At 42.0% G+C, this 72,089-nt stretch overlaps 1 protein-coding gene across 1 annotated transcript; it reads right to left on the bottom strand.

Annotated features, from left to right (window-relative positions):
- Positions 1 to 13,419: 13,419 nt before the first annotated feature.
- Positions 13,420 to 51,748, bottom strand: FBLN7 (fibulin 7). The gene is made up of 8 exons (XM_020808352.3): positions 51,433 to 51,748; positions 47,276 to 47,435; positions 44,861 to 45,031; positions 37,133 to 37,258; positions 35,832 to 35,969; positions 32,041 to 32,178; positions 25,245 to 25,383; positions 13,420 to 20,570 (listed from the first exon to the last, which is right to left on the bottom strand). Exons 1-8 carry the CDS (start codon positions 51,505 to 51,507, stop codon positions 20,198 to 20,200), a joined length of 1,320 nt encoding a protein of 439 aa, XP_020664011.3. The 5' UTR covers positions 51,508 to 51,748; the 3' UTR covers positions 13,420 to 20,197.
- Positions 51,749 to 72,089: the final 20,341 nt, after the last annotated feature.

The following is a 72,089-nucleotide window of genomic DNA, read 5'->3' as shown; positions in this document are numbered from 1 at the left end:
TAATCAAAATATTCAAGATGGAAAGAGATAAGAGAAAGTAATTCAAATAATAACTGAAGGGAAGGCCTGCCTAAACAGCCAGGTTTTCAATTGGCTTTTAAAGATGCCCAGCGAAGGGGCCGCACGGATCTCAGGAGGAAGATTATTCCAGAGGTGAGGTGCTACCGCTGAGAAGGCCTGGTTTCTTGTTTTTTCCTTCCAGACCTCCCTTGGCGTCAGGCTCCTCAGCCTCACCTCCTGACTAGATCAGGTGATATGGGTAGATTTTGGTGGGAGTAGGCATTCTGCCAAGTATCGAGGCCCTAAACCGTTTAGGGCTTTGTATGTAAGCATTAAAACTTTGAAGTCAACACGGAACCAAATGGGCAGCCAATGCAAATAATATATAAGTACATTTATATTTATTTAATTATAGATGTATATTTATTGCATGTCTATCCAGTCTTGACTTCAGTTAGGCCAAGACAATGGACACAGTCCTCTTCCCCTCACAAAACGTCTATGAGGTAGGATAGGCTTAGAGACTGTGACTAGCCCAAGATTACCCAGTGAGTTTCATGGCTGAGTGGGGATTTGAATCTAGATATCCTGAGTCATAGTTCAACACTACTATGCTACACTGGCTGTCTCCTTTGTTTGAGTCTCAGCAAGGACAGCTAGCCAGTCAGCAAGAATATATATTTGGTCAGTGCTGAGTAAGATGCCTTGTGCTTTGACTTCCACTTCCACTTGTTAGCTCAGCTCCCTCCAAAAGCTGCTTGGTTTACAACAGCAGGACAACACCGATTGCAGGTATAAGTGTGGAAATTATTTTCCTCCCTTGATCACCATCAGAACTGGCCACCAGTTTCTAATGTACACTCTCCTTCATGAGCTGACACTCTTTTCTCCTCTCACTATGAGGAAAATAAATTAAAATGGTCATCTTATGACTTATGACAGTATAATTTTATTGCAAGTTTTGAAATTCTGGCAAAATTATCTTTTTGCTGCACCGTAGACATACAGAGATCCACAGAGGAGAATAGCTACAAAGTTCCTCAGAGTCCACCCTTTTCTTATTAACTGGCACTTAAAGTCTCAGTAATTCACTCTCAGACATTTGTAGGAGAAAGAATTTTAAAAGTTTCTTTAGTTCTCATTGCTTGAAATTACAGACTTCTGTATTGCATGCATACTAGCAACCAACAGCAATGATGTTTTTTAAAAAAAGAAAATTCCAGGGCAGAGGGGATCCAGAAACAGGACCGAAAATTAATCCATTTGTCTGAAATGGCACACAATGACCACAAAAACTGTACAGATAGCAAGAAATGTACTGATTGAACTGACAACCATGTGAACAGGCCCAGTAGTATAATATAAAAAAGGAGGGAGAAAAAGGAAATGATTGAAATGGGTAATGTGATTAGTTCCTGAGTGTTTAACTCTTAAAGTCTGGTTCCTGTTTACTCACCTGTTAGTGCTGAATTAAGGCTGCCTTTAGATTTTGTTTTAAACAGGTCTTTTATCTTTAACACCTCCATGGCAAGCAATTTCAACATGATCTTCTTCACACTGAGAATTGCTGTACCCTTTGAATTGGACCGGACAAAATGAGGAAGAACTTTGGTTTAGTGCCTCTTGCTTGCTTGGCCAATATTCACAAATTACATACTCAGGATGGAAATTATATGAGGCTGAAAACATTCAAATGAAGGAAAAAGCCAACTTGACAAATTTCCTCATGCCTAGTGGAGAAGCACAGAGCATCCAAAGATTTATCAGAGGAGTGCTAAAACAAAAAGCAACAGAAGCATAGAGGAACTGCATTTAAGTCAATACCTCCATCACAATCAATGGTGTGATTATTTTTACCATTGAAAGGAAAATGACAGTAGCAATGAATGGAAAAGGAGTGCCTTTCAACAGGTGCATATTTCTACTGCGAAGGAATTGCGTCAAGGGGATGTGCCCAGGAAACAAATATGCATTGATTCAATTGCACAAAAACTCTAATTGTGCGGAACTGTGCTGAACCAAGGTTATCATCAGAGAAATCAACTGCCTCATAGATAGTTAATGAAACCTTAAACCTTGTCTGGCAGTTTTTGTTTGTATTCAAATATCTGGGCATAGAAAGAGATAGGGATTAAGATTTCTATATTTTACTTTAGTTTGCTTCAGGGCAATGTGTTCTCTGTTTTTCCTTAGAGTAATTATTCTACGAGTCACATCAATTTAAAAAAAGGAGCACGTTCAAGCAGCAATGGCAGAACAACAGGCCAATGCCTCAGGGGTTGTTGGAAGATTTGCCAGTTTCAGCTTTGTTGCTTTCAGATGTGTGTGCCATGAGTGGGCTGAAGACATTCATGCAAAGCAAAGTAGGGTATAAAATAAAAATAAGACCAGATTGTAATCATACAATACTGGCTGTAAGCACCATGAAGAAAAGCCCAAACTAGATGATACAGTTAGCATACCATTAAAAATGGAGCTCCCTGAAAGGGTAAAAAAATGTTTGATTGTCCTAATGTGAGTTTGGTTTACTTACTCTGCATTTTGCAAATTTGATTTATTATTGGCTACCAAGAGGCAAACAGCTGGTTCATGCTTTGAATTAACAGTCTGATCATGCTTTGAATTAAGAGTGTGCCCAGAATTGAAGCACAGTAATGAATTGGCTGGATAGCTCCATGGATTAGGTATCCGGCTGCAGAGCCAGAGGCTGGAAGTTTGATTCCTCATTGTACCTCCTTGCGAGTAGAGCCAGCCTGTGTGACTTTGGACAGTTCCAGAATATCCCCAGAAAAAGGGAATGGAAACCACTTCTGAGTATTCTCTTCCTAGAAAATCCTGAAAAGAGTCCTCATAAGTTAGAATTGACTTGACAGCATATAATTTAAAAAATAGCAGAAATAAGCATTTCATTAAAAAAAAGTTTGACCTCAGATTGATCCATATAGGGAATCATGTTCAAACTTGCAAAACAGCACAGAGAGTTGCTGGGTCAGATTATTTGTCTGTCTAGCTCTTATTATCTATTGCAAAGAGCTTGGAATAATAAATAAAAAAATTTTTTGGACAATAACTCCCAGAAGCCCCCAGTCAGCATGGAAGCTATATTATAGGCTTCTCCTGCCTTGTGCTCTTCAGATGTTTAGCACATGTTGGCTGAGTCTGATGGGAGTTACAATCCAAAACATATGGGCTTCCAGCCTGACTCCCATTCCCTTTTTTTAAAAATTGATCTCAAGCCAGACTCAGTGCCAACAAGGAAGCGGCGTTACAGCTTGAGAATCTATTAAACCAAGAAGAATCTGTCACCTGAGGACAGGATCCGGGAGGGGGGGGACGTCTACTGCACCCTGCTGCTTCTATTCGAATTAACAACCTCTTACTCTTTCCTGCAGCTGTTATACCCCCTTGACATCGCTCTGAAATACATAAAGGCCAAGAGATGTTTTGGAGGAATTAAAACTGGGGTGACCACAATTGCCCCTTTCTGTGTTTCTTTTGCAGTGCTAGGTTGTTTCTAAAAGATCAAAAGCAAAGTGTGCTGCTTATATACTGTTCCATAGTGCTTAAAGCACTCTCTGGATGCTTTACATGTTAATTAATTAACATGAGATGTTAATTACACATTGCCCCCCCCCCCGTGATCTGGATACTCATTTTACCAGCCTCAGAAGGATGGAAGTAACTACCTGGGATTGAACCCCAAGTCTTGAGCACAGTTTTGGCACCAGTACAGCAGTTGAACTACTGAGCCATGAGTCTCTTCTCATTAACATTTTTGTTCAAGATCTAGGGTTGTGCCATCAGTGGTAAGTCTGGCCATTTCCCCTACCATGTTACATTATGGCTCTGGGCTTAGTCCTGGACCTTTCGGGGACAGAGTTGTTTCTTTGTTACTTCTTTGGACTACAAGTCTCTCAGAATCATTCCAAGCTAGCTGAGGATTCTGGGAGTTGTCATTCAAAGAGTAGCTTCTCAAAGTTCTGGCTGAATGATGCACGTAGAAGATGTTTCACCTCTCCGGGCTTTGTTTAACAATTCATGGGCTTCCCACCTGCATGGAAACATAAGAGTTCTCCAAGTGTTTTTATTACTTGTTTCTAAATGGTTTTAATGTTACACTTTCTGAAAAGGGTGGCACGTAGTAACTAGCTGTACATAGTGGATATCTTAATGTCCCTACAGTGCTGACACCCAGGGATTCTAAAGCCAGGGCAAGAGAGTGAACTTTCAAATTAAAATTCATTTTAAAGTTTCATAGACCTGGAAAATGCCTTAGCTGAGCTGATATATCCATCACTATTTATTTATTCAACTTTATTCAACTTATATGCCGCCCACTCTACCCAAAGGTCTCTAGTGTTTTGATCTCACATATACAGTATATTGTAGGATCAAATGCTCATGTATTAGAGGGACCATCACACCCAATACAAAAGCTATTTTCACAAAACTGGGATATACTTTCAGTTGCACAGAAACCCGGTTTTGATTCTATCACTACCTTTAGATAATACAAATACAGGAACAGGTAATACCTTTTTAGACCACAAAAAAAAAAAAAAATCAAACAGCAGGCAGCTAGGTTTGAATGAAATTTGTCTTCCTTAGGCTGTGCATCAAATTCTTGTGGGTAGTTCAGAAAATTATATACCGTTGTTTCATTAGAGTCCCATAGTTTCATGGCTGTCTCTGTAGCCATGTTAGCTTCTTGAGGCGGATACAGATGCAGTCCACAAAAGGCTTGTGGAGGGAGGGTATGACTTCAAACTTGTTCCTCAGCCAGCCGTTTGGGATTTATCACCCAAATCTTTAAACAAAGGACCACCAGGCACTCTGCATAGTGACAGAATAACCCCCTTTAAAATATACTGCCCAGAAAAATTTGAATTAATGTAAACTTCCTTATGCAACTTAACTCTGTAAGGCCAGATGTAAGGTGTAAATTCAGTACACCTTATTTAAGTCACTGGCTTAGAAAAACAGAGCTTGCAGAATATTAGAGAAGAAGGGTGTGGCATGTGTGAATTCTCCATTACCCTAGAGACTGAATCCAGCAATAGAAAGTTTACATCTTCACTCAGAATGGAGATTTGATCTCAATAAAAGAAACAAAATACAAAAGTACTGATGCATTGTGCAATTGGCGCAAGTATTTCCTTGCTGGGAACAACTACCCAATGAAGCTTCCTTCACTGATGTTGGATAATGAACCAGAACTTGATCTATCCAACCAAGTGGTGAAACATTTGGAGATCCAAAACAGAAACAGGAACAGTGTTGCGGTCCCCAATTAGCTCTATATCTTATCACATGATACAGTGATGACCACCAACCTGGGCAGCTTTAAAACAAGACTGGATAACCTCATGAACGATGGGACTCTTGGTGGCTGCTGTGTGTATATCATTTCCTGGGAAGCAAACACACACGCCTGTGTGTCTGTGACATTGCATTCATATCCTGCTCCATGTGGATTTATTTAGCTATGGGATAAATTGAATGCTGGACTAGGTGTTTGGTCTAATTCGGTATGGCTCCTCTTATATTCTTAAAAGGCATGTTAATTTGACCTCACTTTGCCTCTCTATGAGGTCAAAGTTTTTGCTTGAGCTTCTACTTTAGTATCAGTAACTGGGGAAGATGCACATTTTAGCATATACAGTGGTGCCTCGACTTACAAACTTAATCTGTTCCAGAAAATGGTTGTAACTCAAAAAGGCACATTTGCCATAGAAATGCATTGAAATGCGATTAATGTGTTCTGGCAAAAAAAAAAAAAAAAAAAAAAAAAAAAAAAAAAAAAATCACCAAAAAACAATAACAACAAAACACTGCAAGATCCATGAGGAATGCGATTAATCCGTTCCGGCCAAAGGAAAGAAAGAAAAACCCAAAAAGCAAACAAACCCTTCAAGACCCATCGGCAATGCAAAAAAAAAAAAAAAAGCAAACAACTCCTGCAAGACCCATTGGAAATGCAAAAATCAAAACGAAACAACAACAATAATTAAAAAAACCACAACAAACCCAGCAAGACCTATCAGAAGTCCAACCCCCCCAAAAGCAAACAAACACTACAAGACCTATCGGAAATGCGGGGAAAAAACCCAAAAAAGCAAACAAATCCTGCAAGACCCATCAGAAATGGGGAAAAAAACCCCAAAAACCAAGAAACCCTGCAAGACCCATCGGAAATGGGGGGGGAACCAAAAAGCAAACAAACCCTGCAAAAATGCATCAGAAATGCGAAATAAACCCCAAAAAACAAACAAAGACTGCAAGACTTGTCACAGCACAGAAACATAACCCCCCAGCCCAAAACCACTCTGCAAAACCCACCAAGAACAGGCAGTTTTTAAAAAGCAGAAAGCACCACTTTACCAGGCAGTCTGAAGCCTCCTCCAAACACACACTCTCTAACCGCTGGGTCGAAAGAGCAGCCTCTTCACCACCAATGGTTAGCAGTTTGAATTCCCCGCCTTTTCCCCTGCTTTTTCTCCAATTGTAACTTGAAGCTCCTGTCGCAGGTTGAAGCAAAATTTTGCAGCCGAAGCTGGTTGTAACTTGAAATGGTTGTAAGTCAGGACATCCGTAAGTCAAGGCACCACTGTACAAAGCTTCAACACAGAGTCTCTTGGAGACATCCAAGGTCGAAGCATTGGCATCAGCTCGATCTGATCCTCACTAGACGCTCTAGCCTTCCTAGTATTATGATCACATATAGTCATCAGGGTGCTGATTGTGATACTGATCACTCCCTAGTGTGTAGCAGTGTAAAACTGTGAATAAAGAGATTGTATCATACAAAAGAGGAATTATACCAGAAAGATCTGGATGTTCTGGACAAACCAGATAATGTGGTTGCTGACCTTGAGCCAGACATCCTGGAGAGTGAAGTCAAGTAGACCTTAGAAAGCATGGCTTAACAACAAGGCCAGTGGAGGTGATGGCATTCCAGTTGAACTATTTAAAATCTTAAAAGATGACGCTATTAAGGTGCTACACTCAATATGCCAGCGAGTTTGGAAAACTCAACAGTGGCCAGAAGACTGGAAAAGATCAGTCTACATCCCAATCCCAAAGAAGGGCAGTACCAAAGAATGTTCCAACTACCGTACAATTGCACTCATTTCACACGCTAGCAAGGTTATGCTCAAAATCCTATAAGGTAGGCTTCAGCAGTATGTGGACCGAGAACTACCAGAAGTACAAGCTGGATTTCGAAGAGGCAGAGGAAATAGAGACGGAATTGTTAAAATGCGCTGGATTATGGAGAAAGCCAGAGAGTTCCAGAAAAACATCTACTTCTGCTTCATTGACTACACAAAAGCCTTTGTGTGGACCACAACAAACTATGACAAGTCCTTAAAGAAATGGGAGTGCCTGACCATCTTATCTATCTCCTGAGAAATCTTTATGTGGGACAGGAAGCAACAATTAGAACTGGATATGGAACAACTGATTGGTTCAAAATTGGAAAAGGAGTACAACAAGGCTGTATATTGTCTCTCTGCTTATTTAACTTATATACAGAATACATAATGCAAAAGGCAGACTGGAGGAGTACCAAGCTGGAATTAAGATTGCTGGAAGAAATATCCACAACCTCAGATATGCAGATGATACGACTCTGATGGCAGAAAGTGAGGAGGAATTAAAGAACCTCTTAATGAGGGTGAAAGAGGAGAGCACAAAGAAAAAATCAAAAAAACTAAGATCATGGCTACTGGTCCCATCATCTCCTGGCAAATCAAAGGGGAAAATATGGAGGCCGTGACAGATTTTACTTTCTTGGGTTCCATGATCACTGCAGATGGAGACAGCAGCCACGAAATTAAAAGATGCCTGCTTCTTGGGAGGAAAGCGATGACAAACCTTGACAGCATCTTAAAAAGCAGAGACATCACCCAGCCGACAAAGGTCTGCATAGTCAAAGCTATGTTTTTTCCAGTAGCGATGTATGGAAGTGAGAGCTGGACCATAAAGAAGGCTGACTACCAAAGAATTGATGCTTTTGAATTGTGGTGCTGGAGGAGGCTCTTGAGAATCCCCTGGACTGCAAAGAGAACAAACCTATCCATTTTGAAGGATATCAACCCTGAGTGCTCACTGGAAGGACAGATCCTGAAGCTGGGGCTTCAATACTTTGGCCATCTCATGAGAAGAGAGGATTCCCTGGAAAAGATCCTGATGTTGGGAAAGTATGAGGGCAAGAGAAGAAGGGGATGACAGAGGATGAGATGGTTGGACAGTGTCATCGAAGCTACCAACATGAATTTGACCCAACTCCAGGAGGCAGTGGAAGACAGGAGGGCCTGGTGTGCTGTGGTCCATGGAGTCACGAAGAGTCAGACAAGACTTAATGACTAAACAACAACAACAATATCATACAAAAAATGAAAGAAGACAACATATTGACATCAGCAAGACTCATGATCAGAGTAAAGTGGAGGAATTTGCCTTCCAGGCCCGGCTGATGCAAATGCACCTGAACAATGGGAACATTTCAAGAATGCTGTTTATAAAACTGCCTTGTCCATATTTGGCAAGAAGACCAAAAAGACAACAGACTGGTTTGAAGCCCATTCAGAGGAGTTGATACCAGCCATCGAGGAAAAGAGGAGAGCTCTAGCAGCATACAAAGCCTGTCCTAGTGAGTACAACTTGCAGGCTCTTGTAGCCAAGTCCAACAGACTGCCAGGAGATGTTCCAACAATTATTGGCTTCAGCTCTGCTCTCAGATACAGATAGCAGCGGACACAGGTATCATTAAGGGAATGTATCACGGTATCAAGCAGGCTTTTGGTCCAATACAGAAGAAATCTGTTCCCTTGAAGACTGCTATACAGGCATGATTATCCAGGACCGAGCACAGCAGATGGAACGCTGGGTGCAGCACTACTCTGAGCTGTATTCCAGAGAGAATATAGTAACCAAAGGAGCATTAAATAACATTGAGTGCCTGCCTGTCTTGGAAGAGCTGGACAGTGAACCAGCTTTAGCAGAAATAAAAGCAGCCTTGGATTCCCTGGCCTCCGGCAAGGCACCTGGAAAGGATAACATCCCTGTTTAAGTGCTATAAAGAGATCATCATCATTGAGATGTATGAAATCTTTTGTCTTTGCTGGAGGGAAGGTGGAGTACCACAGGACATGAAGGATGCAAACATCATCACATTGTATAAGAACAAAGGGGACAGGGGTGACTGCAATAACTACTGTGGCATCTCTCTTCTCAGTGTTGTAGGGAAGCTGCTTTCCCATATTGTGCTGAAGAGACTCCAGGTGCTTGCAGACAGAGTATATCCAGAATCACAGTGTGGATTTTGAACTAATAGATCCACCACTGACATGGTTGCAGGAGAAATATAGGGAACAACAACAGCCACTCTTTGTGGCCTTCATAGATCTCACAAAGGCCTTTGACTGGTTTAGCAGGGATGGCCTTTTTAAAATACTTCCCAAGATTAGATGTCCACGTCGACTCCTTAACATCATCAGGTCCTTTCATGAGGGAATGAAGGGCACCGTAGTTTTTAATGTCTCAACATCAGATCCCTTTGACATTCGAAGCAGAGTGAAACAAGGCTGTGTCCTCACGCCGACCCTGTTTGGGATCTTTTTGCTGTCATGCTGAAGCAGGCCTTTGGAACTGCAACAGAAGGTGTCTATCTCCGGACTAGATCAGATGGAAAGCTCTTTAATCTCTCTAGATTGAGAGCGAGGTCCAAAGTCCAACTGAAATGCATGTGGGACTTCCTCTTCGCTGATGATGCAGCTGTTGTTGCCTATTCTGCTGAAGATCTCCAACAAAACATGAATCATTTTAACAAGGCCTGCCAAGACTTTGGACTAACAATCAGCCTGAAGAAAACACAAGTCATGGGCCAGGGCGTAGACTCACCTCCCTTTATTACCATCTCCACACAAGAATTGGAGGTTGTTCATGAATTTGTTTACCTTGGCTCAATGATCTCTGACACTGTCTCCTTAGATGTCGAGCTGGATATAAATGCATTGGCAAAGCAGTTACCATGTTCTCTAGACTCAAAAAGAGAGTATGGCTTAATCAGAAGCTGACGGCATATACCAAGATCCAGATCTATAGAGCCTGTGTCCTGAGCACACTCCTGCACAGCAGTGAGTCCTGGACCCTTTGTGCACAGCAGGAGAGGAAGCAGAACACATTCTATATGCGTTGTCTCTGACACATTTTTGGCAGGACAAAGTTCCAAATAGAGTAGTCCTAGAAGGAGCTGGAATTTTTAGCATGTATGCATTACTGAAACAGCAACGTCTATGTTGGCTTGGCCATGTCATGAGAATGGCTGATGGTCGGATTCCAAAAGATCTCCTGTATGGAGAATTGGTGCAGGGAAAGTGCCCCAGAGGGAAGACCACAGCTGTGATACAAGGATATGTGGAAGTGGGATCTGAAGGCCTTAGGAATGGACCTCAACAGATGGGAAACCCTGACATCTGAGCGTTCAGCCTGGAGGCAGGCGGTGCATCATGGCCTCTCCCAATTTGAAGAGACACTTGTTCAGCAGGACGAGGCAAAGAGGCAGCCCCAAAACCAGCAAAAGCAGGGAGCTGGACAGGGGTCAGATTGTATTTGTCTTCAGTGTGGAAAGGATTGTCACACCATCATATGCGGTAATGCTGAATGTTCTTTGGTGCTTGTGAAATGCAAGGGCCTCCAAAATGCATTCTTCCCTCCATGTAACCATGCTATTTGCACGAAATTGACTTGGTGCGAAAGAGTGCAAAAGGGCATAGGAGAATGTTTCTGCCCAAAACTTGCTCTTTGTAGTGGATTTTTATTTTATTTTATTTTTATGCTGATGAGATTCAGAAACCACTATCAAGAACCAATATTTTGAAAGTGAGCATTGGAGGAAATGTAATTGGTTGGCCCTGTGGAATCTTTGAAGACTTGAAACTTGATTAAATCTGTAGCAACTTGTTCTTGTTGTTGCTCTCAAGTGCAGAGCAGTAAATTCATTTAGCACAGATGCAAACATAATGAGACAGCAACTGCTAGACTGAAACATGCTTTGTTTCCAGCTGGATCAGAATCCTCCTTGACAGCTTTATTTTCATTGCTTGGTAAATTAAAGCCCTTGATCTTCTGGATCATCAAATCCTCAGTATTCGAAGTTCAGCAGCAAAGTTCTCCCTTTTGTTTGTTTGTTCTGGAGAAAAGCCAAGACATTTTACGGTAAGTTCTGCACCACACAGCAAACTAAAAGCAGAAGGTCTGACACATGAAGGTGTTGCCTGTTGTAAACAGAGACCAACATAAACCCCAACATAAACATTTTGACACTGAGCACCAGCGCTACCATTTAATAAAATGTAGAAGGCAGGCTTGAATATTATAGGATGGTAGAAGATTGTTAGTTATTTCATTTATGATTATTGTATTTTTACTGGCAGTGGGAGGAGTGGCTGCATGATTTTGTGTCTCAGATGTAAAATAAATTTATTGACACTGGATATTATGCAGGTGGTGGTGGGAATACCGTTTGTTGATTTGCCTCAGGTAGCAGAATGTCCTGCTGACTAAGTCAAAATATGGATTTAGTGCCATTCTTAACTTTGGTCTTGGGATGGCTGTCTCTTAACTTTTACTCATTAGATCGAAGATCATCTTTTTGCTATTCATTGTTCATTGCACTGCTTTTGAAATGTAACTTTATTACAGTCTCATTATCAAATATGATCTCAATACATTGTTGCGGGACACTGTATTACTTGTAACTTGCTACCTCCATGTTTTGAATAACGGGTGTCCATGATCTAAGTTTACTCCTACTTGTAGAAAGGTAAAGGTAAAGGTTCCCCTTGACATTTAGTCTACTCGTGTCCGACTCTAAGGGGCGGTGCTCAACCCCATCTCCAAGCCTTAGAGCCAGCGTTTGTCCATAGACAGTTTCCGTGGTCACGTGGCCAGCGCGACTCGACACGGTACACTGTTACCTTCCCACCGTGGTGGTACCTATTTATGTACTTGCCTTTTTACATGCTTTCGAATGGCTAGGTTGGCAGGAGCTGGGACAAGCGGCGGGAGCTCACTCCGTCGGGTGGATTCGATCCTATGACGGCTAGTCTTCCGACCTTGCAGCACAGAGGCTTCTGCGGTTTAACCTGCAGTACCACCACGTCCCCTACTCGTATAGGCATATATATATATAAGAGCATGGTTTCTCTCCTAGTTCCTATAGTACAGGTTGTTCTGAGTCACACATCAATGCTGTTTTTCCATTACTACAGTCACTGCCATGATTGCTGCCTTTGCTTCCTACCATCCAAATGTTCACACATGTAGGCCTTCTCACTGATTTGGAAAAGGAAATACCCTCCCATTCAGATCACATACGCTGGTCTCTCTGGTGCTGCTAAGCTTAAGACGTTTTAGCCTGTTGTAGAATGGTCTTCTAATCTGTGGAGATTAGAAAGCTGATTCCTTTCTTGTAACGATGAAATGATGAGGGGCAGTGATGTAGCTGCATATGTGGATGTATGTGTGCTCATTATGACAGTCTTCCTAATTAAGCACCAACAGCAAACAAAAACCGCAGCTGCTGGCTTGATCCGTATCAGCCAATAAGCAATTTTATAGCAATATTTGTTTCATGCAAGAGCAGGCCTTTTGTAAAGCTAAGGCCTGTTAACTGCCTACTCAAGGCCAATCCACCGTCAGATATTTCGCATTACAAAAGGGCTAGCTTGGAACAATATACTATTTGTGGAAAAAGTCAATCTCTTCCTCAAAGGGAACAAGGAAGCCAGGAGGTGGAGTAGCAGATGCTAATCAGGTTTTGGCCCTGTGAGATCCGGCTCTCCTATACCGCTGATTAGGCCAATGCCAAAAAACATGGAAGGCCCAGATCATGTGCTTAAGTATTCAATATACAAATGCAAAAGACATGTATGGGCTTGGTTGTACAGCGGAAGACCATATGAAAGGAGATGGAACTTCAAAGTTTGACTCCATCCTGTGCATTCCATTTGACATGATCAGGCAAGATATATTATTTGATAAATATGTGGTATGAACCACATATTCGAAACACATATGTACTTTGATTTTTAAAAGGATGCTTCAAAACACATGTTCCTTTCCAAATACAGACTAGCATAAGTTCACTGAATTAAAGAACTCTAAACTCACAGTTTCAAGGACATCCTGTTCTATTACATATTGTTTCAAATAATAGATGTATAATGTATTGCATTATAATTATATTACACTGAGGCTTGTCATAAAAAAAGAGAGCTACAGTCATGGCCAAAACTATTGGCACCCTTGCAATTCTGTCAGAAAATGCAACCCTTCTTTCAGAAAATTGTTGCAGTTGCAAATGCTTTGGTACTCACATGTTCATTTCTTTGGTTTGCATTGGAACAACACACATTTTTGGATTTCTATGTGAGATTGTATCAGATTTGACTTTTCTTCTCTGTTTTTTTTTGTGTTGTTTCAACGCAAATCAAAGAAATGAACATGCACCAAAACATTTGCAACTGCAACAGTTTTCTGAGAGAAGGGTGCCATTTTCTCACAGAATTGCCAATATTTTTGACCATGACTATATATATAACCAGGACAGCCAGAGTGTTCTGGTAGACAGAATGTTGGACTAAGGAGACCTGGGTTCGAATTCTGTCTTGGCCATGGAAACTCACTGAAGGGTGGCAATGATAAACTATTCTTTGAACATCTCACATGCCCAGAAAAACCTATTAGAGTCACCATGAAAGCAACCAGAGGGAGGCAAATATCATGTTTGTGGGATCTACTAGAACCCAGTGGGAGTCATGTGCAAAAGATGAAGAATGAAAGAACATGATGCTTCCATGCAGCTTTTGAGCTCAATATGTTCAGCTCATGGATTCCCCATAGAAAAATCCACTCCTGCTTATGTATACTGACTTGACAACTATTCGCTTTCAAAAGTTACTTTTAAAAAACAAGCCCATTGTTTTGAAGTAAATGTTCAGGTTTTATTCCATTTTTAAATGAAGATAACTATTAATTTGGTTCTGTCTTTTGTATTTTTAAAAAGATTTTCAAGGTGCAGTATCAGAATTGGCCGCTAGAGGTAAGCAGAAAATATTCTCTTGCGCTTTTATGGCCTGCTGGTTATGAGAATGTGATAGTTTAATTGTGCACAATGAATTACATGCAATAACTACAACAACAGCCTGGCTGCTAATAAGTCTTAAGTAATGGAAGAAGTTCTTTTAAAAACGTATTAAATAAAACTCTTACAATTCTGTTTATCATCTACAGTAGGGAACACAAATGACATAGGCATCCTTCAGTCTCGAGAGACTATGGTAACGTGATCTGCATGGAGGACTTGGAACAGCATCTAGTGTGGCTGAGAAGGCCAATTCGAGAGGGACCATCCCTTCCACACAAATAGATGCATAAAAACAAGATCAACAAAGAAACAAAGTTTTTGTTGTTCCTATTAGAAAAGTAGAATGCTAAAGTTTGATGCACTCAGTTGTGAAAATTAATGACACGTTCATTTGGCTTATGCTCGCAAAGAAGTATTCAAAAACATACACACATATACACAAAATGATGGCACATCCTTAAGATTTTCAGTGATTCTCTGCTGGGAACCTCTATGGCATGGGAAACGTTTACACCCCATTTCATGCACAAGAAAGAACATTCCTTATTATTTGTTCCTCTGTGTGAGTGACTTTGAATTAGATCAAAGTTCTTAGCCAATTCACATAAATGTTTTGAGATGGTTTTATGTAAAAGGAATTGGATAGAGATAAAAGAATTATTTGGTATCTGCTTATTAAAATATTTCCTCATAATATTGTTAACCCTGATTTGCCTTCCCTACAAACTTCATTTGGTAGTTCTAGTATGAATGTATTTTCATGTGTCTTGAAAGCAGATTACATCGTATGGTAGGCAGGTGAAGAAGTGACATTATTTCACAGCTTTTTGTATTGTTCATAGTTAAATATCATGTTCCTTTTAGAAGTGATGGTTTGAAAATGCCCTGTCAAAAATGATTATTGATGGCTTTTGAGGTCTGGTGAGGCTAGATCAAGAGGAAATGGTTTCAGCCACTGAAATGCAACAGAAGAAATCTGAGCAAAAATATAATGATCCCATTTTGCCAGTAGAATGGACACAGTAGGCAGAATGGATTCCCTGTCTGTTCCAGGTATCTGATTCACAGAATCAGGAGACTGTCCTGGGAGACCCTCTATAACATTCCTTCTAAGTGAAATTACATGGATGGTACAGAAGAAAAAAAAGGGGGTTGCACAATATTAGATAAAACTTTGGTTTTCCAGCTGACACAAGCAGGATTCAAAAGATTTTGCTTTTAGATTTTGTAGAGAAGTTGATAAACAGATGTCTCTGTACTCCCTTTTCACGAGGCTCTATCCCTTTGAAAGAGTCAGAGAATTTAGCATTGCATACACCTGGGAGGCAGGAAAGTTTTAAGGGTTGGATCATACTTCCGCACTATTAGAGAGCAGGCTGGGTAGGTGGGCTCGTCAGCCATGGAAGGCAGCCCATCTAGGAGAAGGAAAACTCTGATTTCAAACCTCCACTGCCCTGTGGCTATATCCCTTCATGGAAAAGGCTTCAGGAGTTAACCTCGAGGCAAAATCCAGAGCTGGAGTCCCAAAGGCAGTTCGTATTGTTCTGCCAACTCCTGCGACATTGCAGGAACCAGTTGTACTGTATTGGCTCTTGCCTTTCCATTGGACCATTTCAGCAATGTGGAGAGGGGGGATCTGCTGCTTGGCTAAACAGCCTATCCTCCATACCCAGGCTTCATGCTCTGGAGAGGACATTTCTCGATACAGAGCATGTTACCATAGTCTCTCGAGACTGAAGGATGCCTATGATGATCCCTTTGAGAAGGGGTCAGGGAAGCAAAAACAGCATGTTTTTTGAAAGTCCCTTGTTATAACAGAACCCTAAATTCAGGACTGAAATTATAGAATCAAATGATTTTAAATGGGTAAGGAGCAGTAGCTCACCACTAGCTGGGCAGGGTATAAGACACACACACAGAGAGAGATTTGGATGACTGGGTAGCTCAATGGTTTAGGTATGGACTACAGGGCCTGAGAGTTCAATTCCCCACTGTACCTCCAGCAAGTAGAGTAAGCTGCATAGTACTGTACCAAGATGCCCCCAGAGGAAGGTTATGGTAAACCACTTCTAAGTATTCTGGAAAATCCTGAATAGGATCACTGTAAATCTGAATTGACTTGATGACACATTATTCTACCGTGTTTCACCAAAAATAAGGCAGGGTCTTATGTTAATTTTTGCTAAAAAACCCCCGCATAAGAGCTGATTTTCAGGGCATATTTTATTTTTTTCATGTACAACCATCTACGTTTATTCAAATACAGTCATGTCATCTTCTTCTAGTTGCTGCACAAGGGTGGAGAACAGGGTTTCACTTCACTGGGTCTTATTTTTGGGGCAGGGCTTATATTACAAGCATCCTGAAAAATCATACTAGGGCTTATTTTCAGGTTAGGTCTTATTTTCAGGGAAACAGGGTCATTGTTGTTCTTGCTGATTCTTAGAGATCACGAACCGAAACCCCTGCTCAGTGTAGGGATCTTGCCACTTCAGCTTCCAAGACAGATGGTCTTCCGAACTCACTTAAATGCCTCCAGTGCAGGGGGAAGCTGGCACCTTCCAAGGTAGGCTGTTCCATCGACAAATGTCTCATACCATTAAGCAGTCAAAACCTTCCCACAGTCGTCCACCTTGCATGACTGGATCTAGTCTGCACCAATGGAGTATGGTGCCACGAGTGGCTCTTGAGACAGGTTGTTGGGTCCCCGCTTCTCATCAGTTCAGGCGCAGGATGCTTATTGGTGTTGCAGAGGCTTGGCTTAGAGTTAGTCTTTAGAGAAGCATCCTGCAGCAGAGGCCAAGAAGTGAGAGCGAAAGCCAAAGAAGGGCGGATGCCAAAGGAGGGTCAAGTGAGTTTAGGCATCAGGGGAATGCTAGTTTCAGATTTTGAGCGGATGATGTTGAAAATGATATCCAAACATCCCAGGCTCTGCACAGCTATGATGTCTTGTTAGAAGCAGGGCATGGAAAAATTAATGGTTTGGCCCTCAGCTCTCAGAATCTCAGCCAGCATGGCCAATGGGGGAACACTTTATTTTTTGTACTTTGGAGTGCGGCCAATGCAAATGGTCAGAATGTGGAACTGAAGGTTCCAGCTCGGTTCTGGTCAGGGGATCCATGAGGCCGGCAGTGAACCACCTAGTTCTACAAAGCCTCAATATGTGGCCTAGTTACTTGATCTAAGTGACTGCCTTGCTTTCTTGAGTGAAACTCAAGTTGCCCTCAGAATGCCCATGCTGATTTGCCAAAAAATTTACATGTAGGCTTTTAGCTAATCAGAAAACTAAGCTGGGACGATATCAGAGCCTTTAAAGAAACCTGAGAGGTATCAGTGACTGTCATATTTTCCTCCTAATCTTCCTATCTTGGCAGCAGACTCAGCCAAAATACCCCTGGGGATTGGCATTTGACAAGTGCAAAATAGCATACTTAGTCAGGTTTTTATGGAAATAATGCAGCTGTTTCTAGTGTTCCTTCTGAGGCACAATTTTTTTTTGTTTATACATGCAGGTGTAAAACCAACCAGGAGACCAGATGAAGAAAGCAAAAACTGAAAGGGATGAATGAATATTTGCCACCATTCTACTTTCTATATATTTTAATCCAGATTTCTCTGCTACATCTCAATCTTTATGATTCATGTTCCCAGAGTTATATATAATACAGAAGACAGAAGGCAAAAAGTAAAATCCAAAACATTGTATGAAAAATACAGACAAAAGGTCTCCCAGGACAGTCTCCTGATTCTGTGAATCAGATACCTGGAATAGACAGGGAATCCATTCTGCCTACTCTGTCCATTCTATTGGCAGAGTGAGATATCTGCTCCACTATTCCTTCGCCCAGATAAAGGTTAGAATCCTGTTTAGTTAAACCAATTATGTAACAATTGCAGCACAAGTGGTCTGATTTTTGAGAGCCTTGTGCTAAGAACTATGTAGGATTTCCTTGCTCATCTATACGTTTGCTATTTGTAGTGGGTAATCTCTGCTTGTGTAATTATAATGCTTACACAAGCAGGACACCCTATGTTATTGCATAGGTAAGGCTTTACGATCCCCCAATATCAAGTAGGATTCCAACCAAGAAAATTGTGAATATAGTTACACTAGGAAAAAAAACCTATATTTAAATTGGGTTTAGTATGTTTTAAATCAATTTTTTAAAAAGGTGACTACACAACGCACATGGAAGCTCAGATTCCCCCCCCCCCCAGGAAATGTGGGTTTTGGTTGGAAAATGAGGTATTTTACTGGGTGGCAAGAGGGTCATTTATTTTAAATCACTTGTGAATTCCATTTAGTTTTAATTGCTTTGGCGTATGAGAACACCTCTGTCAGTGTAAACTGTTTGTGGGGTTTCCCACTCCCACCACTTACTGGTATGTTTTCTCTCTTGCCAGCCCCTACTGCCATTTCCCTCTCCTTCTCCACCAGCTTTCCTCTGTGTCTCTCTCTCTCTCTCTCTCTCTCTCTCTCTCTCTCTCTGTGTGTGTGTGTGTGTGTGTGTGTGTGTCCCTGTGTCTGGCTGCAGTGTGATCTGGTTCTGTGTTTTTTTTTGTTTTTTGCTATTTGTCATATAGACATAGCGATATGCCAGTTGGAAAGATGTTTTAAAAAACAGCAGCCAGTGCTAGGGGAATAGTGCTCCTTTCATCGCAAGCCTGGGTTTTGTCAATAATTTGTCAGTTTTTCTTGCCTTCCCTCTTGCCAGTGCTGGGAGCCTCCCTTCCTCCTTTGTGTGTAGCTCTTTCTCTCTCTCTCCCTACCCCAGGCACCCTCACTAAGAAGTTTTCAAGGACCGAAGGCTGTTGTCACTTTAAAATTTTACTGAAAGAAGAGCCTCTGTCTGGCTTGGGGCCACAGGAAACCTTTGTTTTATTTTGTTTTCCCATCTGTAATACTGGCATATTGATATGTCAGTTTGAAAGAAATTAAAAAATATATTACAAATAACACCACAGCAGCAGTGGCCAGTGGACAGCATGAGGGCGGACAGGCAGGCACAGGAGAAAACCTCAATTGCAACAATTTTAAAAGCCCATGTAGCCCCCTCAACCAGTATACAACATGGCTTAAAAATGGATTAAAGTTTTCCCAAGAGGATGCACACACTAACCCAAATACCATGTGACTACAATGTGACTTTAACCTGATTTCAAAACCCCAATCCACTTCTCGATTTATTTTCATAATGTAACAGTGCCCTGAGTTTCAGTATAGTGGAAACAAAACAAATTGCTGAAGGAGTTGAAAGGAAGAACCTTGATGGCTTGCAAAACGATGATGAAGATGTACAAACATAAGTCAATATCCAGTGCTGGACAGAATGTGCTCTCTAGCAATATAACTCTGAAACTATTGCTTATATACACTGAAACACATTAAACATTATTCCGTTAAAAATGATATATTCCTATATTGAATTTTTGCCCTGGTTGTAGACCAGAAAGCTTGTGTCAAGGTCGGACTGTCTGTCTGTACGGTGCACTGTATTATCTAACAAAGCACAGGTTAGAGATAGGTGGATAAAGTGAGTGGGGCTAAAATAGGAGCCAGTACCAAATTCTGTTATATTATCACCTCCTTCCAGGAGCCCAGGGAATCTAAAGAAGAACTTTGGCATGATGTCGGTTTGAACTACAACTCCCAGAATCCAGTGGCTGTGCTAGCTAGAGATTGTGGGCATTATATTCTAAAAACTAGTATTTCCAGGCTGTAATCTGATGAGCAGAAATAGAAGAAATAAAATCATTTACAGCAGGGCTGTTTTTAACACAGGCCTGTAATATCCAGATGCCTGATGCCACTCCCAGATATTATGGTACAGATTACAGGAGCGGACAATGAAATGAAACAAAAAGTTGCTGGTAAACAGGAACAGTTGTGAGTTACTTATTTTCAAACTTTGGGGAAGTTACTTTTTTTGGACTACAATTCCCAGAATCCCCAGAAACCATGCTAGGCAGGAGGCTGTCAGTTGTACTGCAAAAAGTAACCCTTTAATACTCTACTTATCATCGTTCTTGTGTAACTGGCTTCTCTTAAAACTCATAAGCCGATACAAAGACAGTGATCTTTGAAACATGCTTGGCCTGGAAGGTGCGTCCCAGATATTCTGTCATATCCACCTCCACCTGGACAGTCTGAGGCCCTGGTAGGCTTTGCACAAGGATGAGTTCTCCAGTCTGCCGGTCAGAGCGCTGCATCACAAAATGTCCTCGGCTATTTCCTCCCACGATCCCAAACCTCAGGCTGTCAGGACCTGGCCGTCCAGGAGCTGAGGCAGTGGCCATCCGGAAGAGAGGTGTGGGAGTGATGAGGTTGGATGGTAGAGGGAGATAATGGAAGGAGATGGTCTTGGGGGCCTGGAGGCATGACCTGCTGTCCATCGGACATGGGTTCCGTTCACACTGACTAGGAAAAACAAGGAAAAACAACACCTCAAAGTCGTAGACGCCAGAAGGATTTTCAGGAACTTAGGGCTAAACTAGAAAAATACACTTAACATGTCCTTAGAAACAAAGCTCTGCAAAAAGTAAAAGATGCATGTTAATCCTAGTTTTCTTATCTCTGCATCTTGGAAAGGAGCTTGCTTTTGTTTTGTGGGTTTTCATTGGAACATAAATGTGAGCTTCATTTACAAGTGTGATTGCTCAGGCAAGGAGCACTGAAATAATGGCATACCTAAAAGAAAAACGTGGTGGTGCTGTGGGCTAAACCGCAGAAGCCTGTGCTGCAGGGTCAGAAGACCAAGCAGTCGTAAGATTGAATCCACGTGATGGAGTGAGCGCCTGTTGCTTGTCCCAGCTCCCGCCAACCTAGCGGTTCGAAAGCATGCAAATGCAAGTAGATAAATAGGTACCATCTCGGTGGGAAGGTAAACAGTGTTCCGTGTCTAAATCACACTGGCCATGTGACCACGGAAAGATTGTCTTCGGACAAACGCTGGCTCTATGGCTTGAAGAGCGGGATGAGCTCCGCCCCCTAGAGTCGGACACGACTGGACAAAAATTGTCAAGGGGAACCTTTACCTTTTAAAAGAAAAAATATTGCATAGCAGAAAGTATACATTTCCTTTAATGAGTAATTTGACCAGGCACTCATTATCAGTTTGATACCATTTTAACTGTCATGGCTCAATCCATGTGGAATCTTGGGGTTTGTTGTTTAGTGAGGTTTTAATAAATCTCTTTCAACCAGGGAATTCTGAGTACCTACCAAACTACAAATTCCAGAATAACAGATGACATGAAGAACCTGACTCAGGGAAAAAGGAGTTGGGAGCCTATTGGTGATACAGTTTAAGATCCTTGGACATGGATCTTAAACTTTGGGAAAGTGCATGGAAACTCTCTTGAAAGTGGCAACTAGTGGTTTGTTTCCCGCATCCCAGTTGCAATAAACCCTGTTTGCATTTAACTACTTTTGGTGCCATTTCTAGGTTTAGGAATGGAAGAAAGAACCCCTGAAGACATAGCAAGGGCAAGCTGGACTCACAGGAAATGGGGAAAAAAGGGAAAAAAACAGCTGATCTTTCACTGATGTTAGTAAAGTGGTCCTATATTCCATCTCATATTCCTTTGCCGTAGCATGACAACAGCCAATGTGATGTGGTGGATAGAGTGAAGGATGCAGAGGACCTGTGTTCAAATCCTGGTTTGGTCATGGAAACAAACCCGTTGAGAGTTGGCACTTATAAAATCACTCCTTAATATCTCAGATATTTTGAAAATCCTTTAGGGTTACCATAAGTCAGATGTGACTTGACTGCATATAACATGTGCAGTATCTTGAATAACCAGTTGGAAAGGAAGTGAAATCAGAATTGTTTTTGTGAGTCAATTTCTTTGCAGTCATTCTTTGTGTCAGCCTCTGTTCACAGCAAATCCTCATATTTAAGGACAATCACAATTACAAATTATATTGAACAATTGGGAATTACCTTCCTTCCCCAGGGACAGGCTAATTAAGGACCACTTCAGGTATTGGTCTTAGGGCTCAATCATACTTGCCAAAAGAACCCCATTTATACTGTTTTTGCTGTTATTTGGACGGTTAAAAAAATTTCTTTTTCACATGGTGCATGGCTAACATCTATTCATTTGCCCCAGCAATTGGTTTATTTCATCCTTGCCAGGAAGGTTATTTTAAATTGTATGAATGAGGAATTGCTTCATTCCTTATCGTTTCTCTCTGTGTAAACATTGCTGTCAATTTATTTCCTTTGAGTCAGCCTCCCCTCCCCACAGGTGGAAGAGAGCTTGAGCAGAGACAGGGCCATTTCCTGCTTTGAAGTATAAAGAAAAGGTCTTGCATTAATATTTCCTCTCTCTCTTTTTTATCCCTGCTCTTCACAATACTTTGCAAGTCTTTTAAAACCTGCTTCCTCCTCCTGACACTTTGTGAAAGGGAAAAGAAAAAGGAAAGCCAAGAACTGAGGGGGAGAGATAGTTAGGGAAATAGGGAAAAGGTGACGAGTGAGTAAAGGAGGGGAGAGAAGAAGGGAGTAGGAGAGAAGACTCATACTTCTCTATCAATATATCACTTTTTGTAATTTTTTAAAGGATAAGGTGGGGCTGACATCCCCAAGAAACAGCAGAGAAAATGAGTGTGAGACAGGAGACGAGAGGGATATCCTCTCCTCCAAACTGAAGAGAAGGAAATACAGACACAGTCTACTCCAGCGTCCCCAAAGACAGAGCAGCGATGGACAGAAACAGGAAAAGAGATACAAAGGATGACATTAGGAGGGGGTCAAGGAGAATCAGCGGGAAAAGAGAGGAGAAGAGAGTGGAGTTTGAGGCGGGAACAGCAGAGATGAAAAGGAAGGAAGGGCAGTTACCACCATGTTGGGAATGGGTATGGATGGAGGATCCCTGGACTGGGACATGGGAGAGATTAAGAGTGCCCAAGAAGGAGGCAGATTATAGAAGAAGAGAGATCCCACACAGACCCTCGTATTGGGGTGAAGCTGAGGTGAGAGAGTGGAGGAGACTGAGAGAGGAGAAAGAGAGGGTTGAGAGAGAGCGAAAGAAAGGAAAGGCTAGAATGGAGGATAAACGAAATGAGGAGGAAGGGTTACAGGGAGGACCCTGGAAGGATTCAGTGCCAGAGAGACAACCCCTGTGGCATGACAACTGAGACAATGAGACCCTTCCCTTGTGGGAAGGTGAGACGGGACAGACCATAGCAGGTGACATCTTTACAGATTGGTCCACGGAACGCCAGTGACAGAAACCCGTTCTTAGTTGAAGATTGGAAGACCTTTCGAGACCCGTTGTCAGAAAGAGAAAAGCAATCGGATCATGTTATGGACACCTGTTATTTGTTGAATACCCCAATAAATATTACACCTAGTTCGAAACAACAAAAGTCTGTCAAATTTACTGAAACAAAAATGGAGCTGAGGATCGAACCCTCACAATGAGCTGATACAAAATTAAAGAGCAGTGTAGCTATAATAGTTCAAATAGAAAAAAACTGTAGTGATGCAGTTCAAAACAATGTAAATGCTCCTGCCAATGTGCTGTATATACCATGTGACTGCTGAAAAAAATGTATCCATACAATAGAGAGATTAAAAGAACTGGTATTACTGGGGTTCTTTTCTCTCGTGTAATTGAGTCCTTAGTCTGTTCTTGTTACTTCTGGGGTAGATATGCTTTTATTATTGGTTTCTTCTGGGTCCAATTAGAATATGTGAAATGCCTCAGCAATAATGCCTGGATTCTCTAGAAAAATTTAGGACTCTGAGACATTTGTAAGGTAAAGGTTCCCCTTGACATTTAGTCCAGTCGTGTCCGACTCTAGGGCGCATTGCTCATCCCCGTTTCCAAGTCGTAGAGCCAGCGTTTGTCTGAAGACAGTGTCCGTGGTCACGTGGCCAGCGCGACTAGACATGGAACGCCGTTACCTTCCCACCAAGGTTGTACCTATTTATCTACTCGCATTTTTACATGCTTTCAAACTGCTAGGTTGGCAGGAGCTGGGACAAGCGACGGGAGCTCCATCTGTCACATGGATTCGATCTTACGACTGCTTGTCTTCTGACCTTGCAGCACAGAGGATTCTGTGGTTTAACCCACAGCGCCACCACATCCCTCGAGACATTTATACCATCTTATTACGCCTCCTTTTGTGTTGCTTAGTGAGTTCAAACTCTTGTCTACTGCACTGGAAATGTTATAGTGCTTAACTTGTGTTGCAATTTATAGGCCACTAAGCTTTCCTCGGGGCACTTTTATCCAGCTGGAGCACTGACTTGCTTCAGTCAGTTCCATACTAGTATCATGACCTTTCTGCATAAAAAGGTAATGAAGAATTGAACTGGGGGATTTAAATCTTCTGAATTCAGCCCACCACCACCACCACTGTGGATGCCTACTGCAGAATGGATATGCTACAGCTCCAGAACAAAAAGATACAAAAAAGGAAAACAAGAGTTGTGGAAGAGTAAACAAATCTGGAAACCCAGGGGAAAGAAAAGCAATATGGAGTGTTCCAATTTCCACTACAATCAATGCTTGATTGGGAATGTAAAGGGGTACAATTACTCCATCTGGAAGACCACTGAGGGAACAAACTGTATAAATGCCATACAGTACTAAATAACCACAGCAGATGCAATCTGTTTATGCTTTGGTCAGTGCATGGTTGGTAACAATCTGAATAGCTATCCACTTTCCTAATGGTCACTGATATGTGTAGAAATAGCCCAGATTCTACCAATTACACTTACCAGTGTAAAACAGTTAGCCCAAATCTCAGTGATGAATTGTCACACAAGTTACGAAGTTAGCATAGGCATTTTGAATGTGGGCTGACTCACAAGACTCAATGCAGAACAGCAACTGCCTATGCTAATTTCTCACATTTTGGCAATTAATTGCCAAACTTTATGCCAACTGTGTAAAAACTTGGCAGGATCTTGGCCAGTATGAATTGTCAGACTGAGCTAGGCTTTTGCAATTAGGAACATCATATTTGTACCCTTTGAAGCCTGTACTGAAAGAAACAATAGACATAGCTTTGTAGTCATGGTTGAGTATACCTGGAGTGTAACAATATTTGATTTTTCCTTATACTTACAATGGTGATGTTTTCACATAGCTGATGTCTCCATTGGACTTGGGACACTCTGGATTAACACACTGAAAGCCCCCTCCTGTGTTAATACATGTTGTTCCCCCAGTACAGTTGTGCAACAGAAGCACACATTCATCAATATCTGGAAGAAGAATGGAAATGTAAAAAAATAAGAGTTTCTGGAAGTTTTATTAAAGAACTGTATCTCCTAGAAGGCAAGGCTGGCTTGAGAACTCTGAGAGCTGTAGCCCATAAAAAGCAACTTTCCTACAGTCTGTGTAAGATATAATATCAGATTCAATGGCTTAGAGTCTACATCCTATAATACAGTGGTCCCCAACCTTGGGCCTCCAGATGTTCTTGGACTACAACTCCCAGAAGCCTTCACCACCACTTCTGCTGGCCAGGATTTCTTGGAGTTGAAGTCCAAGAACATTTGGAGGCCCAACGTTGGGGACCACTGCTATAATAGGAAGGCAATGTGGTAATAGAATCAGCTAGAAACCTAGGAAGTAGTTTTATATTCAGCCTCACCATGGACCCATCTAGTTTAGTAAATTTGGTAATAATTGGTGTTTCATACAGAAGTCTTTCCCTTGTTTTACTCAGAGATATCAAGATCTGATCCTGAGACCTTTTGCATACAAAGCAATTAATGGTACTTAATTGTTTGAGCTCTTTCTGGCTTTTTGCAACACTAAAGCCTCTCTGGGGTGAATGTGTGAATGAGTGATCCTCCCCAGCCTAAAGCCTTAAAGGGGCAAGTGATTCTCAGCAGGACTTTTCAACTACTACCATCTTCTAGGGATACCTCTCCACGTGCCTTTCACAGGATGCAGGACAGTCCCATGGAGAGAGACAGCAATAGTCTCAGCCCTTCTGCTAGTTGCCTTGCACTGGTACCTCCAAAGCACACCACCTCCCAATGCTGTTGTTGGATTGTGCCCAGCATCATCAAAATATTTGTATCCCTCTGCCACTTGTTTCCATTTCTTAAAACCCACACAGTTATAATGGTGTTAAACAAGACAGGGGGACATGAAAGAAAAGGATCATTCTCAGTATGAGGGGTTTTTCCCCCATGTCTCAGCTGTCATGTAGATTCATGTGCCAATGAGGCAGAGGCTCAGACTCAAAAGCCATCCCTTGATTAGATGATCCTGGTTGATGCCAATGGAAAGATATGAATGTCTTTACCCATATGTACGGTATATGTTGGGCCATTATAGTGTTCTGTTCAACTCTCCTCCTGGTCCCACCATTGTGAGTTATGTATTTTGTGGAGATGCAGTGGAGGCTTTTCCTAGTTGTAGCATCCCATTGTAGAATGCCCTCCCCTTCGAGACCCAGCAAGTTTCAACATTGCCCTTATTTTAGCACAAAATTACAACCTGCCTGTTTATCTGGCAAAGGAAGAGCTCATGTCTTGGTCTTCACTCTTTCAGCTGACTGAAGTTTATTTTAATTGTTCTAATGATTAAAATGTATTTTAAAAGTTTAAATTATTTTTAAAAATTTAACCATTGTTTGAAAGCATTTAAATTAAATTATTTAAGCTTTTAAATGAGTTTCTGTTGTTAGTGCACCACCCTGAGCTTGAGGTGGGCTTAGAAATAATTCAGTCAATAAAGCAAATTAATTAGTCAGGTTTTTTTTTTCATATGATGAGAGCAATCCACTGTATTCTGATAAGCCACTTTCAGCCACAGTGTGGTGCAATTGCCACATAGACTTATTTCATGCAGAGGGAATGGCCTTCTTGGTGTGTGTGTGTGTGGGTGTGATTGTATGACATTGGTAAGCCTCCAGATAGTTAGATTTAGAAGAAAAGCCACAGTCTATCTGGAGCCCTGTGCTGAAGGACACTAATTCCTAGTGGTTAATTTAGCCCTGACTGAAAGTGTACTGTGCTAATTCATTAGATGAATGCAAGTTAGCACTCTCCAAATAATGAGACTGCCACTCACATCATCCCCACTCAACATGGAGCCACACTGAGCAGGGATGATGAGAGGCATAGACACACATACCTGGAAGAGTGGCAGAGTCAAAGACTGCATGAGGGCAAAAGTAGGTAATATGAGGTCAGACCATAAAGCTCATGCTTCCATCTGGAGAGAAATAGAAAAACTTTTATTCTCTCTCTCTCTCTGTGTAAATACGTTTTACAATGACTAGGGGAGGATGGAGGCTTGATGGACTGACCTCAGCCTTTCAGTCTTCCATTTCTTATTTTTGCATGGGACCCAGTGGTTAGAGGAGACCTGCACATTCCACTAGAGTGAATGAAGCTTACCACCTGTGTGTGGTAACCCACAACGAATTGGGGAATGTCTGGTGGCTGACTACATGAACAGAAGGAGGGAAGTGGTGAAGCCCTACATGTTGGACAGTGACAGGCCACGATGTGCAGAAAAATGGGCTAATCAGGTTGATGGTATCATACACATATATAGCGCAACTTAGGACTTTGGGACCTGTAACAAAACATTGAAGTACAGATAGTCAGCCATGATTTCCTCCAGTATATCATTCCATTCCCACACCCACCCAGTTTGGCATGGTTTCCACTCATGGCGACCAAGTTGTTGGGGTGCTGGGATGTTTTGCCAATTCCATCTTTAGGGATATCCCCCCATTCGGTGCTTTCCATTTCTGTCAATATTGGCGACCTAATGATGGCTGATATCTCCCTCTTGTGCCTGAGGGGTGCCATTTCTGCTCAATGACCATCAGAACTCCTGCCTGAAGAGACAATTATACTGGTGGAGTGTTTTTGCCCCAAGTACAACATCTAGATAAGAGGGAATTAGAAGTCACATTCCATAAGCAACAGCCACCCATGTGAGCTTATTGTTTGAAATTTCAGCTCTGAGCTCCTTTCAGGCTCTCAATGCTGGGAAACGGGGCTAAGCACAGGACTGATGACCCCCCCCCCCCGTTGTTGTACTCCTCTGACTTCATATGGTGGCACAGCTTAACCCTGAGCACACACCATCCATTTTTCTGTCAAAAGGAAACGCCTCTCCTGGGTTTCTTTGTTCTAATTTTTCAACCTAGATTTAAAGGCAGATCGAGGGAACTATGCTCTTCGAACAAATTGTGAAAGTAGCACATTATAGGTAATGATGATGCAACCTGTAATACTTTACTCTGCGAGATGATGATGGCATGATAACATTGTTTTTGCAAAATAACAGAAGGACTGGCCGTGTAATAAGTCATTTTAACTCAACTACTCCGAAATGTTGATTTTTGTGATGTCATTTCTGGCTATTTTGGTCACTTTTCTATTTCTTGGAAGCCTGTTTGTTAGCCACATCATGAATATAATACTAGGTAAAGGTAAAGGTTCCCCTTGACAATTTTTGTCCAGTCGTGTTCGACTCTAGGGGGCGGTGCTCATCCCTGTTTCCAAGCCATAGAGCCAGCGTTTTGTCCGAAGACAATCTTTCCGTGGTCACATGGCCAGTGCAGCTTAGACACGGAACATTGTTACTTTCCCACCAAGGTGGTCCCTATTTATCTACTCGCATTTGCATGCTTTCGAACCACTAGGTTGGCGGGAGCTGGGACAAGTGACGGGCGCTCACTCCGTCACGTGGATTCGATCTTATGACTGCTTGGTCTTCTGACCCTGCAGCACAGGCTTCTGCGGTTTAGCCCGCAGCGCCACCACGTCCCTTGCAGAATATAATACTGCCCCCCCCCCCCAAATTCTGTCTACTTTACACTGCAAACATAGCCAAGCTTACTCAAAATCAAGTTTTGTTGTGGCTCCTGGGCAAGCTTTGAAGTTCTGGCAATCATCATGATCACCCCCATAGCCAGCCCCCTGCCCCATAAATAGGAGCACGTCTTTTTGTAAAGTTGATTAGTCTTATTTGTCCATCCAAGACCACAGTTCCTTAGATACTTTGCATTATAGAAGAAATTAGCTTGCAACACGATAGTGTCCTTTGGAAAATCCACTCCTCTGCCAACTACTGTGAGGATTGCAGGTGAGCTCATAGGGAAATGAGGGTGGTGGCAGCTGGTGATTTCATAACCCCGGCTAATGAGAAAGTCCTGGGGTTTTGACCTTGCAAGCCCTAGCTTTGCTATACCCCAGGGCTCCTAGGTAAAGGGAGTCAAGGATAGCAGACTAGCAAGACAATCCTATACTCTGGTTGTGTTGGAGAAGGGAAAGCAGTGCTGCTACTGAACTGCTGATATGTCCCACCCTCAGACTTTTCAGGGGCCACGTCTGGACTCTGCAACTCCTTGCCAAAAGAGATAAGGTTTACTCCCTCTCTGTTGTCCATATGCTTGCAGGCAAATATCTCTTTCCCCCGCAAAGCAGGTCTTTGAAATTTAACCTAGATTTCCATGGACATAATAGTGTTATTATTTCTTTTTATTCCTTTATTTAATTCCATTTTTAGTCCTTTTTTATTTTTAATTGAATTGGCTTTATTTTATTAACGTTAGCTGTCTTGTGTGCCAGTTTTGGCAGAAAGGCAGAACATAATTTTACTATAAGCAAACTCTGCTCTTTGCTATAAATAAATGAATCAATAAAACTTTTCTATGAGAAGGTGTTCACTTAGAACAAGCTGACACTTAAATCCGAGTGACCAGCTCTGTTTTATCGAAAGCCTTTCCATAGCAGCCCACGAACACAGAACTCATGCTTCATGGATACAATATCACTATTGAATTTCTCACCAGCTCTTGGCACTTCTCCTTCATACCTTCCAACATACCTTAAACTACAGTACAATATATACCTTGTGTTGAGGGTCTAGCTCTCTCGGTATGCACAGCTAGTATTTTAAGCCATGGTAGTGCATGATAAACTATCACAAAAATGCGGCTTGCTGCATGGTCGTTGCCAAACCCAACCTCTGCTCTGTTAGTATTTCATTTCATTCATAGCTGCAAAATGGATCTAGTGTAAAACTACAAGAAAGATTGGCAGTTTGAATGGGCTGGGGAACTGGAAGCTTGCAGGAGGACTGTTGAGGAGTGGAGGGCAACCAACATGTGTCTCTGATGGGAGCATGATTTTGGAAGTGTCACATTTTGCTCTAAACTCCATTTTTTTTTCTTTGCAATAATAGGCAGGAATGGTGAGGATCCTTTGAGAAAAAGCAAAAATGATTAGGGAAAATATATGTGGTCCACCTTGCCTAATTCTCAGATATGGAGATAGATAGATCTTGATGCTAAGAGCAGTTTGCCTGTAGAAATGTCTGCCTCTGAATATGGTGGAGTCTCCTTCACTGAAGACTTTTAAATAGACTGGATGACCATCTGTTAAAGATGTCTTCTCTGTAGGTTCCTACAATGGCAGAGGATTAGACTAGCAACCCTTTTAGGTTGTTCCACCTCTACAGTTCCATAATTCTTTGATCACTGGCGTGTCCTGCATCTACAAAAGAGAACACTCACATTCTTGTTTGCCTTCTTAGGACAGAATATGGAGAGACATAATGGTTTCTTATAGGGAAAGATGTCAGACGAGGGTATATTTTATCTCCCTATCTGTTCAATATCTGTGCAAAACATATCATGGAAAGCTGGACTAGGTTCCGATGAACGAGGGGTGAAAGTTAGTGGAAGAAACTTCACTAATTTAAGGTATTCAGATGATAAGATATTACTGGCGGAAAGCTGCAATGTGTTGAAATGACTTCTGGTGAAAGTGAAACAAGAAAGTAGCAAAAAAGGACATCCGTTGAATATGAAGAAGACAAAAATCATGACGACAAAAGAATTACATAACTTTAATGCTGACAATGAAGAAATTAAAATTGTTAAAATTGTTCTATACTGTGGCTAAACCATCAATCCAAATGAAGACTGCAGCCAAGAAATCAGAACACTGAGACTCAGACAAGCAGCTACGCTAGAAGATCCTCAAGTGTAAGGAAGTATATCTGAAGACTGAAACCAAGATTATCCTCCTATGGTGTTCCCAATTAGAATGTATGTATATAAAAGATGGACAGTGAAAAAAGCTTGCAGATTTTTTTCAAATTCACTTGAAATATGGTATTGGAGGAGGATTTTACAGATACTATTGACTGACAGAAAGACAAACAAAAGAATTCTAGTTCAGATCAGGCCTGAACTCTTTCTAGATGCACAAATGATTAAACCAAGGCTATTGTATTCTGAGCATATCATTAGAGGACAAGATCTAATAGAAAAGACAATAATGCTGGAGAACGCTGAAGGCAGCAGGACATAACAAAAAAGAATTTTAGTAGAAATTCAAAAATCTGCAACAGATGTCAAGCACTTGCAATACTAAAGATTGTGGGGATTTTACTTCTTGTGGCAGAACCACGATCAGTGCTCCTCTTTGTATGTTTGCCATGCTGTAAGCAGATCTTAAAGTGCTACCAAATAACTGCCCATTTTGGGATTAAATTTAATTGCAGACTGTAATGGCTTAAAGCACCCAGACAGATTTTTCAAATTCTGTACCACAAATATCTTCCCCAACCATTTTTTTTAACCTTTTAGCCTGATGAAGAATTCTGGAGAACTGAATAACTTGCATATTTTGCACTCTTGGTGGATTCTGAATTACAGAGCCATTTTATGCAGGCTTACTCAGAAATATGTCCCATAGTGTCAGATGGGATTTATTCTTTGGAAAAATATATATAAGAATGCAGTTTACGAAAATAATATAAAATCCTAGCTCTTGGGACACATAAAACTCTCTATGCACTGCAAATCCCATGAATTATCCTTTCACGTCTGTGACATATGATACGCGTTTAGAAAATGTGAGGCTATGTTTCACCTTCACAACTTTTGCCATCACTGAAGATCCTGTATCCACTGGGGCAGGAGCAGTGATACGAGCCAGGAGTGTTGATGCAGGCGTACATACAGAGCCGAGGGGCTCCCTCCTGCTTGTAAACTTCACATTCATTCACATCTGCAATAAGGAAAAAAGAAAGAATATAAGAAATAAATTTTCCCATATTTCTGCATCGATAAATAAGAAATTTTGTGACATAGACAGCAAGGACAGTGGGGAAATATTTCAGGGATTTAATCACAATATCAAAGTGATTATTGTTTTTCAGATTCATGGATTGTTTCAATTTGGTTTGAAACATGGAGTGGGGAGGCAACAAAGAGTCCCGTGGCCCCTTGAAGATTAAAATGTTTATTCTGGCACAATATGTAACATACTATTTTGTGGATTAATAATAACAATCATGTGCAGTCAATTCTGGTGATCCTTTTCAGAGTTTTCCAGGTATAGAATACACAGAGGTAATTTACCATTTCCTTCTTCTGGGGGAGCCCTGGGACTGCACAGCTTGTCCAAGGCTACATAGGCTGCCTCTGCTCCCAGGGGGCACTGTGGGGGATTGAACTCCTAACCTCTGGCTCCACAGCCAGATACCTAAACCACTGAGCTAGCCAACCCACTTTTTCATGGCTTCAGGTCACTGTGTTTCATCACAGTGATATCAGAGCAGAAGGAAATGCAAATAAATAAATAAATAAATAAATAAATAAATAGATAGATAGATAGATAGATAGATAGATAGATAGATAGATAGATAGATAGATAGATAGATAGATAGATAGATAGATAGATAGATAGATAGATAGATAGATAGATAGATAGATAGATAGATAGATAGATAATCAGTAACAACAATCATGTTACTAACATTGGCTGTTCTCAAACATCATGGCAATGGGTCTGACAAGGAGCATCCGCTGTGTGATGAGGGAAGATACAACTGAACTTCTTGAGGTACAATAATTCTCCAGTCTCAAATTCTGATCTCCCATAGAAGTTTCTTTGAGAGGGCAGCCAATTGTAGGAAAGCTCTTTCTCTAAATTCCAGGGGGAAAAAAACCCTTGGGAGCCTCCCAGAGACCTACCTGGTTTATATAACATTAATCATCTGGTTTGATATGCCAAACTCAGCTAGCTCCTATTAACACTTCTCCTCCCACATGAAATCAAAGGCAATATTACTGCAGGTTTAGGGCAGTGGTTCTTAACCTTGAGTCTCCCATAGGATACAATAGGTACTAGAAATTTTGTTGTTGTTGTTGTGAGGCATTTTTAGAGTCTCAGAGCTCTTTTCCAGTGACTCCTATGGAGGAAAGATGCCATTCTCCTCAGGAACTACAAGACTCCTGCACAGCTTGGTGTTTCTTCAGCCCTTTCTGGGTGTATTGTGTGTAGGAAAAAATACCAGGCTGTGAAGGAATGTGCACTGCTTGGCTCCTGTTCCAGAAAAATAAATAAATGACGACTGAACAATTACAAAATCCTGTAAGATTTCTCACAGGATTGCTTGGAGGTGAGGAACTTACACAGAGAAGTCTCACTGCAGTGGAAACAAGGAGTTTTTCTGATTCTCACTGAGAAAGAGAGACTTTGAGATTCACAACCTAGTCCCTAGATATTGTTAGATTACAGTTCCCTGTTGTTGAGGTGGGACTTTAGTGGTGCATTTAAGTGATTTTACCTTCTGAATGTAATGGCCTTGAGATAATGGGGGTGAGGTATTAAATGCTCATGTGCGTTGCTTCATTTGGTTCGAAATGTAATCTACCAACCATGCTGCATTGGGTGAATGAAATCCCATGATCTGACCCTAAAGTCTGATTGAGTGATTTAGGCACCTGGCTCCAGAGCCAGAAGTCGGGAGTTTGATTCTCCACTGTGCCTCTTTGACAGGGGCTAGACTTGATTATTTATAAGATCCCTTCCAATTCTGCAGTTCCAAGATGGCAAGTCCTGCCATAACAGCAGCACTGTCAGTGACAAACTGATATCAACCTGCCAAGCTTGAGTTTACTATGGAGGCTTCAATCTGGATATGAGTTTATTCCAGTCTTATTTCTGGATGTCTGGGAAAACAATGAAGGAATTTGCCATTATTTCCAGATCAAATTTTGTAGTGTTCATTCATTTCCAATAGACAATCTATGTTTTCTCAGGCTAAAACAATTTCAGACTTGTTTAGGTGACTGTTGACCTATTTAGGTGGCCACTAAACTCACTTGAATTTCATATGTATTTAAACCAGACCTCCGCAGATAGGGGCTTCATTGGACTACCACTCCCATCGTTCCAAGACAGGATGGGTCCAGAGTGCAGAAGATTGATATATACACCCATAAGAGGTATACTAGGATGAAGAAGGAGCAAATAGTCTCTGGCATCTTAACAGATTCTTAACGCTCTATGATCTGAGAAGATTGTATGAATAATTTGAACTCCAGAGACCATGAGCTGTAAAAGACTTAAGGCAGTTTGCAAGCTGGTGTTGAAATGCCCTGGAATTTGTTATTTGTAACAGGGGTTGCTGTCTTCAGAGCAGACCACCACAACAACCAATCTTTGAATGTCAGCAACCACGCCATTCAAAGATTGGATATTTTCTGGGCTACTGCTTTCAGAAATAGCATGGATTTGGGATGCTGTGATTTAAAAAAAAAACAACTGGTAAGAATAGAGCTTCTGCTTCTTCACTATGTACCTACTATCTCCAAAGGACTCCCATTCCATAAAGCCTACAGACCTTCCTCATCAATTAAAGTTGCAGATCTAGGGAGAAACCAGAAAGGGGTTTCTCCATGTGTCTCCCTGACAAATAGAAATGGGATGTATTGTTAGCTGTTTGATTGTCTAATGGTTTATTAAATTAATCAATACATTTACCAATGAATTACATTTTGAATGGCTTTCTGTATAAATTTGATGTTACTATGTTTGTGTAACACTTTTGAGTTCTATGAGACTATTTGTTTTCTTAGATATCTATATATGAACCTTGCAAACACAATTTCACAAATTGAGTCTCTTGTTATTCACAGTCATATAACAGACAACACGAGCAATTGTAAAAACAAAAATGCTACAATTGGTGCATCCAAGACCTTTGCAACAGCACCAATACAGAAGTTGCTTATAGAATTGCAAAGTTCAAGTGTGCATTTGAATTTAAATTCAGATCAAAATCCAAGGCAACTTCCTCAACTGGCTTGGATATCTATAACACAAAAGAATCAGCTCCACATGTACAGTCTTCAAAACCCTGGACCAAGTTGGCAAGGGCCTTAGCAATCTAAGTGGTAACATCAGCTCTGGACTCTTCAGCTCTCCTGCTTTTTTTGATTCAAATCTCTTACTCTCAGCTCCGCTCTTTCTTAGTCTCACCTCATATTGTTTGGTCCAAAGAAGTTTGTAAGCCTACCATTGACTTGCATTGGAAACTGAAACAGCTGTGACATCTGTCCTTTTACACTGACGTACATGAAATTTGGTGACATTATAGACCTTATGATAGACCCTAGTGAGAGGAGAATGTCAATCTTCTGGTGGCTAGCACCAGGGGATGGCATAATTGGTACCTTTAAAATTTGCTAAAGAAAAAGGAACAGGCTGAAATAATTTCACGTCTAGAACGCATTCTAGCCATTAGCTTTGATCCAGAACTTATGCAAACCATTCAAATCAGGCCTATTTGGTTAGTAATTTGGGATTTGGCCAAGTCCAGCATACACCCCTCATATTGGTTCTTGAGAAGTTTTGCTCAGTTCCTGTCTTACCCTGACAGATGCTATTTTCAGATGTGCCACTCATATGGAAACCTGCTTCACAGCTGCAGTGCTGCATTCTATCAAATTTGGCACAGCGTGGCTTGCGACTGAAAGCTGGGTCATCTGCTACACTCCATGCTGGTGGCACTAGAAGACAAGGAGGGAGGGGAGAAATTACTTCCCAAACACCTGCCCCCAAAATGTAGAAATAGTAATTATTTTTGGACTGACACGCCTAGGTTTGCTGAATAATTTTACCAAGATGCACAACAAACCAAGCATTTCCTCAAGGATGTCAGATCAAGAGCTGTCCCTTCTTACTCCTTTCCTCCCTCTCCCTTGAGTCCTATCCCATATATACATTTCCTTGTCTGTCTTTTCTTTTTTTCCCTTTTTTATACTGATCTCGTTATTTATACAAAGAGACCTCCTCTCTCTTTTCCAAACATTTGTGTGAAATGGATCATATTCAGATGGTATAAGCTGGGAAGGAGGGTTGCTTCTCTCCCCACCTCTCCTGCAGAGAGAAAGGAGATTACAAACATTTGCTTCTGCTTTTGTGACTTTCCAAACAAGGCAAAGTATGATTCTGAGCTAGAACATGGAAAGAACTACTTACAGGTAACGAAGTAAGCTGTAACTATTTGCCAGTTACCTGCTGCGAAAAGTGATTAAATTTCAAGGTCCATTGTTGTTAATATTTTAACAGAGATGTTTTTGATGTGTTTTAATTTAAAAGTGTTTAAAATTTAAATTTAAGAGCATTAAAGATCTTATGTCTTCTCAATAAGGTCTTCTTACCTTAGTGATGCTTGTTATAGTAATTATTATATATTTAATGGGGAGCATCCTTTTCAACAGTTCCACTGGCATTGTGGAAATAACCTCAACACCAGCAGCAGATTGCTGCTAATTAAAGGTTTGATTTTGATTTTGGGTTATGTGCAACTTGTGCACAGTGAGACTAGCTGTGCATGGCCTGAAATCAAAACATGAACCCCTTAATTAGTGACTATCTGTCACTGCCAGTGTCATCTGTCTTGTTGTGCTGGCAGAGTTATGGAACAAGTTGTTGGTCATAATTTTATATTTAATTACCCTGTATGCAGTGTAATTAAATATAAAATTATGACCAAAATCTTGAATAATATATAATGTAAACACTTCTTGTTTACCTTCTTCCAATTCATAAAGGCTTGCTGCTTTCTGACATGCTAGGAAGCACCAGGGCCTGCCTGCCTGTGTGTCTATCTGGCTTACATACCCTGCCACCCTCTCCCTTCTCTTTCACTCACCAACAGAGTACATACCTGTCTGTGTTTGATACTGGCAATTGGGCCCAGTCCACTCTTGTGGACAAGTACATTTGTACCCTTCACCTCCATTAATACATGTTCCCCCGTTCTGGCAGAGATGAAGTGCACATTCACTAACATCTAAAAAAAAGCAAACAAACAAGCTTTTATTAATATCCTTTCTCTCTTTCTTACTTTCTTGTAATCCAGGAGCTGCTTCTGACAAGACTTATGTTACATTTTGTGATAACAAAGACATAATAATGCCCTATTGTCATTTAACATTAATACTAACATTGCATGAGTGACATCTACTTGTTATTACACATAACACATTCATTTATTTAGAAGGACTGGTGACCATCTTTTTACTTGCTAAGGATCTAAAAATAATAATCTAGCAATTTATTTCAAAATGTACATTACTTCAGTGTGCTATGTGCTGTAGAGTCGCTTCTAACTTATGGTGACCCTAACAAGGTTTTCAAAGTATGGAGAGATATTCAAAGAGTGGTTTACAATAACTACTTCCCAATCGGGTTCTATGGTCAAGCAGGGATTTGAACCCAGGTCTTTTGAATCCTAGTCATACATTCCATTTACTGCACTACACAAGCTATCATAAATTATTTACATGTTAGCAAGGTGTGATTGATGTACTGCATTTCTAATACTGTATCTTAATAAATAGTAAGGAGCCTCGTGGCATAGTGGTTAAGTGCAGTACTGCATCCAAAATTCTGCTCACGAACTATGTTGAATCCCAGGTAGCTAGCTTGAGGTTCACTCAGCCTTCTAGCCTTCCGAGGTCGGCAGATTGAGTACCCAACTTGCTGGGGGGGGGGGGAGGATGACAATGTGTAGCCTACATAATTAATTTGAAAACTGCCCAGAGAATTCTTTAAGCACTGTGGGGCAGTATATAAGCAGCACACTTTGCTTTTTTTTTAAAAAAAAAATCAAGTAATTAGTAAAACCTGAATGATAACTAACATGTACAGCATTTCTTAATTTTGCTCTGATCTGTTTGGGAACTCTTCTGGCCATTCTGTTGAGCACATCTTTCGTCTTGTCTCCTAAAGTCCGATTCTGATGTCATCACCCGAAGACAATGGAGGTTCCTGACTGTGATGATGTGAGAGAAGTCAGTCTATTCTGGCCTTTAATCCAAACTTTACAAGAACCATCCAAGGTGTTGAACCTATTTTGGGGTTGGCTTTCAGCACCTTAGATAGCTCTTGCAAAGTCTGAAATAAAACCTGGAGTTGGAATCATTTCCCTGAAAAAAACAGAGGCAGATCTTTCCACTCCTGAAAGATAGGATCTCTCTGCCTCATGTCTAGCTCCAGAGAGCAAAGGGTTTTTTTTCGTTTTCATGCTACAAATTCTAGGAACTGAAGAAAGGAAAAGAAAATGCAACCGCTCATCCCCACAGTTTAATCAGCCTTGAGACTAAGCTAGACATCACGGAGGACCTGTAATTTCAGCTGAAATCATACAGTACTCTATTAGTGTTCCACACAATATATGTGTTTCACGCAAACCTTCATGTCTGAAAAATCAGACTTGCAAACAAAGCCATTGTTAGCTCCTGAAGACCAATCATAAACCAAGGTAACCTAAGATAGAGGAGGTGAGGAAACCTTCCCCTGTGGTTATCCAATGCTTTCTGCAGTTACGGAATTCTTTCTTCTAGTTATGACTTCTCTATAACATAGTTTGGTCCTTGCACTATGGAAGGTGAAGAACAAGACCAGGTGAAGAGGGAGAAATCAGTTTCCTGGCAAACTACGTGTCTTTGGCTGGGCTACCAAGGCACCCACGGGCAGGAGTATAGGGGTTAATTTTGAAGTGCAAGAGTTCAGCTGGATAGCATTCACAGTCTTTCCATTTCGGTTGCCCAAAACAGTGGGTGATCTCAAGTAAAGAACAAAAAGAAGCTTCCCACCATTCCTCGTACAGAAATTGACTGTACTGCCATTTGGACCTTATTTCAAATTTGGCAGTACTCTAGGCTTCTGTGTCACGTTTGAAAGTATTAGACTAATTTGGGGACTGTCTATGTAGAATACACAGCTTTGTCCTGAGAGAGAGAGAGAAAGAGAGAGAGAGAGAGAGAGAGAGAGAGAGAGAGAGAGAGAATAGCCAGGGAGCAGATGATGAATAGCTGTGGGTGGGAGGAGATGCCACTGCTTCTCCCAGCGTTTGCTGCCTGATGGGTCTGACTGTTCTGCCTGATCGGTAAAACTGTCCCTGCTTAACCCCAAGAAGAGTACAAACATGAAACATGCAGATTGAGGTATACACCACAGCATAATACTTCATTTATTCATATCTTGTTGAATTGGAATTTGACTAAGATTGTTAATGAAAGGACAGTGAGATTTTCTCATTCTGTCATGGCATGGTGAACTTTGGCAGGTCTAGGGACCAAGGCTCCCCCTTTCTCTCTGTCTCTCTGTCTCTCTCTCCCTCTCTCCCTCCCCCCACTTCTTCCCCTCAAAAACTGCAAGTTTAGCTTTTGAAAAGCAAAGAAGAATAATGTACCCTCTCCACCAAACAGACCTTGCTTTAGAGGAGAGTCACCAAACCTGGAGGCTTCAAGGAGTAGCACTTCTCCTTTGGGGAGACTGTTTGTTTGTTTGAGATTTCAGGGGTTGCAAAAACAGATGGAGGTCACATACAGCCCATGGGCTATGTGTTGCTTAACTGTACTCTCGGTCAATGTCAGCCAAAGTAATACTGGAAAGCCCTGTTATCAACTCATGCATTTACCAGGGAAAAAGAGATTCTGTCAATTGGCATTCTGACAGTGGATGCTAACATTCCTTCTATGTAGAACATTCCAGAACAGTAGTTCCCTTTGTTATCTGTAGAAAGTCGAAACGTTTATCTTTTGGAGTACAGCCCCAGAATCCTCAGCCACCATAGCCTTTCTGAGAGTTGTACCTTTTTTTTAAAAAAATAACATTTCTAAGAGGTGGTTCATCTTCTGCTATACTGCTGGTTCTTGAATGCCTGCTTCTACCTGCCGAGGAGACAAAATTCAATATTTGGGCTCCCTAGTGTACAGCAAGGCTACAATGCTTATCAATCATATATTATGTTTGTTCATGGAACAAAAGCATGTATAACTTGTGATAAACAAATTGGATGTGTTTGGTATACAACTCCTGTCTCTAACAGTTGGTCAATGAGTCTGACTATATTGCTTGCGAAAATACACCCCCCTTCATAAAAAAAAGAAAGATTCCAGCAATATTTTAACCACAGGGATGTTTCCTGTAAAGGTCAGGCAGCCTCCTCCAAGTTTTGCAACCTCCACATTTATTGCTTGAACATAAAAAGACCCTGAGCAGACAAAGGAAAGTATCCCATAGAATCCTTGGTGTCTAAGAAATTCCGAAATTCCTATTCTCCTAAGCTGCCTCCTTCCTGCCCTGCTTTAACCTCTTGATGGCTTCCTATGTGTTGAAATAATTAGTGTGGTGGAATTTTTGGAAGAAGCAGGGGGTGAATGCCTTCCTAGGTTACAGTTACTTGACATCTGCCAAAAGCCTCGCTCTCTTGTGCATCAGTGGAATATTTTAAATAATTAGGGGCTACCAGACCATGAAGTTATTGAATAAGCAGCCATGGAGTTGTAACCCTCCCTAACCCCCATGTCCTTGAACTTCCTATGAATTCTCAATGGGCTCACTGAGATAAGAATGTGCGCGCGGGGGGGGGGGGTGTCCCTCAGCAACACCTGATCCGACAGGCAATGGAAAGTGGTGGAACAGTCCCTGCCCAGGTGTTTCAAAGATGACAGATGCAGAGGCTGTGGTTTCCCTGCACCTTACTGTAGGTTTAATGGAAAAACTGTAGTTTTCCTTTTGTTTCAAAGAGCAATATTCTGAAAAAGACACAGTAGGAATGCTATTTTCTCCCTCCCCATCACTTGTTCATTAATAGTCTGAGAGAGACAAACATTTAAATTTGTGGCTTTTTTTTTTTTTGCACAGGGCAAAAAATGGGAAAAGTTTCATCTGTTTAATTAGACTTACTGCTAGGAAAGGCAAACCAAAGAGTTGGCAGCCCTAAACGGTTCATGGCCAATGTTGGTGATTTATAAATAATTATTTTCATCTTAATCCTACTTTATTACAAAGAAAAATAGAGCTCTTATCATAGACCTAAATGCAGATGATACTGAAGACAATTGTCACATTTGTGGTTCCAGAACTGAAAACATGGTTTGATTCTTTCGGCTACAACACGCCTGCCTTCTTGCTACTTTATGCAAACACCCTGCAAGATCTCTGTCAAAATGTAGATGTTAATCCAGATTTCTGTTTATGATCATTGAGCAGTCTTCTGCTCAGTAAATACTTTTTAATGCAGGCAATTATGTACAATTTTGTTGTTTGCCAATCTAGATAAATTATATATTGGCAAAAAGACATGTTTGCAAGTAAGCACACTCATGTAATTACTATGTTTGTGCCATGCCAATCAATTTTTCGGATGCTGGCATTTGTTATGAGAAATATATTATCTGTCAAAGGGATTGATTTATGCTTGGCTGTTCACCCTTAACCACCATGAATCACACTGCAGACTCAGAAGGATCAGCAATTTTCACAGTAATGAAATATTCTACTACATATGCAAACTGGTATTTTTAAACAAAAATAAATGGACTTAGATTAATAGTCATCCTAAATTTAAAAAAAATCATTCACATGGATTGGTGTCTTTATCATATTAAGACTAAAGATGGTGGGGGCATTTGTTGTGTCTGTACTCTTAAAAAAATTAACAAAGGGGAATTGTGTTGATCTATTGAAGCAAGCAATAGCAGTAGCAGCAACAACCAAATATTCTGTGGCATCTTAAACTCTTAACAGGTTTTCTTGGCATAAACTTTCATGGACTGCAGCTGTAAAAGTTTATGCTAAGCAAAACTTGTAATTCTTTAATCTCAGAGTCATAAAATCATAGAATGATTGAGTTGGAAGGGATAGAAATTAAATGAATTGATGAATGAATGAATGAATGAATGAATGAATGAATGAATGAATGAATGAATAAATAAATAAATAAATAAATAAATAAATAAATAAATAAATAAATAAAACACTGCCAGTGAAGTGGAATGCATCTCACATCAGAAGCCTGTGCTTTCTTCAGACCTATGGTGCATTTTAGAGGTGGAAAGATACACTGAACTATGAGTATATTTGCAAAATCCCCGTGGCAACAAATGTATAGATGTGCACTAATTGCTTTAATTAAAAAAAATTTAGACAATCAATATGTGCAATAGATATAAAAATATATTTTTAAAAAGCTGCATGTGAAAGTAAGCCCAAATTTCCATACAGGGGGAAAAAAATCTACAATCCCATAAAAGACAAAACAAAATAAGAATATTAGTGGGACTTTGAAAGCTCAGAGAGAACAACAAAACTTTCATCTGAGTAACAGGGAGTTACATGATACTCCCAAGCTGCACACCTATGTCATTAGAGGATGTGTAACCTCATTCAGCACAGGTTTGTGGTCACTAATACACTGATGACATACAGCTCTATCTCGCCTTTGCTTCATCTGCGGGTGATGCTGTACAGGTTCTTGAGTACTGCTTAGCATCGATAATGAACTGGACGAGGGCCAGTAAACTGAAACTGAATCCAGATAAGACAGAGAGCCCACTATTAGGATTGTCAGACCAGTTAGAAACCTAGCCTTGATGGGGTTACACACCTCCTGCAGGATTGGGCCTGCAGCTTGGGGGTGCTCTTGGATCTGGCACCCTCTATGGAGGCTCAACACCGGCCATGGCCAAGAGTGACTTTTATTAACTCCAGCTGATTACCCAGTTGTGCCACTTCCCAGATAAGAAATGCCTAGTAAGAGTGATTCATGCATTGGTGATCTCAGAAATAAGACTACCGCAAGGCTCTGTACATAAAGCTGTCTTTGAAAATAGTATAGAAAGCATCAGGTTTAAAATGTGTTGGCCAATTGAATTTCTGGGACTTATAAATTCGATCATATATCCCCAGTTGTGGCATGACTTCATCGTCTTCCTGTCAGTTTCTGTGCTCAATTCACGGTGCTGGTTATGACCTAAAAATGGTTTAGGATCTTGATTAGAGAGGAGGGTATTCGTATATGAATATGAATGTCCCCCCACAGGTGACATAACAAGGGTCAGACTGTCCACTCACTGTCCACTGTTGCTGCAGTCGCCACGCTCAGTTGGCCAGACACTCTTTGACCTGGCAGAGAGGTTCATTGTCCTGCCTTCCGCCAGGAGTGGCCAAGCAACCGCAAGTTCCGGAGTGATAGGAAGGGAGCATGGAGTCCGCGGCAGTAGCGGACGGTGAGTGGACCCTTGTTATGTCCACCTGTGGGGAGGTATTCATATTAGTATAAGAATACAAATACCCCCATGTCTAATCTCGATACTTGTCTCAAAAATCAGCTACTCTTTTCGCCTCTCAGTAGATGTTGCTCGAAGTAGCCACATGTGAGACAGAAAACACAGGAGAACACAGCGAAGCCAAAAAGTTGACAACAAGGAATCAGGCCTTTTCAGTGGTGGCCTCCAGTCCTTAGAATAAATTACCCACTGAGATATGCCAGGCTCCTTCCCTCCTTATGTTCAGGAAATGGCGAAAACAGAATTATTCAAAGTTGCCTTCGATAACTGATTCTCATGGATGCTGTGAATGTGAATGTTCACATTCATGTTCAAAATTAATTTTAAGCCCACACTGTTAGATTGCCATGTTGCTGAATGCATTTTGTTATGTGGGGTTTTGTGGGGTTTATGTTTTAACCTTTAAACCAACCAAAGTAGTGCTTGCACTAACAGAGTGGAATATAAATCTAATTAATTAACTATGCCATGCCTGAGGAAGCATTTCAGTTTATTTATCCTGGAGCATGGTGCACTCCATGCTCTGCTTCTCATTTTATTGCTCTGCTACACATGGAGAGGGATGAGTCTGAAGAAAACAGTCTTGGCCATCTGTGCAGGCTCTCCATCTCAGCTGGGATGCTGATTTCCAAGTTGCAACTCACATGGAAAACGTATAAGAGCAGTGAAACTAGAAGTGGAGAGGGCACTGCTATAGCACTACCCTTGGTGACTAGATACAGTTTGTGAACAATGGAATAGACCTTTTGTCTCATTTTATTTATCCTTCTTCTAAGCTAAAAACTCCCTCCCCTTAACTGTCCCCACAGTCCTGAAGTTATTGCTTACATAAGAAAAATATGCACATCGATTACACTTACATCACTAGGTACAGGTAAAGGTAAAGGTTCCCCTTGACAAATTGTCCAGTCGTGTCTGACTCTAGGGGGTGGTGCTCATTTCCGTTTCCACCCATAGAGCTAGCATTTGTCCAAAGACAATCTTCCGTGGTCACATGGCCAGTGCAACTAGACACGGAATGGCGTTACCATCCCACCGTGGTGGTACCTATTTATCTACTGGCATTTTGCATGAATTGGGTCGTAAGTTTGCAAGAATCAAGCCTTACATAAGCATGGTTACCTTGCTGGTATCATTTTAACTGCATCTTTTCAGGTGCATGTAGACACTGGGAATGCTTGGTTTTCGGACTGCAGCTCCTCAAATCCAAATGGAAAAAATGGCCCACCATTTTCTGTCACTGGGTAAATAATTGTTTGATCATTATTGGAAGGCATACGTTCCCAGGCTGAGAGAATAACAGGACAAAATACCTTTGCAATAAGGAACTTCTCCAGTCCAGCTGGCATTTGGTTGACACACCCGAGAACTGGAACCGATCAGCTGAAACCCAGGATCACAGGTGAAGTGGACTTCGTGGTCCACCATGTTTTTAGTGCCAAATCGTTTGCCATTCTGTGGGGCATCCAGGACAGGGCAGGACACTGCAAGCACAGTTGGGTGCAATGGGGTGAGAAGACACATGCTTAGTTGCTTCCAGAGGGAATCAGACTCACATTGACAGAACCACCTGAAATATTGTTATATGGGCTACTGACCATCTGCATGGTGACTTTTAGTTGATGATTGCTAAGGGCCATAACTAGCAGTTTTGGATACAGGATTTCACTGTTATATGGGATAAGCTTTGGTCATGTGAGATTAGTGCCTGCATTTCTTCTGCCTGTACATGCTAGGGATACAGAGATTCCTGTCCTTCTAGCACCTGGATTTCTGCCCTTCCAGCAGCAAATGTTTGCACCTTCTACATTTTGGTGCAATAACTCAAAGTCACAGTTATTCCACCTTATTTATGGCTCTGTGCTTGTTTGCTTTACCACAAAGCAATTAAGTTTAAAAAGTAGATGTCAAAATCCAACTCACATCTTATTGTTCTGACCAAAAGTCATACTAGTTTATGCAACTTTTCAAAGTCTTATTATCAGTCAGAAATTTTCTGTAATGGAAGAAATTAAATCAATGCAGTACTTATGTGCATGCAATTTTTGCCCCATCACTTGTACAAAGAAGATCTTAGCAAATGGCCAAGATAACACTTCTTAGTCTTCTTCTGGTCAAAAACTGTCTTAACATTTTAATTAGTTTTTAACTTTACTTATATTTCATTTATGTCCATAGTTTTAAATTATGCAATGCTCTCATACAAATAAAGAAAGAAACAAATACCTTATAGATATTGTTAATTACGCTCTGCAGAACATTATGATTAAATTAGTTAGGAAAGAGTTCAGGTATGAATCTGAATAAAAAAAGCCTACCAGTGTCTAAACATATGCTTCTTAACCAAGATGGTAACAATTTACCAAGTTAAGACACACCTTTCAGATTATGAATTTTGAAGAAATCATTTCCCAAATGCAATTGTGCTTTTTTTTTTCTTGAAAGTCTAAGCATATCGGCTACCACCTCTTGGTAGGCTAGAAATTTCCATAAATCTACCAACTGGAGCAACATTTATTGAGAGCTAGTCCTTTCTTGTCTACTTTGTGGCACTCCAGATTCTTGGCAGAGCTCTGCCTGATCACTTGTTGCATGACTATGTTAACCTAAAAAGCCAGGGGTTGATCTAAGGCTTCATACAAATAATATGTTCTGCTGTGTGTAGGTTCCTCTCCATTACATTTGCACATTTTGGTGAGTTCTGGAAAATTTTGGATTGCCAAGGCATAGAGAAGACTGAATCCTTTGGTAGTCAAAGGAAATGGAGCTTCAGCAGAACCCAGTAAGCTAGCCATGCTGTTGCTTTTTTTAAACCATAGCATCTTTAAGCTGCTTTCAGTTCTGTTTTGTCCTAACATTACAACATGTAAAGTCTTAAATCTTGATTCTAAGTTAAATTTTTAGATTTGAGAGCTAATTTTGGGAGACAGGTGGGGCATAAGTAAAGCAGAGCAACTTCTGCTGGTGTTCCTTTTGGTTTTGTAGTGGCCCCACCACTACTAACTGGTCTTCAGAGGTAGCCCTTAAATCTGTTCCATCATGTGACCCGGTAAGTATCTCAACGAAGGGCTCCAGTAATAGCACTAAAGTGCAATAGAAGATGGGAAAGCTAATCTGGCTTGTGATATGTTTTCAAAACGGTCAGTGCAAGTGGCAAATGGTGATGTTGCAGGGCCTAGTTCAGCAGGAGTCAGGAGACAGAAGAAACAAAGACGATTTGATCTCTCCCTGATGCTACTCTGGCAGAGCTTTGAATTTTTCATAAAATTGTACGATTTCTATTAAACAGTAGAAGTACAAAGACTCACAGAGGACAATAGCTACAAGTTTCCCATAGTCCACCTCTTTCTCACTAACTGGCACTTAAAGTCTCCATAACTCACTCTGAGACATTTGTAGGAGACAGAATAAAAAATGTATACAGTTTTTTTTTTGAAGTTACAGAATTTTTTATGCTTCTTTCTTTCTGCACACACACTTAGCAACCAATTGAACAGATCAACAACAAGCAAACAACTGCCACCAACCCAGGAAAGAGAGGGAAAGCATACTCAGCAGGGAGGCAGGACTCTCTTTGTATTCAAAGGCTGGAAGGAACAATTAGTTAGTGCAGGACTAATCAACCTAGTCCAGGGAAGTCACTTCAGTCAAACAAATTACAGGCAGCAAGTGAGGCTGTAAATAAAACTACAATAGCTGCTACTATGAAATTCTGGATTCATGATTACCGGTTTCTGGCTCTGGCGTGACTTTAATCACTGTGTTTTGCAGTGTTGTTAGTCGGTTTTTCATGACACGTATTCCTTCTACAAATCGGGTTTCCTGCCCCTTAAGAAATTGTTGCATTTGGCGGATAGTAGCCAGAAGCTGCTGCTTGTTCATGCAGTTCTGTGAGAAAGCGAAAAACAAGTTGAGGATAAGCTAAAACAACACTTGAAATGTATCACAAATTTACAAAAACTGGAACAATTCTCCTATGAAGAAAAGTTTGGGGCTGTTTTGTTTAGGGGGGAGCAAATCTTGGATACATTACTTTTTATGGAATGCATACTATGACCTTACTGGTTGGAGGATTCTGGGAGTTGTAGTCCAGAAAATAGTTTTTCCAAGGGGTGGGGGAAAGGCAAGTAAGAGGAGGCGGCTATATAGTGCTATACAAAATTGTGCACGGTAGGGAAAAGTAACTAGGAAAAAATCAAATATCTAGATTGGATAATATCTTTACTAGATAACTAAAAATTTATAAACAGAATAAACTGTGTTGAGTCCATCAGAACTCTTTACCAGGTGCAAATATTATAAGATTTCAGCATTTGATGAAGAAAGTCAAAATCCCCAAAGTTGGGAAAAACAAAACAAAAAGCACCTGTCTTAGATTAGGTAAGGTAAAGGTAAAGGTTCCCCTTGACAATTTTTGTCCAGTCGTGTTCGACTCTAGGGGGCGGTGCTCATCCCCGTTTCCAAGCCATAGAGCCAGCGTTTTGTCCGAAGACAATCCTCCGTGGTCACATGGCCAGTGCGACTTAGACACAGAACGCTGTTATCTTCCCACCGAGGTGGTCCCTATTAATCTACTCGCATTTACATGCTTTCGAACTGCTAGGTTGGTGGGAGCTGGGACAAGCGACAGGCGCTCACTCCGTTGCGTGGATTCGATCTTACGACTGCTTGGTCTTCTGACCCTGCAGCACAGGCTTCTGCGGTTTAGCCCACAGCGCCACCACGTCCCCTTAGAGATGGGCACAAACCATCGGTTTGGTGGTTCGTTCCATTTCCTTTCTTGGTCAAACAGGTGTTCAGCAGTTCCCAGCCCCAGTTCCTCCAGTAGGTGCCCACTCACAGGCAGCACCCAGAGGAGGTTGGGCAGGGAAGCCGGGGCTCTGAGTGGGCACCCACTGAAGGAAGTGAGGCCGGGAACTGCTGACCAAGAAACACACCAGCACGAACTGCCAAACTGGCAGTGCCCATCTCTAGTCTAATTGCAGAGGCTGCTGATAAGGCAAGATGGAGATGGCAGATCTTGTTCATAACGAGATGTCAAAGTATCAGCTAACACTGCAGGGGAGGAAAATCAGGACAGATTACAAAGTTCTCCACACAGTGCATTGGTCAAACTGCGGAATTCACTGCCACAGGATGGGTTTAAAAGAAGATTAGTTGAAACTAGGAAGGATGAGGTCATCAGTAACTTAGGCTCAAAATTGCCCTATATTCCCATAGGTATTAGAAGCCGTAGGATTCTGTATACTATCGGTTTCTGCATGACACAAACAGGAGGGTGCGGAAGAGTTCACCTCTTGCTTGTGGGTTTCCCAGAGACAAATTATTGGCCACGATGTGAACAGGACAAATAGACAGATTTCTATTGATCTAACAGATAAGCCTGTGGTCTGAAGCAGAACAGTGTTTTTTTTTTAGGTTCTCGTGCACACATCATCATAACTGGCACATGGCAATATAGTAGCTCTCAGGAGAGGAGGAGAAAAAACTGGCATTTGAGAAGCCTGTTTAAGAAAGAGTCCTGGAATACTGTGCATTAATCAATGAGTAGTTATTCAAAACCTAGATAACCTGATCCAGTATGTCTAACACGCCTTGTGTGTCGTTTGCTGCTGCAAAAAGCCTTTAGCTGCACAGGATGATCTTCAATTAATATGAATCTACTACTCTGTAGCAATTTTATCTTGCTCTAGAGTGTGACCACATTGTTCAGATTGTGTACAATAGTGGTTCCCAACCTTGGATAACCTGGATTGGATTCCTGCATTGAGCAGGGAGGTGGAGTCGATGGCCTTATAGGCCCCTTCTAACTCCATTATTCTATGATTCTATGATTTTTCTTTTCTAGAGATTGGAGAAACACCTTTTTGGACTACAACACCCAACTATCATGACTAGTGGGAGTTATAGTAAAAAAAACCCAAAACCCTAACATTACTCAGTCCTGATCTATTCTCTCCCTTTCCCCTTGCTCCACATATGTACACAAAGGCACAGGAAAGATCTTCACAAATAATGTTTTACAAGCATTAAATCAATGTTTACCAATCACTCAAATCAAGCATTTCTTTTCTTGGGAACTGCATAATTTCATCATACTCAAAGGTCAGTGCTCTGATCGGGCCAGGACCTGGTTAAAATCATGTGGGCTATAGCCATGTCATTCTTGGATGGCTCTTCCTTTTTAAATGAATACTCATTTGTGGTCCCAAGTGAGATAACTGGGGCACCCCCAGCCTCCTCCCACAAACAGACATACATACCTTGATACATATAAGAGTTTTATTGGAGAAAGATAAGTAGTAAGTTGTGGGCAAAATAGACACCGATTGGATTGGCTGCAGCAGCACAATGTTAACGAACAGATTTCCAGACTGGATAATCCGCCTGTCATTCAGTCTCCACCATGCCAGAACATTACTGGGTAATCACAGAGTTGTTAACCAGTTATATGTATCCCAGGAGTCTACAGGATCTGGCTGTGGAGCCAAAGATTGGGAGTTCAGTTCCCCACTGTGCTGCCTTGACAGAGGGTGGACTAGATGATCCATAGGGTCCCTTCCAGCTCTGCAGTTCCAAAATGATGATGATGATGATGATGATGATGATGATGATTAAATCCACTAGGGTAGGGAGCAACTCCTTTGTTTGACAGCCCATCTGAGCTGGGCACGTCCCTGTCAGTTCATCCCCTGCTGCTCCCCCGCCATCATAGGAGAGACTGAGGGAATCCTCAGTCTAACTGAGAAAGCCAATTGCAAAATATTTCATTTGCCAAGCATATCTAGTTCTGAATTCAGTTCTTCATCAGAGGTGTTATATCCCCCCCCCAAATTACAGTACTAATAAATACTTTTTGAACTAAAACTTCCATATTCTGCCAGGCTGAGAAGGGAAGTTATAATCTAAAAATGATGTGATGAAAATGAGGAAGGATGTTATAAGGAGGCTGTTTTGCTTGGTTCCCTTTCGTGCGGAGCTGAGCTCTGAGACAATGAGGCTGCCTGGCCTTATTGTTATCCTTGGCACCGGTCGCCCTCTGCACCTTCCTATTGGCTTTAACCTTCATGTTCATTTCCCAGTTGGCCTCAATTAAAGGTAGCAAGGGGTACTTCTAGACAGGATTTTCATTGAGCAATGATCCTGGCTCATTGAGAGTGTTTTATATTGTGTGTGTGTGTGGGGGGGGGGCAGTTGTCACTTTGTTGCATTTGTTAAACCTTTCATTTTCTATTTCCCTTTTTTTTTTGTCCCCTCCCCTCCCATTCATAAATTGCTAAGAGGGGAAAGATGGAGGAGTTGCACCACACTCTTGACTGATAGCTCTAACAGCCCTCCTTGCAGAAGCATCCCAATATCTCTTGCTTGTTAATCTGATGCCGAAAGTTACCTTTATGGACTACCATTCCCAGAATCCTCCAGCCAGCGGGGCCAGAAAGTTGTCGTTCACACAAGTGATTTTTCCGAGCTCTACCACTTTGGTCACCGTGGTCTCTGAAGTGTGCAGAATGCAACTTTTAGCCACTGGCCAGGCTGGATGGAGGATTCTGGGAGCTGCCGTCTGAAAAAGTAACATTTTCAGGTTCTGATAAAAGCCAGCAGCCACTCAGAGTTGTGAAGGTTTTACTTTTCCCAAAGAGGCAAGAGAGCAGAAAGGAAGTGCTGGAGAAGTGCAGCTTTTTAAGCACAAGTTTGCAAAAGAGCCGTCATTCACTTTACTATCAAAGACTCCAGATTGCACAAAATATTTCTCCCTCCCCAAACATCCATTTTAAAAAGATCAAATGAATACAGGTGTCCTGTAAAGAAGAAGAAATGCTATAACCAAATGAAACCAGCTACCGGTTTTGCAGTGAGAGAGGGGCAGTCAAGGTGCCCGCCTTACCTGGGAAGCGAGAGATACCTGACATGATGTCAGGTATAAGACAAGGAAGAGGCTGCCGTGCAATCCAGGCACCATGGCACTGTTATGGCAAGAAAGGAAAACAGGTCCCTGGATGATCCAGTTGCCCCTAAATCTGGGTGGAGAGAGAGGGAGAGACCGAGAGCAACCCTCAGCCGGAGAATTCCTTCGCTCAACTCAGAAGCAACTAGAGCAGCAGCAGCGGCAGCATCTCCCAGCAGGTTTCCCCCGACAAGTCAAAACGCTGCTTCTTCTTAGCTTCTCCTTGGCAGAATGCCTTTGCGGCCAAGTGTGGGGCTGCTCCCTCTCGCAAGGGGTTTGTTATTCCCTCCCTCCCTCCCTCGAACTTCCCGCCCCATCTGACAAGGGAACACCTAATAGGCTTGGAAGCTGCCTTGGTGTAATTGCTGGTAGATACTTCTCCAAGTTTGAAGCAAGAGCATGTGTAGTGACAGGGAAAGACTGCTAGCTTGGATATTCCTCACTTAAACTTACCAACAATTAAGGTTATTATTTGGGTTTAATAGAACCTGTCCTTCTGAGCATAATAATTCATGTTGTCTCTGCAGAGTTAGATATCTGGCTGTGGAGCCAGAAGCTGGGAGTTTGATTCTCCCAGGAGAAAACCCAGCCTGGGTAGCCTTGGGCAAGGTGCACATCCCAGAGTGAACCCAGAGGAAAGAAACAGTAAACCACTTAGGAGTACTCTATACCTAGAAAATCCTGGACAGCGTTGCTGTTAAGTCGGAATCAACTTGAGGGTGCAGCTATTATATGCAAGACTGTGTGTGGCTTTGAAACAGACCATGGAGTTTTAATTCTATTTGTTTTCAGCTAATCACAGAGCTAGGAAATTTTACTTTTTAAAATACTACAACTCCCAGAATCCTCCTTCCTGTAGCTATAGTGACCCTCGGTGTTCTGGGAGTTGTAGCACCAACTTTTTTTTCCAAGGAGAAGGCGACGGTGCACATTAAACACAAATACTGTGATACAGTCATTCTTACAACAAGCTTGCAAGGTTGTTCAGTATTACCACTACTAATACTCTGTTTAGTGGGATCCAAAACCTAATGTTCCAGTGTCAAATCATTCTGTTTAGCATTTTAGCCACCCAACCAGCCTGCCAGCCAGAACACTTCATTCCCTTCTAACTTCAGCCTTTCTCTACTCACAAAAGTCAGCAAGCTTTCTGTGAACATTGAAAAGACATCTCTCCTGGCTATTTAGCCTCTTCTTCTCCTTTGGAGTTTTTTCTCTATATTTTATTTTTCCTGGGCTCTCCCCACCATGCTGTTACAGATGTTATGTTGAACATTATTGGTTTTGCAGCAGACAGATCATCCCCGGAGAGCAGAACGAAGTGGTAGATTTGTAAAGGTAGAATTCAGGTCAGTAACGCAGCTGGGATGTATAGCACAGCCTTTGAAATTTATGCTGTTGGAATTTGCATGAAACTGAAGCTGTAACTACATGATCAAATACTGCAGGATTTGCTGCAGTTATAGTACGGCTTGATTCAAAGTATTTTTTCTGATCACATTTCAGTTATAGTACGGCTTTCTGTCCTCCTCCCATCTCTGATAAGCTCAAGGTGGTGCCCATCGCTCTCCTCCTCCAATCCTCACCCTTCTTGGTGTCTGAACAGCAATCCTGTCAGGTAGATCATGCTGCAGTTATAGTAAGGCTTGATTCAAAGTATTTTTTTCTGATCACATTTCACAAAGGCCAATTTGAATAGGTCTACCTCTTTTTGCTCCCTGCATGGCTTTTTTTCCTCTGCTGCTAGAGGCCACTACTGTACTTTTTTTCTCAAGCCAGAACTATTTGAATAGACTTTTTCGATGTGATCAGTTCATTCATTCTCATAGAAATAGGTGTGTGTTTCAGTTGGGGTGTGACATTCAGGATTGGGGAAAACATACCCCACATTCTTCTCCCTCAACTGTCCTCTGGTTTTTTTTTTCATATATATCACATTAGTGCTAAATCATCTTATCACTAGCACTAGCACTGCTAAACTAGTTTAGCGCTAGATCACTTCTGGATGAGAAAAAAATTACAAATTACAAATAAAACAGAAACATACCAGATGAAATAAAATATGTTCCTATGGTATGTAATATATCTGTACACGTTAAGAAGAACTTTGGAATGCTGGCACTTTTTCCGGAACACAGTTACAACCCTTTCAAAACAAAGCAGCTTGACAGCAAATCATAAAAGGATCAGCAAAGGCAGGACCAGAGGAAGGAAAGAAAGAGGGCTGTGGGCTGAATAGTAAATCACATCATATCAAGTGTGAACATTGAACTCTTGAATCAATTCACAACCCTGGCTGTGAATTCAGTTATAATACAGGCTGTGAATCAAACAGCAGCACAGGCATATCAGACCTATTTAGCTTGCCAATACAGTCAGCCTTTGAAATTGTGATAGTGTTGGGAAAGTTACATGTATCAGCTGAAATCCAACTGCAAAATTACACCAGTATAAATCCATTGGCATAAACTTCTGTGGCAAATTGCCACAGCTGCAATGTGCTAGGCCACATGAACCGCGAACCATAGCAAATCCCTACTAGTAGCAACTACCCACTGAGATTTATGCTTATGGACTCCTACTAGCACTACTAACAGGATTCTGGTCATTAGCTTAGAGCAAGGTTGGTGAATCTTTAGCATTCTAGCTTTTTCCCCCTACTGTTACCAGCATCTCCAGCTTGTCTTGCCAATGATAAAGGCTCATGGGAGTTGTAGCTCAAAATATCTGGAGTGCCAAAATGTTCGCCACCAGTGACTTAGTGCCCCAAAAGAGTGAAATGTCTCATATTGAGAATTCCATCTTAATTCCTGGGGGAGGTGCATATGGGCAGTGAGCAGAGCTACAGTGGGTGGGGTCGAAAGCTAAGTGTACTCCACACTTATTTGACAGTACTCAAGTTTGGAATTAAGGCTCCCTCAGTCGAAGCTGCCATCTGAAGTGTTGGGAGTCTCTGCAGCCTTGCATGCTGCCTTTGACTGGGATGGACCTTTCTGGGCTGGGGTGACTGTCAATCTCTTCAGCAGTAACCAATTGTCCCCTCTTGCCTCAGAATTCAAAGAGAACCCTGCCTCTCTGCTCAGCTTTTTCCCTCTCTAGGGACTGTTGAAATCTGTTGCTAACAGCAGTCACGTTTCTCAGTTTGCTGTTTGACTTGTTCGGTTGCAAGTAATGAAAACTGTTATTCTTTCCCTTACTAATGTCTCAGAGTGAGATATTGAGACTATAAGTGCCAATTGACGAGAAAAATGGCTGGACTAATCTGGAGAACCTGAAGCTATTTTACTCTGTGAATCCCTGAACTTCTATTAGAGGAATTTAACCAAAAATTCAAAACTCTGCAACATGGGGGCTCATACAGAGACTTATCTAAGTTTCCCCAGCCTGATTTCTCTCTCATTCTTTCCAAATCCCCAGAGCTCTCGCTCTCTCCCCTCAGTCTCTTCACAACTCACAGTACTTGCAGACAAACATCTTCAGGAAAGTTCTCCGCCTTTCTTTCCTCACTCCCTTCTCCTCATTCTGTCCTTATTTACCCTTCAGCTTCCTCATTTCCCCTCACCAGAGTGCAGAGAGGACAGTGACATCTCCTTTTTTATAACTTATAGGGGAGATGGGGTGTGCCACACAGCAAAGCTGCTCTTGTGCCTGAAATCCTGTCTCCACCTCAGTCATTTTGATTTCTCCTCTTCAGCTGTTAGCCCATTATGATTGGTGGAGCAAAAGACTCAGCAGCCAGGGGTAACAGGTAGCTCTCACTTACTTAATTACTCACTCACTCACTCACAGGTATGCACACAGTTCTGTATTTTCTGTCTCACAAAGAAGCACAGGGAAGCAGCCAGATAGCACTCGACGTCCTCAGATGCTGCTTTGCATTCTTTCACTAGACAAATCAGGTGATCAGCACACAGAGACACCTTGCCTGCCAAATTAGAACTATTTCTCCCTGCTGCTGCTTCCCTCTGTGCCTTGTTTCAAAGTTGGGAAGTTGACTTATTTGCTTGCTTTTATTCTCTCTCACATGTTCCCCCATGTTCACACAGAGCAGATGTCTGGAAGGAGGAAAACACAGAGATGGGGCCCTGACATCCATGCCTTAGCCTGTGGTGAAGAAACAGCCTTATTTGCCCTAACAGGCCAGCTTCTGCTACTCTGGATAAATTAAGAAGGACCCAAGGCAGCATACATCATTCAAAGACAATACATGAAGCAAAGAACCAGAAATACAAATATTGAAAGGGGTCAAACAAATACCACAGTAAAAGATGATAAACAGAAGTCTTGGGGCAGCAACAGAGAAGGCCCTCTCCCGTGCCCTCACCACACACACCTGTGAAGGTAGTGGGACCAAGAGGAAGGCCTCCCCTGATGATCTTAACACTCAGGCAGGCTCATAACGGAAGACGTGGTGTGTGGGAAATGGGCTCTATAGAAACCCAGCCAATAATTTGGTCCTTGTGATGCCTCACTGTTTATATGTTTAGTCCTCATGCACTAGAATGGGACATTTTAGTCCCCGAGAATCACATAATGTTGTAGGACTCACACAAAACAAGACCTTCCAGGTAAGCACGCTATGTATGATATTGTCACCTGCACAGTTGCAAACAATGCTGCCAAATTTCATCTACTCGGCATGTACAACTACACATAATGAATTATAAAAACTCCCCCCTCCCAACAGCCTAGCAAATCTATCAAATATTTGCTATTGTAGTATTTTTGCACTACTTATTTTTCTCAGAAGATTGTAGTCTATTGCATGCTATTTTTGTTAAATCACAATGCAGCAGAATAAATGTTTTGGGATATCTGGGTGGGTAACAGATTGACCTCAGTTACAGAAAATCAATATTTCTTTCATAGAAGGCATTCGAATTTATTGAGAGTCAAGACACATAGTTTTAGAAGTGTATGTTTTACTTTATTTTCTCTAATTTTATTTTACTTCTAGTACACCTTACATTTTTGGGGGATCTGAGTATTTGGACAGAACATAATTTAATCTGCACAGAAGAACACTCCTTTGGACCTGGGCCCTTTTTATACTCTACAAAATGTTGAAATTTTCAATGAGATCATCGGAATTAACATCAGGGAACCCTGTCCCTACATCAGTCACATCTAGAGCCGACAACTACCTAACTGTACCAGGAAATTTCTACCATTAGAAAATTTCTAACCATTCAATGAAGAAAACAAACTTTTAACAAATTCAAAATAGTTTAAAGCAAAAACAGTAAGGTGCAATAAAACCAGCTGTTAAATAATAAAACTGTAAAGGAGAGAAAGAGAGTGAGCCGTCCTCCACAGTCAAAGGTGCGGAAGGAGGAGCAGAGTGTGTAGAGGGGATACTAGTGGAGGTTGAGCAGGATGACGGGGAAATACAGTAACCTAGAGAAGTGTGTTTGGCTGACGATAGAGGGGAGGAGCTAGATTTGATTATATAGGAAGATATAACAGGGGACGAAAAGGCGGGAAGTTTCAGAGTGGTGAGAAGCCAGCCGGCTGATAAAAAGGATAGATCAGTGCAGATGGAATGGAGCATGGGCCAGGAGAGTTTCCTCAAGCTGCTTAAAGAATTTCCGAATCTGCAAGTAGATGGAGGATTGTTGCCGGGACCTCCTGATTTCTTTGCGCGGGGGCAAGAGGTAGACCCCTTGGAATGGACTGTGGTGGTTTACCCCCGCAATCAGCGTGAGGGGAGGAGGGTGATCCGTCCCAGTCCCTCTTTACTCCAGAGCCAGTGGGAGGGGGACTGGGCGAGACACCCCTGTTGTGGGACAGTTTGCGCAGTCAGAACCACACCGATTCGGCCTATGACAGACCGGGAGCGATTTGGGCCAGCCCCCCAGTGAGAAGAAAAGATAAAGAAATGAACACTCGATTTCGGAGTTATAAGTTGTTACCAGAGTTAAGTTTAATGGACCCCTTTGAGCCAGCCGAGTTTAGTTTGTTTACTAATAAAACTGATTCTGTTAGAAAAGAACAGCCTCCTGTCCTTTTTCCCACACTGTCAACGGAACCGCCACTGGCAGAACGAACCCGTATTCACAAAAACAAAGAAGAAAAACTGTTTTAAAAATTCCTGAAAATCAAGAGTAGTGACATTAACAATCAGGCAAATAACCAGGGAAATTCCTGGGGAAATAAATGAGGGACACACTAGAGACTATGTTTACTGTGTATTCAAAAGGAGGACTCCATCAATTCATGAAAGGTACTTTTGTCACAGCACATGATTTTCTTAACCTAGATATCTTGCATTTAATGTGCTTACTTTGCTATTGGTCATTAGTGGATAAGCATAGTTTTCATTCACCCATCTCACTGCTTAGACATACGTCTCTGAGGAAATCCCATTGTAGGAGAGAAAATGACCTAACATTTAGTCTGACCCTAAGTCTTTAGTTAATAGCAGAAACAGCCTACACTGGAAGCCTGGGGATATAATTCCACAAAAAAGTAAGGTTTTCTTCTGTCTGGGAACCAAATTTAATTTTACTTGACCGTTGTATGGTAAGCAGCACCTCCCAATAAGACCAGAACACTCTTTTATGCAATAAGGTGGGTCAAAAGCAAGAAAACAAAGAGATGATATTATTTCCTTTGGTTAGCTATTTTCAATCAATATAATTTCCCCAGATATGCTTGCTTCAGCAATCACTCTTGCAAATTACAGTAAGCTCATAGTTACCTTCTTGTTACTAGTTGCATCACAGAGATATCTAAATACAAGATATACAAGTGAGGAAAGTAATGTGTTGTGAAAAACAGATGTCCTTCCTCACTTGAGGAAGTGTCTCTTCTAGAAATGGGCTAAGTGTATCATCTAGAACCATAGACCCATATAATGACTGAATTGGACGTGGCCTATAAGGCCATTGAGTCAAACCTCCTGCTTAGTGCTGGAATCCGTCAAAACAGACCTGAGAGATGATTGTCTAATTTTCTCTTGAATATCTCCAGCATTGGAGAGCTCACCACCTCCCAAGGTAATTGGTTCCTTTGTCGTACTGCTCTAACAGTTAGGAAGTTTTTCCTGATTTGATTTAGTCTGATCCTCACGTGCTTGGAGTTTAAAACCTTATAATCCAAAAATGATACAGTGGTGCCTCACTTAACAAGTGCACCGTTTAACAACGAATCCGCATAGCGATCTATTTTTTTATATCACTAATGCAATCGCATTGCGATGTTCTGAATAGGCAAAACATCGCATTGCGATGATCGGTAAGCATTTCGCTTACCAATCTTCGCATTGCGATGTTTTTTAAACAGCTGATCGGCGGTTCCAAAATGGCCGCCGGGTGCCCAAAATGGCCACCGCTTACCGAGGGCGCGAAAATGGTGACGCTATGGAGGAACTTTGCTCAACAGTGAGTTTGGGAGCCATGTAATGCGTTCCTATGGCTTTTTCTGTTCTGTTTAACAATGTTTCTGCATAGCAGTGATTAATCCGGAACCGATTAACATCGCTATGCGGGGCACTACTGTGCTTAGAATCTGGTTTGGTAGCTAACTGGGGAATTATGGTGAGAGAGAAATATATTAAACCTCCCCCAGTCACATGCTGTAGTTTCAACAAAATTGGGGCACTCGGTGCCTGGTGTTAATGTTTTTTCCCTTAACTTGACATGATTAACTATGACTTATTTAACATGATGCTTAGTTTGGCCTAGAAGAGCTTGGAAGAATTAGTTCTCAGAATTCCCCAACCAGCACAGCTGGCCATGCCAAAAACTCTAATGTTTCCAAACTTTTTGTCCACATTAAGAAACTGCTGGCGGGATCAGAGGTTTGCTGCAGCTGGGGAGAAGGTTGTTACAGCCATGACAAGGAATGTGTAGTTACAGGCATAGGGAATGTGTGTTCAGCTGGAGCTCCAACCATGCCACATCATTAGCTATGAAGATGAGGGTTGATGGGTCCTGTCATCCAGCAACATCTAATGAAACACATATTCCATGGCCCTAAAAGTCTCTAAGCTGAGGAGGTGGGAATGTAATGACCAGAAGTGGTTTCCTGTCTTTCATAGATTATTGCTTTTCTCCTTGGATAGCAGGAGGCAAATAATTTTTTTTTACTATAAGAACATATATTTAATTGTTTTAATCTGCATGATTTGCAAGGTTAGCAGGGGGTAGCTTTTCTGCATGTAGGGCTGGCACTGCTTCTCCACTTCTTGCAGAGAACATGCACTGATTACACAGATGGTGCGCATAACTCTTGCCAACCTAGCAGTTCGAAAGCATGGAAAAATGTGAGTCAATAAATAGGGACCATCTCGGTGGGAAGGTAACAGCGTTCCATGTCTAAGTCGCACTGGCCATGTGACCACAGAAACTGTCATAGGACAAACGCTGGCTCTACGGCTTGGAGACAAGGATGAGCACCGCCCCCTAGAGTCGAACACGACTGGACTAAATGTCAAGGGGAACCTTTACCTTACACATAACTCTGCTATACAAACCACATCTCTATCAAGCAGATTACAACAGGAAACCTAGCAACACATGATGGGCCATTTGAGAAATGTCAGGGATGTTTATTAAATAATGATAAGGGAATAATTCATGTATGTGATATAACTACAATGCTGTCCTTAGAAAAAACGGTGGAGCTATATGTAGTCTGAAATCAATTCTGCTCCCCCCCATATAAATTATGTGACAATTTTGAGGAAAATTCAGATTAAAAGATGCACATTTCTTACATCCCCCCCCCCAATCTTACACCATTACAAGTATTAACTTAAAAAATGAAGGTTGGGGAGTGACTCCATCAAAGGTCTGGGGGGAAAAATCAGCCTCATTTTCATAGGACTGACGACAGTCTTGGGCCCAATTGACTCAGAATGGGCTCTTTTACCACCCCAGCCTTTCTCTAAACCAAGAGAGGACAACCTCTGACCAGCAGGACTGATCCAACCTGAACTGAAAGGATCTGGATCTGGCCTGCTATGGGCCTGGCAGATGTTCTTCCCCTCCATGAAACTAAAACCACGGTCTAAGCCCTGAGCCATGTGTAGCTCAGTTTCTAATTGAGAAAGAAATCTGCAGACAGTGGACATGTCTGATCTCCTGTCTGGGGTTAGAAATACCAGCAAGGGTCAAGAGTCGAGATTAGAGATGGCCATGAAGTGCTTCCACCGTCCATGTTCTTAAGCCAGCTGAGATGCAGAATGGGAGCCCAGAGCAGGCTTATTTGGTGGGGATCATACTTTGGCCAAGTTACTTTTCTAGCTACTACTTCAAGAATCCCCAGCCAGCAAGGCCACCCTGAGAACAGGGGTTTTTCCATGTGCAACATTTGTTCTGGCCTATTATCCCAATTTCTCCACTGATTCATTCCCCCCCCCAGGACCAAACAATGTTCTTCTTCTGATACTTTCTGATGCTTTTTACCTGACAGTACCTATACCTTTTATTCCCTCCTAAAATCCTTGTTTATTTTCTGTGTTGCTCTGCACCATAACACTTCTCAGTATTACTTTGTTGTTGTTGTTGTTGTTGTTGTTCTTGTTGTTGTTGTTGTTGTTGTTGTTGTTGTTGTTGTTGTTGTTGTTGTTTAGTCGTTGTGTCCAACTCTTCATGACCCCATGGGCCTCAGCATGGCCAGGCCCTCCTGTCTTCTCTCAGTATTACTAGTTGCTGTTATTGATTTGATTTGATTTATATACCGCCTGTCTAGCCAAAGGCCACTCTGTAATGAAAAGATGTCATCACCACCATCACGCCAGTAAAGGAAGTCCTTATTTATTGTAACCTCCAACAATGAGGGACGTGGTGGTGCTGCGGGCTAAACCACAGAAACCTGTGCTGCAGGGTCAGAAGACCAAGCAGTCGTAAGATCGAATCCACGCGACGGAGTGAGCTCCCGTCGCTTGTCCCAGCTCCCGCCAACCTAGCGGTTCAAAAGCATGCAAATGCAAGTAGATAAATAGGGACCACTTTGGTGGGAAGGTAACAGCGTTCCATGTCTAAGTCGCACTGGCCATGTGACCACGGAAGATTGTCTTTGGACAAAACGCTGGCTCTATGGCTTGGAAACGGGGATGAGCACCGCCCCCTAGAGTTGGACACTGTTACATAACAGCACTGATGTTACCTGTCTGTCATGGGTTTGGAGGGAAAGTTCCATCCTATGGGGAGTGGAAGGCGGGACATCAGGAGGAGGGGCTGTACTGTATAAATATGTGATGCCTGTGTGGTGAAGAGAAGATGCTGAGACAGACTGTGAGACACTGGGTTGGGACGAAGCAGCAGCTGGGGAGAAGAAGCTGTTGTGGGAGTCTGGGTGTCTGACAGGGTACTACTGTGTGTCAGAGTACCAGCCTGAAAGGTTCAGGGGTCTGTTGGTTAGCCAGAACTGATGGGTTCAGGGTCTGTGCTTTAAGTTAAAGGTTCTAGGTGAACCAAACTGTATGCTTGTGTGTGTGAGAATAAGCCACGTTACTTTATTTTATTCACCTGATTGTTTTATTTACCCTGTTTGTATTTAAAATAAACCTTATTCTTTTGTTGTTTAAAAATCCATCCCTGGTCTGTGTGACTTATTATAGGGAATGGTTGGTGGCAGCTTAGTAACTGTGTGATAGATCCCAGTAGGTCTGGGTTTGTCACATTGATTGGTGTCCAGCGTGTGGGATACGACTGGTCCAGTTGTCCAGCGGTCCAGCAAAGCCTTGGCAGGTGTGCCCAGAGCAAGGGGGGTCTAGTCAGGGACAGTCTGAGGCGCGTAGGTAATCTTCTAGGTGTACCTCACGGGGAGGTGCGCTAGTAGAAGAACGTGCCAACTGGGGAGACTTAGATTAAGGTGCTCTGAGGCAGCCTAGTTTTGGCGGGAAAACGCTGAGGCAAAACTGCGTAGCAACAGCGAGCTAGCTTGCCAGCTGAGAGGCCCAGCAGAGGGGGGTAGGCTCTGACTCGATACTGTTGCAATTTAAGTGCTGAAGAACAGCAGCAATCTCTAGGGAGAGCTGGTTCTGAGGCAAGAAGGAAAAAAAGTGGTCGTTTTATTTTGAGGCTTGACTTTTTAAAGCAGCCTGTTCTGAGGGGGGGTATGCCCTTGACTCGAAGCCAAGTAGCAGACATGAGTGAAGTGAAAGACCCCCAGATTGACCAAGGTTCTGAGGATGAATTTGGCTCAGTGCAAGGTGACAGCACAGGAGAGCAGAACCCAGAACTTAGAAAATTGATCCTAGCCCAACAGCATGAACTGAGGGTGAGGGAAATGGAGGAAAGATTAGAGAGAGAGAAAATGGCATTTGAATTAGAGCGAGAGAGAGAGAGAATGGAGAGAGAAGAAAGAATGGAGAGAGAGAAGATGGCGTTTGAATTAAGAAAACTGGAACTGATGAACCAGAACAATAATAATAATAGGGATTCTGAGGGAGGCCAACTGTCTAAGGCTGACCTGAAGAAATTCCCTGTGTACCACAAGGGAGATTGTCCTGAGGTGTTCTTTTCCTTAGTGGAAAGAGCGTTTGTGGACTTCTCAGTGAGGGAAACTGAGAAGATGACCATCATGCGTTCTTTAATCAGTGGTAGCCTGGCTGAGGTTTATGCCGAGATGCCTGAGGAACGGATGAAAGATTTTGCAGAGTTTAAAAAACTGGTGTTCGCAAGACATGGGATAAATGCAGAGCAGCTGAGACAAAGGTTCAGGTCCCTCACCAAGAAGCCAGAACAGACTTTTACCCAAGTGGGGGCCCAATTGGTGAGGCTGCTTGAGAAATGGCTGTCGCAGGAGGGAACAGAGACCTATGAACAGCTTAAAGACTTGATAGCCCTGGAACAGTTCTATTCAGTCCTGCATGGGGAATTGAAATTCCAGGTGAGGGAAAGGAAACCGAAATCTGTGGCAGCAGCCGCAGAGATCGCGGATTTTATCTCCCAAATAAGAAAGCCCTTGGGTGAGGGGAAATCTGTAGGTAAACCCAAAGAAACCTACAGCAAGTACTCTCAGGGACCAGGGAAAAGCCAGCAAGGGGGAGGGGCCCATGGTGAAGGGAAGCCCTCAGGCATGAAACCAAGCCCTCAGAATTTGGAGGGAAAACCCAAACAAGAGGAGAGAGAATCAAAATACACCAGAAAATGCTATTTCTGTCAGGGAAAGGGTCATCTGATCTCAGAGTGTGAGAAATTGAAGCAGCTAAAAGGAATGGTGCCTCAGAATTCTAGTGGGACCAAGCCAAAAGCTGTGTTCTGTGTCCAGAAAGAGCAAGGCTCAGTGTCACAGAGGGAGCCTGTTGCCATAGCTACTCAGTCTGGAACAGCTACCTCTGCTGATCAGGCTGAGGAAAATGGTCCTCTGGTGGAGGTAAAGCGCTGCTTGCTGATAAAAACAGATTCTCAGTTGTTTGAGACAGCAGGGGTGGACGTAGGAATACTTGACCGTCAGTATAGGGGGCTGCGGGACACTTGTTCCCAGGTAACCCTGTGCCATCCAGATATCATCCCTAGGGAGTTTATAATCCCAAATGAGAGCATGAAGGTGGCAGGGATTGAGGGGCAGGTAATCTCTCTGCCAGTAGCTGAGGTACCTGTCAACTTTCAAGGCTGGAGGGGAGCTTGGCGCCTAGCAATTTCATCGACTCTGCCAGCAGCCGTGCTCGTGGGAAATGACCTGGCTGAACATGTGAAACGGGTGCTAGTGATTACACGCTCACAAGCCACCACAGGGACAGTTCAGGGGGGTAATGATGAGCCAGAGACGGAAGCAGAGGGGAGTTCAGAAGCTGTGGTGGAAACCTTAACCACAGACAGCAGATTTGGACAGGAGCAGAAGGCAGACGCCACTCTCCAAAAGTGTTTTGAACAGGTGACTGACGCCCAGCTAGCACCTGAAACCCCAGTGAGATTTCTGGAGAAAAAGGGGATTCTGTATAGAGAGACCCTGAGGAATATCTCAAAAGGGGGAGATGGGATCAGGAGTCAGCTAGTGGTACCTGAAAAGTATCGCCCCATGATCTTACAAAGGGGTCACTCTGACATGTTTGCTGCACACTTAGGGGTGAACAAAACACAGCAGAGAATCACCCAGGATGACCCACAAGACGTTGTGACATACATAGACCCCTTGATGAATGACCTAGAGAGAAATCTAGAGCTGGCAGCAGAAAACCTGCAAGCTCAGAAGGTCAGACAGAAAACATGGTATGACCACAAAGCTAGGGAGAGGCACTTTGACCCAGGGGAGGAAGTGCTTTGGCTTAGGCCCTGCAGAGAGAACAAACTGCAGCTCAAATGGGCAGGACCATATAGGGTCATTTCCAAGATGTCAGACCTGAACTACCTAATAGAGCAGGAGGAGAACCAAGCAAGGAGGGTGGTTCACGTGAATGCCCTAAAACCCTACTACAGAGGGGAACAGAGGGTTTTATTCGCGATAAAAGCAGCTGAGAGTGAGGAAGCTGAATTACCCTTCTGGGAGGGTAGAGGGGAAGTAAAATACAACCCAGAGGAGGTAAAGATCAGTCCTGCACTCACCCAAGACCAGCAGCAAGAATTAAAAATGCTGCTTAATAAATATCAACAGGTATTTTCCAACAAGCCGGGGATAGTGAAGGGAGTGATGCATCGGATCCACACAGGGGATGCACCCCCGCAGGCAGTATCCCCATACCGAGTAACGGGACCCTATAGGGACAAGGTGCGGAAGGAGCTGGACGAAATGCTGAGGGAGAACATAATCGTCCCCTCTTCTAGCCCTTGGTCCTCTCCAATAGTCCTTGTGGACAAGCCTGATGGGAGCATTAGGTTTTGTGTTGATTACAGGAAGTTAAACCGTGTAACCACTCCTGATGCCTACCCAATGCCCAGGCTAGACAACCTGATTGAAACCATAGGGGGTTGTCGGTTCATCTCATCATTGGACCTGGTAAAGGGATATTGGCAATTAAGAATTGATCCCAGGGATCAAGAAAAGACTGCCTTTTGCAGCCCTTTTGGTCTCTATGAGTTTCGAGTCCTGAGCTTTGGTCTCAGAAATGCACCAGCCACATTCCAAAGGCTGATGGACCAGACCTTGGCAGGGCTCAATGACTTTACAGTGGCCTACATTGACGACATAGGGATCTTCAGTAATACCTGGGAAGATCACCTGATACACCTGGAGTTAGTGCTGCAGAGGTTAAGTGCAGCAGGGCTAACAGTAAAGGCCAGCAAGTGTCAGCTGGGTAGCCCAGAAATAAAATACTTGGGTCACATGGTAGGGGGAGGAATGATAAAACCCCTGGAGGCCAAAATAGAAGCTGTTCGTGATTGGCCTAGACCCAACACCAAGAAAAAGGTCAAATCATTTCTTGGGTTGGTGGGCTACTACAGAAAGTTCATCCCGAGGTTTAGCGAGATTGCGGCTCCGCTGACCGATCTGACGAGGAAGACGGCTGATGACCGCATCCCGTGGACCAGCGACTGTGAGGCGGCGTTCCAGAGGTTGAAGGAGGCGTTAATCAACTATCCTGTCCTGCGTGCTCCAGACTTCGACCGGGAGTTTATCATCTACACCGATGCGTCTAACAGCGGGGTAGGAGCAGTTCTGTGCCAAGAGGATGAGAATGGTGACCAGCATCCAGTGTCCTACCTGAGTAGGAAACTTCAAAAAGGTGAGAGACATTTGGCAACCGTGGAGAAGGAGTGTTTGGCCATAGTCTACGCGATCCAGAAGGCCAAGCCTTACATCTGGGGAAGACATTTTGTTCTGTGTACTGACCATTCACCATTGCAATGGTTAAAGACAATGAAAACCCACAATAGCAAACTTATGAGGTGGGCTTTAAACCTACAGGACTATGACTTTGAAGTGAAGGTGGTCAGAGGGTCAGTGAACTGTGTTGCTGACGCCTTATCAAGAAGACCTGAAGACTGAAGACGGCGAAAGAACATGGACTATATGTATATAATGAAAACAAAAAGCTAAAATGTACCTGGTTTTGAATTTGGTTGGTATTAATAAAGGTAAATTGATGTACTGTATATGGTAAAATGTTTAAATGCATATTTGCTATGCTTAACTTGGAATGTAAGTATATGTAAGTATAATATGGTAGGTATAATTGTTGTTGTGTGTTTTATACAGGTTGTTTTTTGGTGAAAAGCACCTTAGCTTTCCCCCTACAAAACAACTTATAAAGAGGGGAGGTGTTACATAACAGCACTGATGTTACCTGTCTGTCATGGGTTTGGAGGGAAAGTTCCATCCTATGGGGAGTGGAAGGCGGGACATCAGGAGGAGGGGCTGTACTGTATAAATATGTGATGCCTGTGTGGTGAAGAGAAGATGCTGAGACAGACTGTGAGACACTGGGTTGGGACGAAGCAGCAGCTGGGGAGAAGAAGCTGTTGTGGGAGTCTGGGTGTCTGACAGGGTACTACTGTGTGTCAGAGTACCAGCCTGAAAGGTTCAGGGGTCTGTTGGTTAGCCAGAACTGATGGGTTCAGGGTCTGTGCTTTAAGTTAAAGGTTCTAGGTGAACCAAACTGTATGCTTGTGTGTGTGAGAATAAGCCACGTTACTTTATTTTATTCACCTGATTGTTTTATTTACCCTGTTTGTATTTAAAATAAACCTTATTCTTTTGTTGTTTAAAAATCCATCCCTGGTCTGTGTGACTTATTATAGGGAATGGTTGGTGGCAGCTTAGTAACTGTGTGATAGATCCCAGTAGGTCTGGGTTTGTCACAGACACGACTGGACAAAAATTGTCAAGGGGAACCTTTACCTTTACCTTTACCAACAATGAGGGTGGAATCAGGTGTCAAGAAATGTTTTAGTGCTAGACTGTTAATTGGACAGAGTATCCTGATGAGCCCCAGGATCTCCCATCATCAAGCAGCAAAAAAGGATGCTAAAATAAATGCTGCATTGCAAAGACCTGTTGAAGCCCAGTAAATATTATAACTGCAATGATAACAACTTTGCTAACGCTAACTTCTGGTGGGAATACTTTGCAATATTTTATCGTGGGTCCCACACTTTATGTACATACTGACATCATATTTGTTTAACTCTAAAGAACAACTGTTTGTGCTGATGCAGTGCACAGGTAAAAGTATAAAGGATTGTCAGTATACTATATATGACATCAGATTTTGGAAGGTGAGTAAAAAAAAATACACATGCACAAACACAATCCCATTGCAACTAGGAGAGAAAAGAGATTTATCCTGAACTCTAGCACTACCTGCTGTTACAAATGTGAAACTGTAGCACAGATCTAGACCAAGCTCACACATCCAATTTTTTCTCTCTTTGCTACAGTTTTTAGCAGACAAAAAGTGGACTTTTTGTGCATCAGATCAAAACAGAGACATTAAATGTATTTTACCATCATTTTTTCTCAGTGGAAAAGCTTTACAAATGACTCTTATATCTGAGGAAATGGTCTTCTCCATGAAAACTTGCATTAAAATATCACAGTTAGCATTTTAAGTGCCACAATCTTTTTGTCATCTTTGTTTTCTTTCTTTCTTTCTTTCTTTCTTTCTTTCTTTCTTTCTTTCTTTCTTTCTTTCTTTCTTTCTTTCTTTCTCTGCCTTATATCTAGGAAGAAAAGGAACTTCTGGGCTTGTCAATTCAAATTTGGAACTATAGGGTGGGAGGGAAGAGAAAACTGAGAAAACTAACTTTATCCCTAACTACAGTAAGAGCAACTTTTCATTAAAAGGCAATGATCTGCCTTTAAAGGAAATTATTGATGTTATTATCATTATTCACACAGGCACATTATGTTCCTTATTCAGATCTCAGATTTCCTTTATTGGAAATGTGTCTGCACTTCATGTCCAGCATATTTCAGAGCATGTTCAGCTATTGCCGATTTTTCTGGTTCTTTCATGTTATTTGATTTTGGTGTGGATGCTGTGTTTTGTGGTCCCAATATATACCTGGCCACAACTGCAAGGTGTCCGGTATACTCCTGCAGTGGTGAGAGGGTCCCTTTTGTCCTCTGCTGACTGTTTTATTTTTGTGATGGGCCTGAATACTGTTTGTAGGTTGTGTTTTTTTCAAAAGTTTCGTGACCCCTTTGACGTATGGCAGAAGTACTTTATTTGTGGGTGGCTCTTTTTCTTCCTCAGTTCGGTGTTATTTTCTTGGCTTGATGGCTCTTGTGATTTCATTTTTTTGAATAGCCATTTGCCTGTAGGGCCCAATTCAGATTGTTGAGTTCAGTGCTGAGAAATTGAGCTTCACAGTTCCGATTTGCACAGTCTACCAGTGTTTTGATTATGCCTCTTTTTTGTCATGAGTGGTGGTTGGAGTTTTTTTGTAGGTGCCGGTCTGTGTGGGTGGGTTTCCTGTAGACCTTGTGTCCCAATAGGAGGTCAAGTTTGCGTATGACCATGACATTTAAGAAAGGGAGTTGTCCCTCTATTTCTTTTTCCATGGTGAATTGTATATTTGGGTGGATGCTATTGAGATGATTTTAAAATTCTTCACATTTTTCTTCACCATGGCTCCAAATTGCAAAGGTGTCATTCACATATCTGAATCAGACTGTAGGTACGAAGAGTGCTGAAGCCAGGGCCTGTTTTTCAAAATGTTCCATATAGAAGTTCGCTATAACTGGGCTAAGGGGGTTCCCCATGGCCACTCCATCTGTCTGTTCATAGAAATTCTTATCCTAAAGTAGCTGGTTGTTAGGCAGTGTTGGAAAAGGGCCATGTTGTCTTCTGGAAAGATCTGTTGGATGAGTGTCCGAGTGTTCATAATTGGTAACTTGGTGAATAGGGATACATCATCAAAGCTGATCAGTCTGTCCCTGGGGCTGAGTGTTAGGGTTTGGATCTTGTTTATGAAATGTCCTGAGTCTTTGATGTAGGATGAGGTTTGTCCATTGTGGGTCTGTAGGAGGGTGGCTAGGTATTTTGCTAATTCTTATGTCAGGGAGCCAATGGCACTTAAAATGAGCCTGAGTGGGATTGAGTCTTTGTAGATTTTGCGGAGTCCATATAATCTTGGTGGGAGAGCTTCTGTCTTGCAGATTCATTGAAGTGAATCATTGGATACCTATCCCACAGATAGGGGTCCTACTGTACTTCTCAGACTGAGTTTCCCCTCTCCTCCCCCCTCCTCCCAAGCATCTTATTGGGGAGCCATGGCCAATGGCCAATACATCAAGGTTGCCGCTAGTTGAAAAAGTTTGAGAATCAGTGCCACACAGCAAGGCAGGGATTCAGAGAGTTGCAGCCCAAAAGGTGAAATTTCCAAGCTCTGGCTGACTACATGATTTGCCTTTTTTTTTTTTTTTTTTGGACTTATATACCGCCCCATAGTGCTACAAGCACTCTCCGGGCGGTTTACAATTTAATTATACAAGCTATATGTTGTCTTTCATTTGCTAAGTAGTAGTTAGTTTACTTTTTTAGGAGAACATTGAGGATTTCCATGTCTGTTCTATCACTAGAAACAGCGAGATCTTACTCTGCTATATTCCTCATTTTAAGCACCACATTTTGATAGTATAGTATATCCTTTTTCTGTTTACATCGTTCCAGTTATTATATTACAAACACATTCCAGGTGCTCTTCTATTCCTGTACTTTAGGTAGCCATTTCTTCTCCAATCTGGGCATGCCTGTGATGTGCACATATGTGTGTTTATATTTATACCCCTAAATGTTTCTCCAGTTCCAGCAGGTTGACCTGGAAAAAGTGTCATCATAAATCATAATTTACTTGACGGCATATGATTAGTACTTTACTTCTAATATAACTTTACTACATTACATGTCCAACCTACATAGAAACTTTTAATTTCATTCTTAAAAGTGCTTGGGAAAGGAGAAATACTATCATACAATAGTACCTTGGTTTGCGAAACAGATCTGTTCTACGCGGTTACATAGTATGGAAATTTCACAAACAGAAATGCCAATTAAATTATGAAAGGGCGCAATGCGCCGTGGGAAAACCCCTGCGTAGTGCGAAAAAAAGAGAGAGAAAAACGTAAACCGGGGCTTTATTTCTTATGGATTTTGATTTGTTAACTGAAAATTACATAAACTGAGGCGTTCAGAAACCGAGATAAAACTATAGTTTATATTTCTAATTTTAGTCATCATGATTTTCTGACATTTTTCAGAATGAGAACACAAAGCAAGCTAATCATTGTAGGTCAGCCTAAAATATCTCTGGACCTCAGTTAGACAATGGTAGGAGAAGACATGAGTGAGCTTCCCTACTCTGTTTTTAGGAAAACAATGCAAAATAGAAACGATGAAGTACTTTGCAAATGAGGATTGCTATTGTAAAAAAAAAAATATGAAAACCAAGTCTTGAACCTATGTCCTGGTGGAACTACAAATGGTTGAATGTGGTTGAAACCTCTGGCACAGGGAGGCACCTGCCTCAGAGAACTGATTTTGGCTGTCATGACAGGGTGGACCATTACAATTTATTACTACAGTATAGCATTTTTACTGCTTGCAAAGGGGGGGAGGGTTGTCTTGATTCAGCCACAGGGACCAAAATAATTTGACTGGCCTTTGATGCTATGTGCTGAGGAGTGGCCGTACCCTGCATCAGAGATGGGAAAAGTGGCCATATTGTCTAACATGTAACTACTTCTATCTGTGTTCTCACCTTAAGTATGCAAATGTTCCTGAGTAGCCCTGAATTCCACGCACAGGGGACCAAGTCCTATTATATTCATTAGGACTTACTTCAAAGGAAACATGCAGAAATTGAACTGAGTATGTTTCAATAATGAATGAACTGAGCTACTCCTATCCTCGGTGGACGTTGTCCAGAGAAATGCTACTTAAGCCATCCCATCCCATTTCATTGCTTACAGCTTTGTCTATATGTGAATCCCAGGGTTCTGTATATGAAAAGTCTGATGTGATCAATAAAGAATTAAAACAACAAGTTCCTTGAAAAAAACCATTGCTTTTGATTCCTGGCTCCGGGCAGAGCACTGCTGACCAATGAAGCTAAAAGCAGACCCAAGGAGCTTGCGACCAGAGTTCACGAACAGGAGAGCAAACAGGGAGTTCACCGGGGGAGGCCAAGGGAGAGGCCCCTAACAATTTATTTTGGGTTCCTTTGGGTATATGTACAACTACATTTAAACTAACAAAACTAGAGGGAAAGGTATCCTAAACAAACATTTGAAAGTAAAAATAAGCTAGAAGGGATTATGGAGGGTGGAGACAATTCAGTTGTGGTTACCTGCAAAGTTTGTGCTATGTTTGTCTTTGTTCCAGAGTGCAAAAGGCTGTACTGTATACATGTAAGAAGTATAAACTGGTGGCACTGTTAGAAGAGAAAGTCAGAGCCCTGGAGCAGCGAGTGGCCATACTCAAGGCTATCAGGGAAGATGAAGCCTACATTGATAGAACTCTTGAGCAGCAGCAGCAGCTGTCAGAGGGGGCATTGCTGATGGAAGAAAACCAAAACATTGCCGTGGAGGAAAATGCTGTAGAAGCTACAAACATAGCGCAGGAACCACCATGGAAAAGAATCACAGTTAGGAGGAAAAGAAGGAGAAGGCACTCTTTCCCAGGGGAGCTACAAAATCACTTTCAGTTACTTGAAGAGTCTGCCAGACAGGATGCAGAGGAGACCCCCACAGGAGGACATGAGCAG

The sequence above is a fragment of the Pogona vitticeps genome, chromosome 1 (genome assembly GCF_051106095.1).
Source record: "Pogona vitticeps strain Pit_001003342236 chromosome 1, PviZW2.1, whole genome shotgun sequence".
In the NCBI taxonomy this organism is placed as follows: Eukaryota; Metazoa; Chordata; class Lepidosauria; order Squamata; family Agamidae; genus Pogona; species Pogona vitticeps.
This window is presented reverse-complemented; position numbering and strand designations above follow the sequence as displayed.

Coding starts and splice junctions, on each gene's coding strand:
- FBLN7 (XM_020808352.3), bottom strand. CDS start 51,507: ATGGTGCCTGGATTGCACGGCAGCCTCTTCCTTGTCTTATACCTGACA. Junction 32,179..35,831: donor TGAAAATAGCATCTGTCAGG/GTAAGACAGGAA, acceptor TCCTTATTGCAG/ATGTGAATGAATGTGAAGTT. Junction 25,384..32,040: donor TGATGGCAAAAGTTGTGAAG/GTGAAACATAGC, acceptor TTCTTCTTCCAG/ATATTGATGAATGTGTGCTT.